We start from the raw sequence: 69,899 nt of genomic DNA, 5'->3' as shown, positions 1-69,899 counted from the left end.
GGCGTGCCGCGGAAAAACCCGGGCCGGATCCGGCCTCCAAAATGGCGTGCCGCGGAAAAACCGGGCCGGAAACGGCGTGCCGCGGAAAAACCGGGACAGATCCGGCCTCCGAAACGGCGTGCCGCGGAAAAACCGGGCCGGAAACGGCGTGCCGCAGAAAAACCGGGACGGAAACGGCGTGCCGCGGAAAAACCGGGCCGGATGCGGCCTCCGAAACGGCGTGCCGCGGAAAAACCGGGCAGGAAACGGCGTGCCGCGGAAAAAACCGGGCCGGATCCGGCCTCCGAAACGGCGTGCCGCGGAAAAACCGGGCCGGAAACGGCGTGCCGCAGAAAAAACCGGGCCGGATCCGGCCTCCGAAACGGCTTGCTGCGGAAAAACCGGGCCGGACCCGGCCTCCGAAACGGCGTGCCGCGGAAAAACCGGGCCGGATCCGGCCTCCGAAACGGCGTGCCGCGGAAAAAAACCGGGCCGGAAACGGCGTGCCGCAGAAAAACCGGGCCGGAAACGGCGTGCCGCGGAAAAACCGGGCCGGATCCGGCCTCCGAAACGGCGTGCCGCGGAAAAACCGGGCCGGAAACGGCGTGCCACGGAAAAACCGGGCCGGACCCGGCCTCCGAAACGGCGTGCCGCGGAAAAAACCGGGCCGGATCCGGCCTCCGAAACGGCGTGCTGCGGAAAAAACCCGGGCCGGAAACGGTGTGCCACGGAAAAACCGGGCCGGATCCGGCCTCCGAAACGGCGTGCCGCGGAAAAACGGGGCCGGAAACGGCGTGCCGCGGAAAAACCGGGCGGGATCCGGCCTCCGAAACGGCGTGCCGTGGAAAAAAACCGGGCCGGAAACGGCGTGCCGCGGAAAAAACCGGGCCGGAAACGGCGTCCCGCGGAAAAACCGGGCCGGATCCGGCCTCCGAAACGGCGGTGCCGCGGAAAAACCGGGCCGGATCCGGCCTCCGAAACGGCGTGCCGCGGAAAAAAACCGGGCCGGATCCGGCCTCCAAAATGGCGTGCCGCGGAAAAAACCGGGCCGGAAACGGCGTGCCGCGGAAAAACCGGGCCGGATCCGGCCTCCGAAACGGCGTGCCGCGGAAAAACCGGGCCGGAAACGGCGTGCGCGGAAAAAACCGAGCCGGATCCGGCCTCCGAAACGGCTTGCTGCGGAAAAAACCGGGCCAGATCCGGCCTCCGAAACGGCGTGTCTCGGAAAAAACCGGGCCGGATCCGGCCTCCGAACGGCGTGCCGCGGAAAAAACCGGGCCGGAAACGGCGTGCCGCAGAAAAACCGGGCCGGATCCGGCCTCCGAAACGGCTTGCTGCGGAAAAACCGGGCCGGATCCGGCCTCCGAAACGGCGTGTCTCGGAAAAAACCGGGCCGGATCCGGCCTCCGAAACGGCGTGCCGCGGGAAAAACCGGGCCGGAAACGGCGTGCCGCAGAAAAACCGGGCCGGAAACGGCGTGCCGCGGAAAAACCGGGCCGGATCCGGCCTCCGAAACGGCGTGCCGCGGAAAAACCGGGCCGGAAACGGCGTGCCGCGGAAAAACCGGGCCGGATCCGGCCTCCGAAACGGCGTGCCGCGGAAAAAACCGGGCCGGATCCGGCCTCCGAAACGGCGTGCTGCGGAAAAACCGGGCCGGAAACGGGTGTGCCACGGAAAAAACCGGGCCGGATCCGGCCTCCGAAACGGCGTGCCGCGGAAAAACGGGGCCGGAAACGGCGTGCCGCGGAAAAACCGGGCGGGATCCGGCCTCCGAAACGGCGTGCCGTGGAAAAAACCGGGCCGGAAACGGCGTGCCGCGGAAAAACCGGGCCGGAAACGGCGTCCCGCGGAAAAACCGGGCCGGATCCGGCCTCCGAAACGGCGTGCCGCGGAAAAACCGGGCCGGATCCGGCCTCCGAAACGGCGTGCCGCGGAAAAACCGGGCCGGATCCGGCCTCCAAAATGGCGTGCCGCGGAAAAACCGGGCCGGAAACGGCGTGCCGCAGAAAAACCGGGCCGGATCCGGCCTCCGAAACGGCGTGCCGCGGAAAAACCGGGACGGAAACGGCGTGCCGCGGAAAAACCGAGCCGGATCCGGCCTCCGAAACGGCTTGCTGCGGAAAAACCGGGCCGGATCCGGCCTCCGAAACGGCGTGTCTCGGAAAAACCGGGCCGGATCGGGCCTCCGAAACGGCGTGCCGCGGAAAAAACCGGGCCGGAAACGGCGTGCCGCAGAAAAACCGGGCCGGATCCGGCCTCCGAAACGGCGTGCCGCGGAAAAAACCGGGCCGGAAACGGCGTGCCGCGGAAAAACCGGGCCGGATCCGGCCTCCGAAACGGCGTGCCGCGGAAAAACCGGGCCGGATGCGGCCTCCGAAACGGCGTGCTGCGGAAAAACCGGGCCGGAAACGGTGTGCCACGGAAAAACCGGGCCGGATCCGGCCTCCGAAACGGCGTGCCGCGGAAAAACGGGGCCGGAAACGGCGTGCCGCGGAAAAACCGGGCGGGATCCGGCCTCCGAAACGGCGTGCCGTGGAAAAAACCGGGCCGGAAACGGCGTGCCGCAGAAAAACCGGGCCGGAAACGGCGTGCGGCGGAAAAACCGGGCCGGATCCGGCCTCCGAAACGGCGTGCCGCGGAAAAACCGGGCCGGATCCGGCCTCCGAAACGGCGTGCCGCGGAAAAAACCGGGCCGGATCCGGCCTCCAAAATGGCGTGCCGCGGAAAAACCGGGCCGGAAACGGCGTGCCGCGGAAAAACCGGGCCGGATCCGGCCTCCGAAACGGCGTGCCGCGGAAAAACCGGGACGGAAACGGCGTGCCGCGGAAAAACCGAGCCGGATCCGGCCTCCGAAACGGCTTGCTGCGGAAAAACCGGGCCGGATCCGGCCTCCGAAACGGCGTGTCTCGGAAAAACCGGGCCGGATCCGGCCTCCGAAACGGCGTGCCGCGGAAAAACCGGGCCGGAAACGGCGTGCCGCAGAAAAACCGGGCAGGAAACGGCGTGCCGCAGAAAAACCGGGCCGGATCCGGCCTCCGAAACGGCGTGCCGCGGAAAAACCGGGCCGGAAACGGCGTGCCGCGGAAAAACCGGGCCGGATCCGGCCTCCGAAACGGCGTGCCGCGGAAAAACCGGGCCGGATGCGGCCTCCGAAACGGCGTGCCGCGGAAAAACCGGGCCGGAAACGGCGTGCCGCGGAAAAACCGGGCCGGATCCGGCCTCCGAAACGGCTTGCTGCGGAAAAACCGGGCCGGATCCGGCCTCCGAAACGGCGTGTCTCGGAAAAAACCGGGCCGGATCCGGCCTCCGAAACGGCGTGCCGCGGAAAAACCGGGCCGGAAACGGCGTGCCGCAGAAAAACCGGGCCGGAAACGGCGTGCCGCGGAAAAACCGGGCCGGATCCGGCCTCCGAAACGGCGTGCCGCGGAAAAACCGGGCCGGAAACGGCGTGCCGCGGAAAAACCGGGCCGGATCCGGCCTCCGAAACGGCGTGCCGCGGAAAAACCGGGCCGGATGAGGCCTCCGAAACGGCGTGCCGCGGAAAAACCGGGCCGGAAACGGCGTGCCGCGGAAAAACCGGGCCGGATCCGGCCTCCAAAATGGCGTGCCGCGGAAAAACCGGGCCGGAAACGGCGTGCCGCGGAAAAAACCGGGCCGGATCCGGCCTCCGAAAGGGCGTGCCGCGGAAAAACCGGGACGGAAACGGCGTGTCTCGGAAAAACCGGGCCGGATCCGGCCTCCGAAACGGCGTGCCGCGGAAAAACCGGGCCGGAAACGGCGTGCCGCGGAAAAAACCGGGCCGGAAACGGCGTGCCGCGGAAAAACCGGGCCGGATGCGGCCTCCGAAACGGCGTGCCGCGGAAAAACCGGGCCGGAAACGGCGTGCCGCGGAAAAACCGGGCCGGATCCGGCCTCCGAAACGGCGTGCCGCGGAAAAACCGGGCCGGATGCGGCCTCCGAAACGGCGTGCCGCGGAAAAACCGGGCCGGAAACGGCGTGCCGCGGAAAAACCGGGCCGGATCCGGCCTCCGAAACGGCGTGCTGCGGAAAAACCGGGCCGGATCCGGCCTCCGAAACGGCGTGCTGCGGAAAAACCGGGCCGGAAACGGTGTGCCACGGAAAAACCGGGCCGGATCCGGCCTCCGAAACGGCGTGCCGCGGAAAAAACGGGGCCGGAAACGGCGTGCCGCGGAAAAACCGGGCGGGATCCGGCCTCCGAAACGGCGTGCCGTGGAAAAAACCGGGCCGGAAACGGCGTGCCGCGGAAAAACCGGGCCGGAAACGGCGTCCCGCGGAAAAACCGGGCCGGATCCGGCCTCCGAAACGGCGTGCCGCGGAAAAACCGGGCCGGATCCGGCCTCCGAAACGGCGTGCCGCGGAAAAACCGGGCCGGATCCGGCCTCCAAAATGGCGTGCCGCGGAAAAAACCGGGCCGGAAACGGCGTGCCGCGGAAAAACCGGGCCGGATCCGGCCTCCGAAACGGCGTGCCGCGGAAAAAACCGGGCCGGAAACGGCGTGCCGCGGAAAAACCGAGCCGGATCCGGCCTCCGAAACGGCTTGCTGCGGAAAAACCGGGCCAGATCCGGCCTCCGAAACGGCGTGTCTCGGAAAAACCGGGCCGGATCCGGCCTCCGAAACGGCGTGCCGCGGAAAAACCGGGCCGGAAACGGCGTGCCGCAGAAAAACCGGGCCGGATCCGGCCTCCGAAACGGCTTGCTGCGGAAAAACCGGGCCGGATCCGGCCTCCGAAACGGCGTGTCTCGGAAAAACCGGGCCGGATCCGGCCTCCGAAACGGCGTGCCGCGGAAAAACCGGGCCGGAAACGGCGTGCCGCAGAAAAACCGGGCCGGAAACGGCGTGCCGCGGAAAAAACCGGGCCGGATCCGGCCTCCGAAACGGCGTGCCGCGGAAAAAACCGGGCCGGAAACGGCGTGCCGCGGAAAAACCGGGCCGGATCCGGCCTCCGAAACGGCGTGCCGCGGAAAAACCGGGCCGGATCCGGCCTCCGAAACGGCGTGCTGCGGAAAAACCGGGCCGGAAACGGTGTGCCACGGAAAAAACCGGGCCGGATCCGGCCTCCGAAACGGCGTGCCGCGGAAAAACGGGGCCGGAAACGGCGTGCCGCGGAAAAACCGGGCGGGATCCGGCCTCCGAAACGGCGTGCCGTGGAAAAAACCGGGCCGGAAACGGCGTGCCGCGGAAAAACCGGGCCGGAAACGGCGTCCCGCGGAAAAACCGGGCCGGATCCGGCCTCCGAAACGGCGTGCCGCGGAAAAACCGGGCCGGATCCGGCCTCCGAAACGGCGTGCCGCGGAAAAAACCGGGCCGGATCCGGCCTCCAAAATGGCGTGCCGCGGAAAAACCGGGCCGGAAACGGCGTGCCGCAGAAAAACCGGGCCGGATCCGGCCTCCGAAACGGCGTGCCGCGGAAAAACCGGGACGGAAACGGCGTGCCGCGGAAAAACCGAGCCGGATCCGGCCTCCGAAACGGCTTGCTGCGGAAAAACCGGGCCGGATCCGGCCTCCGAAACGGCGTGTCTCGGAAAAACCGGGCCGGATCCGGCCTCCGAAACGGCGTGCCGCGGAAAAACCGGGCCGGAAACGGCGTGCCGCGGAAAAACCGGGCCGGATCCGGCCTCCGAAACGGCGTGCCGCGGAAAAAACCGGGCCGGAAACGGCGTGCCGCGGAAAAAAACCGGGCCGGATCCGGCCTCCGAAACGGCGTGCCGCGGAAAAACCGGGCCGGATGCGGCCTCCGAAACGGCGTGCTGCGGAAAAAACCGGGCCGGAAACGGTGTGCCACGGAAAAACCGGGCCGGATCCGGCCTCCGAAACGGCGTGCCGCGGAAAAACGGGGCCGGAAACGGCGTGCCGCGGAAAAACCGGGCGGGATCCGGCCTCCGAAACGGCGTGCCGTGGAAAAAAACCGGGCCGGAAACGGCGTGCCGCAGAAAAACCGTGCCGGAAACGGCGTGCGGCGGAAAAACCGGGCCGGATCCGGCCTCCGAAACGGCGTGCCGCGGAAAAACCCGGGCCGGATCCGGCCTCCGAAACGGCGTGCCGCGGAAAAACCGGGCCGGATCCGGCCTCCAAAATGGCGTGCCGCGGAAAAACCGGGCCGGAAACGGCGTGCCGCGGAAAAACCCGGGCCGGATCCGGCCTCCGAAACGGCGTGCCGCGGAAAAACCGGGACGGAAACGGCGTGCCGCGGAAAAACCGAGCCGGATCCGGCCTCCGAAACGGCTTGCTGCGGAAAAACCGGGCCGGATCCGGCCTCCGAAACGGCGTGTCTCGGAAAAACCGGGCCGGATCCGGCCTCCGAAACGGCGTGCCGCGGAAAAACCGGGCCGGAAACGGCGTGCCGCAGAAAAACCGGGCAGGAAACGGCGTGCCGCAGAAAAACCGGGCCGGATCCGGCCTCCGAAACGGCGTGCCGCGGAAAAAACCGGGCCGGAAACGGCGTGCCGCGGAAAAAACCGGGCCGGATCCGGCCTCCGAAACGGCGTGCCGCGGAAAAAACCGGGCCGGATGCGGCCTCCGAAACGGCGTGCCGCGGAATAAACCCGGGCCGGAAACGGCGTGCCGCGGAAAAACCGGGCCGGATCCGGCCTCCGAAACGGCTTGCTGCGGAAAAACCGGGCCGGATCCGGCCTCCGAAACGGCGTGTCTCGGAAAAACCGGGCCGGATCCGGCCTCCGAAACGGCGTGCCGCGGAAAAAACCGGGCCGGAAACGGCGTGCCGCAGAAAAACCGGGCCGGAAACGGCGTGCCGCGGAAAAACCGGGCCGGATCCGGCCTCCGAAACGGCGTGCCGCGGAAAAAACCGGGCCGGAAACGGCGTGCCGCGGAAAAACCGGGCCGGATCCGGCCTCCGAAACGGCGTGCCGCGGAAAAACCGGGCCGGATGAGGCCTCCGAAACGGCGTGCCGCGGAAAAACCGGGCCGGAAACGGCGTGCCGCGGAAAAACCGGGCCGGATCTGGCCTCCAAAATGGCGTGCCGCGGAAAAACCGGGCCGGAAACGGCGTGCCGCGGAAAAACCGGGCCGGATCCGGCCTCCGAAAGGGCGTGCCGCGGAAAAACCGGGACGGAAACGGCGTGTCTCGGAAAAACCGGGCCGGATCCGGCCTCCGAAACGGCGTGCCGCGGAAAAACCGGGCCGGAAACGGCGTGCCGCGGAAAAACCGGGCCGGAAACGGCGTGCCGCGGAAAAACCGGGCCGGATGCGGCCTCCGAAACGGCGTGCCGCGGAAAAACCGGGCCGGAAACGGCGTGCCGCGGAAAAACCGGGCCGGATCCGGCCTCCGAAACGGCGTGCCGCGGAAAAACCGGGCCGGATGCGGCCTCCGAAACGGCGTGCCGCGGAAAAACCGGGCCGGAAACGGCGTGCCGCGGAAAAACCGGGCCGGATCCGGCCTCCGAAACGGCGTGCTGCGGAAAAACCGGGCCGGATCCGGCCTCCGAAACGGCGTGCCGCGGAAAAAACCGGGCCGGATCCGGCTTCCGAAACGGCGTGCCGCGGAAAAACCGGGCCGGAAACGGTGTGCCGCGGAAAAACCGGGCCGGATGCGGCCTCCGAAACGGCGTGCCGCGGAAAAACCGGGCCGGAAACGGTGTGCCGCGGAAAAACTGGGCCGGATCCGGCCTCCGAAACGGCGTGCCGCGGAAAAACCGGGCCGGATCCGGCCTCCGAAATGGCGTGCCGCGGAAAAAACCGGGCTGGAAACGACGTGCCGCGGAAAAACCGGGCCGGTTCCGGCCTCCGAAACGGCGTGTCTCGGAAAAACCGGGCCGGATCCGGCCTCCGAAACGGCGTGCCGCGGAAAAACCGGGCCGGAAACGGCGTGCCGCAGAAAAACCGGGCCGGATCCGGCCTCCGAAACGGCGTGCGGCGGAAAAACCGGGCCGGATCCGGCCTCCGAAACGGCGTGCGGCGGAAAAACCGGGCCGGATGCGGCCTCCGAAACGACGTGCCGCGGAAAAACCGGGCCGGAAACGGCGTGCCGCAGAAAAACCGGGCCGGAAACGGCGTGCCGCGGAAAAACCGGGCCGGATCCGGCCTCCGAAACGGCGTGCCGCGGAAAAACCGGGCCGGAAACGGCGTGCCGCGGAAAAACCGGGCCGGATCCGGCCTCCGAAACGGCGTGCCGCGGAAAAACCGGGCCGGAAACGGCGTGCCGCAGAAAAACCGGGCCGGATCCGGCCTCCGAAACGGCTTGCTGCGGAAAAACCGGGTCGGATCCGGCCTCCGAAACGGCGTGTCTCGGAAAAACCGGGCCGGATCCGGCCTCCGAAACGGCGTGCCGCGGAAAAACCGGGCCGGAAACGGCGTGCCGCAGAAAAACCGGGCCGGATCCGGCCTCCGAAACGGCTTGCTGCGGAAAAACCGGGCCGGATCCGGCCTCCAAAACGGCGTGCCGCGGTAAAACCGGACCGGATCAGGCCTCCGAAACGGCGTGCCGCGGAAAGACCGGACCGGATCCGGCCTCCGAAACGGCGTGCCGCACAAAAACCGGACCGGATCCGGCCTCCGAAACGGCGTGCCGCGGAAAGACCGGACCGGATCCGGCCTCCGAAACGGCGTGCCGCACAAAAACCGGACCGGATCCGGCCTCCGAAACGGCGTGCCGCGGAAATACCGGACCGGATCAGGCCTCTGAAATGGCGTGCCGCGCAAAAACCGGACCGGATCCGGCCTACGGAATGGCGTGCCACGCAAAAACCGGACAGGATCCGGCCTCCGAAACGGCGTGCCGCACAAAAACCGGACCGGATCCGGCCTCCGAAACGGCGTGCCGCGGAAATACCGGACCGGATCAGGCCTCTGAAATGGCGTGCCGCGCAAAAACCGGACCGGATCCGGCCTACGGAATGGCGTGCCACGCAAAAACCGGACAGGATCCGGCCCCCGAAACGGCGTGCCGCGGAAAAACCGGGCCGGATCCGGCCTCCGAAAAGGCGTGCCACGCAAAAACCGGACCGGATCCGGCCCCCGAAACGGCGTGCGGCGGAAAAAACGGGCCGGATCCGGCCTCCGAAACGGCCTGCCGCGGAAAAACCGGGCCGGATCCGGTCCCCGAAACGGCGTGCGGCGGAAAAACCGGGCCGGATCCGGCCTCCGAAACGGCGTGCGGCGGAAAAACCGGGCCGGATCCAGCCTCCGAAACGGCCTGCCGCGGAAAAACCGGGCCGGATCCGGCCTCCAAAACGGCGTGCGGCGGAAAAACCGGGCCGGATCCGGCCTCCGAAACGGCGTGCGGCGGAAAAACCGGGCCGGATCCAGCCTCCGAAAAGGCGTGCCGCGGAAAAACCGGGCCGGATCCAGCTTCCGAAACGGCGTGCGGCGGAAAAACCGGGCCGGATCCGGCCTCCGAAACGGCGTGCGGCGGAAAAACCGGGCCGGATCCGGCCCCCGAAACTGCGTGCGGCGGAAAAACCGGGCCGGATCCGGCCTCCGAAACGGCGTGCGGCGGAAAAACCGGGCCGGATCCGGCCTCCGAAACGGCCTGCCGCAGAAAAACCGGGCCGGATCCGGCCTCCGAAACGGCCTGCCGCGGAAAAACCGGGGCGGATCCGGCCTCCGAAACGGCGTGCGGCGGAAAAACCGGGCCGGATCCGGCCTCCGAAACGGCGTGCGGCGGAAAAACCGGGCCGGATCCGGCCTCCGAAACGGCCTGCCGCAGAAAAACCGGGCCGGATCCGGCCTCCGAAACGGCGTGCGGCGGAAAAACCGGGCCGGATCCGGCCTCCGAAACGGCCTGCCGCGGAAAAACCGGGCCGGATCCGGCCTCCGAAACGGCGTGCGGTGGAAAAACCGGGCTGGATCCGGCCTCCGAAACGGCGTGCGGCGGAAAAACCGGGCCGGATCCGGCCTCCGAAACGGCGTGCAGCGGAAAAACCGGGCCGGATCCGGCCTCCAAAACGGTGCGCCGCGGGAAGACCGGACCGGATCCGGCCTCCGAAACGGCGTGCCGCGGTAAAACCGGACCGGATCAGGCCTCCGAAACGGCGTGCCGCGGAAAGACCGGACCGGATCCGGCCTCCGAAACGGCGTGCCGCACAAAAACCGGACCGGATCCGGCCTCCGAAACGGCGTGCCGCGGAAAGACCGGACCGGATCCGGCCTCCGAAACGGCGTGCCACGCAAAAACCGGACCGTATCCGGCCCCCGAAACGGCGTGCGGCGGAAAAAACGGGCCGGATCCGGCCTCCGAAACGGCCTGCCGCGGAAAAACCGGGCCGGATCCGGCCTCCGAAACGGCGTGCGGCGGAAAAACCGGGCCGGATCCGGCCTCCGAAACGGCGTGCGGCGGAAAAACCGGGCCGCATCCGGCCTCCGAAACGGCGTGCGGTGGAAAAACCGGGCCGGATCCGGCCTCCGAAACGGCCTGCCGCGGAAAAACCGGGCCGGATCCGGCCTCCGAAACGGCGTGCCGCGGAAAAACCGGGCCGAATCCGGCCTCCGAAACGGCCTGCCGCGGAAAAACCGGGCCGGATCCGGCCTCCGAAACGGCCTGCCGCGGAAAAACCGGGCCGGATCCGGCCTCCGAAACGGCGCTCCGCGGAACGACCGGACCGGATCCGGCCTCCGAAACGGCGTGCGGCGGAAAAACCGGGCCGGATCCGGCCTCCGAAACGGCGTGCGGCGGAAAAACCGGACCGGATCCGGCCTCCGAAACGGCGTGCGGCGGAAAAACCGGGCCGGATCCGGCCTCCGAAACGGCGTGCGGCGGAAAAACCGGGCCGGATCCGGCCTCCGAAACGGCCTGCCGCAGAAAAACCGGGCCGGATCCGGCCTCCGAAACGGCGTGCGGCGGAAAAACCGGGCCGGATCCGGCCTCCGAAACGGCGTGCGGCGGAAAAACCGGGCCGGATCCGGCCTCCGAAACGGCGTGCGGTGGAAAAACCGGGCCGGATCCGGCCTCCGAAACGCCCTGCCGCGGAAAAACCGGGCCGGATCCGGCCTCCGAAACGGCGTGCAGCGGAAAAACCGGGCCGGATCCGGCCTCCAAAACGGTGCGCCGCGGGAAGACCGGGCCGGATCCGGCCTCCGAAACGGCGTGCCGCGGTAAAACCGGACCGGATCAGGCCTCCGAAACGGCGTGCCGCGGAAAGACCGGACCGGATCCGGCCTCCGAAACGGCGTGCCGCACAAAAACCGGACCGGATCCGGCCTCCGAAACGGCGTGCCGCGGAAAGACCGGACCGGATCCGGCCTCCGAAACGGCGTGCCGCGGAAATACCGGACCGGATCCGGCCTCCGAAACGGCGTGCCGCGGAAATACCGGACCGGATCCGGCCTACGGAATGGCGTGCCACGCAAAAACCGGACCCGGTCCGGCCCCCGAAACGGCGTGCCGCGGAAAAACCGGGCCGGATCCGGCCTCCGAAAAGGCGTGCCACGCAAAAACCGGGCCGGAAACGGCGTGCCGCGGAAAAACCGGGCCGGATCCGGCCTCCGAAACGGCGTGCCGCGGAAAAACCGGGCCGGATCCGGCCTCCGAAACGGCGTGCTGCGGAAAAACCGGGCCGGAAACGGTGTGCCACGGAAAAACCGGGCCGGATCCGGCCTCCGAAACGGCGTGCCGCGGAAAAAACGGGGCCGGAAACGGCGTGCCGCGGAAAAACCGGGCGGGATCCGGCCTCCGAAACGGCGTGCCGTTGAAAAAACCGGGCCGGAAACGGCGTGCCGCGGAAAAACCGGGCCGGAAACGGCGTCCCGCGGAAAAACCGGGCCGGATCCGGCCTCCGAAACGGCGTGCCGCGGAAAAACCGGGCCGGATCCGGCCTCCGAAACGGCGTGCCGCGGAAAAACCGGGCCGGATCCGGCCTCCAAAATGGCGTGCCGCGGAAAAACCGGGCCGGAAACGGCGTGCCGCAGAAAAACCGGGCCGGATCCGGCCTCCGAAACGGCGTGCCGCGGAAAAACCGGGACGGAAACGGCGTGCCGCGGAAAAACAGAGCCGGATCCGGCCTCCGAAACGGCTTGCTGCGGAAAAACCGGGCCGGATCCGGCCTCCGAAACGGCGTGTCTCGGAAAAACCGGGCCGGATCCGGCCTCCGAAACGGCGTGCCGCGGAAAAACCGGGCCGGAAACGGCGTGCCGCGGAAAAACCGGGCCGGATCCGGCCTCCGAAACGGCGTGCCGCGGAAAAACCGGGCCGGAAACGGCGTGCCGCGGAAAAACCGGGCCGGATCCGGCCTCCGAAACGGCGTGCCGCGGAAAAACCGGGCCGGATGCGGCCTCCGAAACGGCGTGCTGCGGAAAAACCGGGCCGGAAACGGTGTGCCACGGAAAAACCGGGCCGGATCCGGCCTCCGAAACGGCGTGCCGCGGAAAAACGGGGCCGGAAACGGCGTGCCGCGGAAAAACCGGGCGGGATCCGGCCTCCGAAACGGCGTGCCGTGGAAAAAACCGGGCCGGAAACGGCGTGCCGCAGAAAAACCGGGCCGGAAACGGCGTGCCGCGGAAAAACCGGGCCGGATCCGGCCTCCGAAACGGCGTGCCGCGGAAAAACCGGGCCGGATCCGGCCTCCGAAACGGCGTGCCGCGGAAAAACCGGGCCGGATCCGGCCTCCAAAATGGCGTGCCGCGGAAAAACCGGGCCGGAAACGGCGTGCCGCGGAAAAACCGGGCCGGATCCGGCCTCCGAAACGGCGTGCCGCGGAAAAACCGGGACGGAAACGGCGTGCCGCGGAAAAACCGAGCCGGATCCGGCCTCCGAAACGGCTTGCTGCGGAAAAACCGGGCCGGATCCGGCCTCCGAAACGGCGTGTCTCGGAAAAACCGGGCCGGATCCGGCCTCCGAAACGGCGTGCCGCGGAAAAACCGGGCCGGAAACGGCGTGCCGCAGAAAAACCGGGCAGGAAACGGCGTGCCGCAGAAAAACCGGGCCGGATCCGGCCTCCGAAACGGCGTGCCGCGGAAAAACCGGGCCGGAAACGGCGTGCCGCGGAAAAACCGGGCCGGATCCGGCCTCCGAAACGGCGTGCCGCGGAAAAACCGGGCCGGATGCGGCCTCCGAAACGGCGTGCCGCGGAAAAACCGGGCCGGAAACGGCGTGCCGCGGAAAAACCGGGCCGGATCCGGCCTCCGAAACGGCTTGCTGCGGAAAAACCGGGCCGGATCCGGCCTCCGAAACGGCGTGTCTCGGAAAAACCGGGCCGGATCCGGCCTCCGAAACGGCGTGCCGCGGAAAAACCGGGCCGGAAACGGCGTGCCGCAGAAAAACCGGGCCGGAAACGGCGTGCCGCGGAAAAACCGGGCCGGATCCGGCCTCCGAAACGGCGTGCCGCGGAAAAACCGGGCCGGAAACGGCGTGCCGCGGAAAAACCGGGCCGGATCCGGCCTCCGAAACGGCGTGCCGCGGAAAAACCGGGCCGGATGAGGCCTCCGAAACGGCGTGCCGCGGAAAAACCGGGCCGGAAACGGCGTGCCGCGGAAAAACCGGGCCGGATCCGGCCTCCAAAATGGCGTGCCGCGGAAAAACCGGGCCGGAAACGGCGTGCCGCGGAAAAACCGGGCCGGATCCGGCCTCCGAAAGGGCGTGCCGCGGAAAAACCGGGACGGAAACGGCGTGTCTCGGAATAACCGGGCCGGATCCGGCCTCCGAAACGGCGTGCCGCGGAAAAACCGGGCCGGAAACGGCGTGCCGCAGAAAAACCGGGCCGGAAACGGCGTGCCGCGGAAAAACCGGGCCGGATGCGGCCTCCGAAACGGCGTGCCGCGGAAAAACCGGGCCGGAAACGGCGTGCCGCGGAAAAACCGGGCCGGATCCGGCCTCCGAAACGGCGTGCCGCGGAAAAACCGGGCCGGATGCGGCCTCCGAAACGGCGTGCCGCGGAAAAACCGGGCCGGAAACGGCGTGCCGCGGAAAAACCGGGCCGGATCCGGCCTCCGAAACGGCGTGCTGCGGAAAAACCGGGCCGGATCCGGCCTCCGAAATGGCGTGCCGCGGAAAAACCGGGCCGGATCCGGCTTCCGAAACGGCGTGCCGCGGAAAAACCGGGCCGGAAACGGTGTGCCGCGGAAAAACCGGGCCGGATGCGGCCTCCGAAACGGCGTGCCGCGGAAAAACCGGGCCGGAAACGGTGTGCCGCGGAAAAACTGGGCCGGATCCGGCCTCCGAAACGGCGTGCCGCGGAAAAACCGGGCCGGATCCGGCCTCCGAAATGGCGTGCCGCGGAAAAACCGGGCTGGAAACGACGTGCCGCGGAAAAACCGGGCCGGATCCGGCCTCCGAAACGGCGTGTCTCGGAAAAACCGGGCCGGATCCGGCCTCCGAAACGGCGTGCCGCGGAAAAACCGGGCCGGAAACGGCGTGCCGCAGAAAAACCGGGCCGGATCCGGCCTCCGAAACGGCGTGCGGCGGAAAAACCGGGCCGGATCCGGCCTCCGAAACGGCGTGCGGCGGAAAAACCGGGCCGGATCCGGCCTCCGAAACGACGTGCCGCGGAAAAACCGGGCCGGAAACGGCGTGCCGCAGAAAAAACCGGGCCGGAAACGGCGTGCCGCGGAAAAACCGGGCCGGATCCGGCCTCCGAAACGGCGTGCCGCGGAAAAACCGGGCCGGAAACGGCGTGCCGCGGAAAAACCGGGCCGGATCCGGCCTCCGAAACGGCGTGCCGCGGAAAAACCGGGCCGGAAACGGCGTGCCGCAGAAAAACCGGGCCGGATCCGGCCTCCGAAACGGCTTGCTGCGGAAAAACCGGGCCGGATCCGGCCTCCGAAACGGCGTGTCTCGGAAAAACCGGGCCGGATCCGGCCTCCGAAACGGCGTGCCGCGGAAAAACCGGGCCGGAAACGGCGTGCCGCAGAAAAACCGGGCCGGATCCGGCCTCCGAAACGGCTTGCTGCGGAAAAACCGGGCCGGATCCGGCCTCCAAAACGGCGTGCCGCGGTAAAACCGGACCGGATCAGGCCTCCGAAACGGCGTGCCGCGGAAAGACCGGACCGGATCCGGCCTCCGAAACGGCGTGCCGCACAAAAACCGGACCGGATCCGGCCTCCGAAACGGCGTGCCGCGGAAAGACCGGACCGGATCCGGCCTCCGAAACGGCGTGCCGCACAAAAACCGGACCGGATCCGGCCTCCGAAACGGCGTGCCGCGGAAATACCGGACCGGATCAGGCCTCTGAAATGGCGTGCCGCGCAAAAACCGGACCGGATCCGGCCTACGGAATGGCGTGCCACGCAAAAACCGGACAGGATCCGGCCTCCGAAACGGCGTGCCGCACAAAAACCGGACCGGATCCGGCCTCCGAAACGGCGTGCCGCGGAAATACCGGACCGGATCAGGCCTCTGAAATGGCGTGCCGCGCAAAAACCGGACCGGATCCGGCCTACGGAATGGCGTGCCACGCAAAAACCGGACAGGATCCGGCCCCCGAAACGGCGTGCCGCGGAAAAACCGGGCCGGATCCGGCCTCCGAAAAGGCGTGCCACGCAAAAACCGGACCGGATCCGGCCCCCGAAACGGCGTGCGGCGGAAAAAACGGGCCGGATCCGGCCTCCGAAACGGCCTGCCGCGGAAAAACCGGGCCGGATCCGGTCCCCGAAACGGCGTGCGGCGGAAAAACCGGGCCGGATCCGGCCTCCGAAACGGCGTGCGGCGGAAAAACCGGGCCGGATCCAGCCTCCGAAACGGCCTGCCGCGGAAAAACCGGGCCGGATCCGGCCTCCAAAACGGCGTGCGGCGGAAAAACCGGGCCGGATCCGGCCTCCGAAACGGCGTGCGGCGGAAAAACCGGGCCGGATCCAGCCTCCGAAAAGGCGTGCCGCGGAAAAACCGGGCCGGATCCAGCTTCCGAAACGGCGTGCGGCGGAAAAACCGGGCCGGATCCGGCCTCCGAAACGGCGTGCGGCGGAAAAACCGGGCCGGATCCGGCCCCCGAAACTGCGTGCGGCGGAAAAACCGGGCCGGATCCGGCCTCCGAAACGGCGTGCGGCGGAAAAACCGGGCCGGATCCGGCCTCCGAAACGGCCTGCCGCAGAAAAACCGGGCCGGATCCGGCCTCCGAAACGGCCTGCCGCGGAAAAACCGGGCCGGATCCGGCCTCCGAAACGGCGTGCGGCGGAAAAACCGGGCCGGATCCGGCCTCCGAAACGGCGTGCGGCGGAAAAACCGGGCCGGATCCGGCCTCCGAAACGGCCTGCCGCAGAAAAACCGGGCCGGATCCGGCCTCCGAAACGGCGTGCGGCGGAAAAACCGGGCCGGATCCGGCCTCCGAAACGGCCTGCCGCGGAAAAACCGGGCCGGATCCGGCCTCCGAAACGGCGTGCGGTGGAAAAACCGGGCTGGATCCGGCCTCCGAAACGGCGTGCGGCGGAAAAACCGGGCCGGATCCGGCCTCCGAAACGGCGTGCAGCGGAAAAACCGGGCCGGATCCGGCCTCCAAAACGGTGCGCCGCGGGAAGACCGGACCGGATCCGGCCTCCGAAACGGCGTGCCGCGGTAAAACCGGGCCGGATCCGGCCTCCGAAACGGCGTGCCGCGGAAAGACCGGACCGGATCCGGCCTCCGAAACGGCGTGCCGCACAAAAACCGGACCGGATCCGGCCTCCGAAACGGCGTGCCGCGGAAAGACCGGACCGGATCCGGCCTCCGAAACGGCGTGCCACGCAAAAACCGGACCGTATCCGGCCCCCGAAACGGCGTGCGGCGGAAAAAACGGGCCGGATCCGGCCTCCGAAACGGCCTGCCGCGGAAAAACCGGGCCGGATCCGGCCTCCGAAACGGCGTGCGGCGGAAAAACCGGGCCGGATCCGGCCTCCGAAACGGCGTGCGGCGGAAAAACCGGGCCGCATCCGGCCTCCGAAACGGCGTGCGGTGGAAAAACCGGGCCGGATCCGGCCTCCGAAACGGCGTGCCGCGGAAAAAACCGGGCCGAATCCGGCCTCCGAAACGGCCTGCCGCGGAAAAACCGGGCCGGATCCGGCCTCCGAAACGGCCTGCCGCGGAAAAACCGGGCCGGATCCGGCCTCCGAAACGGCGCTCCGCGGAACGACCGGACCGGATCCGGCCTCCGAAACGGCGTGCGGCGGAAAAACCGGGCCGGATCCGGCCTCCGAAACGGCGTGCGGCGGAAAAACCGGACCGGATCCGGCCTCCGAAACGGCGTGCGGCGGAAAAACCGGGCCGGATCCGGCCTCCGAAACGGCGTGCGGCGGAAAAACCGGGCCGGATCCGGCCTCCGAAACGGCCTGCCGCAGAAAAACCGGGCCGGATCCGGCCTCCGAAACGGCGTGCGGCGGAAAAACCGGGCCGGATCCGGCCTCCGAAACGGCGTGCGGCGGAAAAACCGGGCCGGATCCGGCCTCCGAAACGGCGTGCGGTGGAAAAACCGGGCCGGATCCGGCCTCCGAAACGCCCTGCCGCGGAAAAACCGGGCCGGATCCGGCCTCCGAAACGGCGTGCAGCGGAAAAACCGGGCCGGATCCGGCCTCCAAAACGGTGCGCCGCGGGAAGACCGGGCCGGATCCGGCCTCCGAAACGGCGTGCCGCGGTAAAACCGGACCGGATCAGGCCTCCGAAACGGCGTGCCGCGGAAAGACCGGACCGGATCCGGCCTCCGAAACGGCGTGCCGCACAAAAACCGGACCGGATCCGGCCTCCGAAACGGCGTGCCGCGGAAAGACCGGACCGGATCCGGCCTCCGAAACGGCGTGCCGCGGAAATACCGGACCGGATCCGGCCTCCGAAACGGCGTGCCGCGGAAATACCGGACCGGATCCGGCCTACGGAATGGCGTGCCACGCAAAAACCGGACCCGGTCCGGCCCCCGAAACGGCGTGCCGCGGAAAAACCGGGCCGGATCCGGCCTCCGAAAAGGCGTGCCACGCAAAAACCGGACTGGATCCGGCCCCCGAAACGGCGTGCGGCGGAAAAACCGGGCCGGATCCGGCCTCCGAAACGGCGTGCAGCGGAAAAACCGGGCCGGATCCGGCCTCCGAAATGGCGTGCCGAGGAAAAACCGGGCCGGATCCGGCCTCCGAAACGGCGTTCGGCGGAAAAAACCGGGCCGGATCCGGCCCCCGAAACGGCGTGAGGCGGAAAAACCGGGCCGGATCCGGCCTCCGAAACGGCGTTCGGCGGAAAAACCGGGCCGGATCCGGCCTCCGAAACGGCGTGCGGCGGAAAAACCGGGCCGGATCCGGCCTCCGAAACGGCCTGCCGCAGAAAAACCGGGCCGGATCCGGCCTCCGAAACGGCGTTCGGCGGAAAAACCGGGCCGGATCCGGCCTCCGAAACGGCGTGCGGCGGAAAAACCGGGCCGGATCCGGCCTCCGAAACGGCGTGCGGCAGAAAAACCGGGCCGGATCCGGCCTCCGAAACGGCGTGCGGCGGAAAAACCGGGCCGGATCCGGCCTCCGAAACGGCGTGCGGCGGAAAAACCGGGCCGGATCCGGCCTCCGAAACGGCGTGCGGCGGAAAAAACCGGGCCGGATCCGGCCTCCGAAACGGCGTGCGGCGGAAAAACCGGGCCGGATCCGGCCTCCGAAACGGCGTGCGGCGGAAAGACCGGGCCGGATCCGGCCTCCGAAACGGCGTGCGGCGGAAAAACCGGGCCGGATCCGGCCTCCGAAACGGCGTGCGGCGGAAAAACCGGGCCGGATCCAGCCTCCGAAAAGGCGTGCCGCGGAAAAACCGGGCCGGATCCAGCTTCCGAAACGGCGTGCGGCGGAAAAACCGGGCCGGATCCGGCCTCCGAAACGGCGTGCGGCGGAAAAACCGGGCTGGATCCGGCCTCCGAAACGGCGTGCGGCGGAAAAAACCGGGCCGGATCCGGCCTCCGAAACGGCCTGCCACAGGAAAACCGGGCCGGATCCGGCCTCCGAAACGGCCTGCCGCAGAAAAACCGGGCCGGATCCGGCCTCCGAAACGGCCTGCCGCGGAAAAACCGGGCCGGATCCGGCCTCCGAAACGGCGTGCGGCGGAAAAACCGGGCCGGATCCGGCCTCCGAAACGGCCTGCCGCAGAAAAACCGGGCCGGATCCGGCCTCCGAAACGGCGTGCGGTGGAAAAACCGGGCCGGATCCGGCCTCCGAAACGGCGTGCGGTGGAAAAACCGGGCCGGATCCGGCCTCCGAAACGCCCTGCCGCGGAAAGACCGGACCGGATCCGGCCTCCGAAACGGCGTGCAGCGGAAAAACCGGGCCGGATCCGGCCTCCAAAACGGTGCGCCGCGGGAAGACCGGACCGGATCCGGCCTCCGAAACGGCGTGCCGCGGTAAAACCGGACCGGATCAGGCCTCCGAAACGGCGTGCCGCGGAAAGACCGGAACGGATCCGGCCTCCGAAACGGCGTGCCGCACAAAAACCGGACCGGATCCGGCCTCCGAAACGGCGTGCCGCGGAAAGACCGGACCGGATCCGGCCTCCGAAACGGCGTGCCGCACAAAAACCGGACCGGATCCGGCCTCCGAAACGGCGTGCGGCGGAAAAACCGGGCCGGATCCGGCCTCCGAAACGGCCTGCCGCAGAAAAACCGGGCCGGATCCGGCCTCCGAAACGGCCTGCCGCGGAAAAACCGGGCCGGATCCGGCCTCCGAAACGGCGTGCGGCGGAAAAAACCGGGCCGGATCCGGCCTCCGAAACGGCGTGCGGCGGAAAAACCGGGCCGGATCCGGCCTCCGAAACGGCCTGCCGCAGAAAAACCGGGCCGGATCCGGCCTCCGAAACGGCGTGCGGCGGAAAAACCGGGCCGGATCCGGCCTCCGAAACGGCCTGCCGCGGAAAAACCGGGCCGGATCCGGCCTCCGAAACGGCGTGCGGTGGAAAAACCGGGCTGGATCCGGCCTCCGAAACGGCGTGCGGCGGAAAAAACCGGGCCGGATCCGGCCTCCGAAACGGCGTGCAGCGGAAAAACCGGGCCGGATCCGGCCTCCAAAACGGTGCGCCGCGGGAAGACCGGACCGGATCCGGCCTCCGAAACGGCGTGCCGCGGTAAAAACCGGGCCGGATCCGGCCTCCGAAACGGCGTGCCGCGGAAAGACCGGACCGGATCCGGCCTCCGAAACGGCGTGCCGCACAAAAACCGGACCGGATCCGGCCTCCGAAACGGCGTGCCGCGGAAAGACCGGACCGGATCCGGCCTCCGAAACGGCGTGCCACGCAAAAACCGGACCGTATCCGGCCCCCGAAACGGCGTGCGGCGGAAAAAACGGGCCGGATCCGGCCTCCGAAACGGCCTGCCGCGGAAAAACCGGGCCGGATCCGGCCTCCGAAACGGCGTGCGGCGGAAAAACCGGGCCGGATCCGGCCTCCGAAACGGCGTGCGGCGGAAAAACCGGGCCGCATCCGGCCTCCGAAACGGCGTGCGGTGGAAAAACCGGGCCGGATCCGGCCTCCGAAACGGCGTGCCGCGGAAAAACCGGGCCGAATCCGGCCTCCGAAACGGCCTGCCGCGGAAAAAACCGGGCCGGATCCGGCCTCCGAAACGGCCTGCCGCGGAAAAACCGGGCCGGATCCGGCCTCCGAAACGGCGCTCCGCGGAACGACCGGACCGGATCCGGCCTCCGAAACGGCGTGCGGCGGAAAAACCGGGCCGGATCCGGCCTCCGAAACGGCGTGCGGCGGAAAAACCGGACCGGATCCGGCCTCCGAAACGGCGTGCGGCGGAAAAACCGGGCCGGATCCGGCCTCCGAAACGGCGTGCGGCGGAAAAACCGGGCCGGATCCGGCCTCCGAAACGGCCTGCCGCAGAAAAACCGGGCCGGATCCGGCCTCCGAAACGGCGTGCGGCGGAAAAACCGGGCCGGATCCGGCCTCCGAAACGGCGTGCGGCGGAAAAACCGGGCCGGATCCGGCCTCCGAAACGGCGTGCGGTGGAAAAACCGGGCCGGATCCGGCCTCCGAAACGCCCTGCCGCGGAAAAACCGGGCCGGATCCGGCCTCCGAAACGGCGTGCAGCGGAAAAACCGGGCCGGATCCGGCCTCCAAAACGGTGCGCCGCGGGAAGACCGGGCCGGATCCGGCCTCCGAAACGGCGTGCCGCGGTAAAACCGGACCGGATCAGGCCTCCGAAACGGCGTGCCGCGGAAAGACCGGGCCGGATCCGGCCTCCGAAACGGCGTGCCGCACAAAAACCGGACCGGATCCGGCCTCCGAAACGGCGTGCCGCGGAAAGACCGGACCGGATCCGGCCTCCGAAACGGCGTGCCGCGGAAATACCGGACCGGATCCGGCCTCCGAAACGGCGTGCCGCGGAAATACCGGACCGGATCCGGCCTACGGAATGGCGTGCCACGCAAAAACCGGACCCGGTCCGGCCCCCGAAACGGCGTGCCGCGGAAAAACCGGGCCGGATCCGGCCTCCGAAAAGGCGTGCCACGCAAAAACCGGACTGGATCCGGCCCCCGAAACGGCGTGCGGCGGAAAAACCGGGCCGGATCCGGCCTCCGAAACGGCGTGCAGCGGAAAAACCGGGCCGGATCCGGCCTCCGAAATGGCGTGCCGAGGAAAAACCGGGCCGGATCCGGCCTCCGAAACGGCGTTCGGCGGAAAAACCGGGCCGGATCCGGCCCCCGAAACGGCGTGAGGCGGAAAAAACCGGGCCGGATCCGGCCTCCGAAACGGCGTTCGGCGGAAAAAACCGGGCCGGATCCGGCCTCCGAAACGGCGTGCGGCGGAAAAACCGGGCCGGATCCGGCCTCCGAAACGGCCTGCCGCAGAAAAACCGGGCCGGATCCGGCCTCCGAAACGGCGTTCGGCGGAAAAACCGGGCCGGATCCGGCCTCCGAAACGGCGTGCGGCGGAAAAACCGGGCCGGATCCGGCCTCCGAAACGGCGTGCGGCAGAAAAACCGGGCCGGATCCGGCCTCCGAAACGGCGTGCGGCGGAAAAACCGGGCCGGATCCGGCCTCCGAAACGGCGTGCGGCGGAAAAACCGGGCCGGATCCGGCCTCCGAAACGGCGTGCGGCGGAAAAACCGGGCCGGATCCGGCCTCCGAAACGGCGTGCGGCGGAAAAACCGGGCCGGATCCGGCCTCCGAAACGGCGTGCGGCGGAAAGACCGGGCCGGATCCGGCCTCCGAAACGGCGTGCGGCGGAAAAACCGGGCCGGATCCGGCCTCCGAAACGGCGTGCGGCGGAAAAACCGGGCCGGATCCAGCCTCCGAAAAGGCGTGCCGCGGAAAAACCGGGCCGGATCCAGCCTCCGAAACGGCGTGCGGCGGAAAAACCGGGCCGGATCCGGCCTCCGAAACGGCGTGCGGCGGAAAAACCGGGCTGGATCCGGCCTCCGAAACGGCGTGCGGCGGAAAAACCGGGCCGGATCCGGCCTCCGAAACGGCCTGCCACAGGAAAACCGGGCCGGATCCGGCCTCCGAAACGGCCTGCCGCAGAAAAACCGGGCCGGATCCGGCCTCCGAAACGGCCTGCCGCGGAAAAACCGGGCCGGATCCGGCCTCCGAAACGGCGTGCGGCGGAAAAACCGGGCCGGATCCGGCCTCCGAAACGGCCTGCCGCAGAAAAACCGGGCCGGATCCGGCCTCCGAAACGGCGTGCGGTGGAAAAACCGGGCCGGATCCGGCCTCCGAAACGGCGTGCGGTGGAAAAACCGGGCCGGATCCGGCCTCCGAAACGCCCTGCCGCGGAAAGACCGGACCGGATCCGGCCTCCGAAACGGCGTGCAGCGGAAAAAACCGGGCCGGATCCGGCCTCCAAAACGGTGCGCCGCGGGAAGACCGGACCGGATCCGGCCTCCGAAACGGCGTGCCGCGGTAAAACCGGACCGGATCAGGCCTCCGAAACGGCGTGCCGCGGAAAGACCGGAACGGATCCGGCCTCCGAAACGGCGTGCCGCACAAAAACCGGACCGGATCCGGCCTCCGAAACGGCGTGCCGCGGAAAGACCGGACCGGATCCGGCCTCCGAAACGGCGTGCCGCACAAAAACCGGACCGGATCCGGCCTCCGAAACGGCGTGCCGCGGAAATACCGGACCGGATCAGGCCTCTGAAATGGCGTGCCGCGCAAAAACCGGACCGGATGCGGCCTACGGAATGGCGTGCCACGCAAAAACCGGACCCGGTCCGGCCCCCGAAACGGCGTGCCGCGGAAAAACCGGGCCGGATCCGGCCTCCGAAAAGGCGTGCCACGCAAAAACCGGACCGGATCCGGCCCCCGAAACGGCGTGCGGCGGAAAAAACGGGCCGGATCCGGCCTCCGAAACGGCGTGCGGCGGAAAAACCGGGCCGGATCCGACCCCCGAAACGGCGTGCGGCGGAAAAACCGGGCCGGATCCGGCCTCCGAAACGGCGTTCGGCGGAAAAACCGGGCCGGATCCGGCCTCCGAAACGGCGTGCGGCGGAAAAACCGGGCCGGATCCGGCCTCCGAAACGGCCTGCCGCAGAAAAACCGGGCCGGATCCGGCCTCCGAAACGGCCTGCCGCGGAAAAACCGGACCGGATCCGGCCTCCGAAACGGCGTGCGGCGGAAAAACCGGGCCGGATCCGGCCTCCGAAACGGCGTGCGGCGGAAAAACCGGGCCGGATCCGGCCTCCGAAACGGCGTGCGGCGGAAAAACCGGGCCGGATCTGGCCTCCGAAACGGCGTGCGGCGGAAAAACCGGGCTGGATCCGGCCTCCGAAACGGCGTGCCGCGGAAAAACCGGGCCGGATCCGGCCTCCGAAACGGCGTGCGGCGGAAAAACCGGGCCGGATCTGGCCTCCGAAACGGCGTGCGGCGGAAAAACCGGGCTGGATCCGGCCTCCGAAAAGGCGTGCCGCGGAAAAACCGGGCCGGATCCAGCTTCCGAAACGGCGTGCCGCGCAAAAACCGGGCCGGATCCGGCCTCCGAAACGGCGTGCGGCGGAAAAACCGGGCCGGATCCGGCCCCCGAAACGGCGTGCCGCGGAAAAACCGGGCCGGATCCGGCCTCCGAAACGGCGTTCGGCGGAAAAACCGGGCCGGATCCGGCCTCCGAAACGGCGTGCGGCGGAAAAACCGGGCCGGATCCGGCCTCCGAAACGGCCTGCCGCAGAAAAACCGGGCCGGATCCGGCCTCCGAAACGGCCTGCCGCGGAAAAACCGGGCCGGATCCGGCCTCCGAAACGGCGTGCGGCGGAAAAACCGGGCCGGATCCGGCCTCCGAAACGGCGTGCGGCGGAAAAACCGGGCCGGATCCGGCCTCCGAAACGGCCTGCCGCAGAAAAACCGGGCCGGATCCGGCCTCCGAAACGGCGTGCGGCGGAAAAACCGGGCCGGATCCGGCCTCCGAAACGGCCTGCCGCGGAAAAACCGGGCCGGATCCGGCCTCCGAAACGGCGTGCGGCGGAAAAACCGGGCCGGATCCGGCCTCCGAAACGGCGTGCGGCGGAAAGACCGGGCCGGATCCGGCCTCCGAAACGGCGTGCGGCGGAAAAACCGGGCCGGATCCGGCCTCCGAAACGGCGTGCGGCGGAAAAACCGGGCTGGATCCGGCCTCCGAAACGGCGTGCGGCGGAAAAACCGGGCCGGATCCGGCCTCCGAAACGGCCTGCCACAGGAAAACCGGGCCGGATCCGGCCTCCGAAACGGCCTGCCGCAGAAAAACCGGGCCGGATCCGGCCTCCGAAACGGCCTGCCGCGGAAAAACCGGGCCGGATCCGGCCTCCGAAACGGCGTGCGGCGGAAAAACCGGGCCGGATCCGGCCTCCGAAACGGCCTGCCGCAGAAAAACCGGGCCGGATCCGGCCTCCGAAACGGCGTGCGGTGGAAAAACCGGGCCGGATCCGGCCTCCGAAACGGCGTGCGGTGGAAAAACCGGGCCGGATCCGGCCTCCGAAACGCCCTGCCGCGGAAAGACCGGACCGGATCCGGCCTCCGAAACGGCGTGCAGCGGAAAAACCGGGCCGGATCCGGCCTCCAAAACGGTGCGCCGCGGGAAGACCGGACCGGATCCGGCCTCCGAAACGGCGTGCCGCGGTAAAACCGGACCGGATCAGGCCTCCGAAACGGCGTGCCGCGGAAAGACCGGACCGGATCCGGCCTCCGAAACGGCGTGCCGCGGTAAAACCGGACCGGATCAGGCCTCCGAAACGGCGTGCCGCGGAAAGACCGGAACGGATCCGGCCTCCGAAACGGCGTGCCGCACAAAAACCGGACCGGATCCGGCCTCCGAAACGGCGTGCCGCGGAAAGACCGGACCGGATCCGGCCTCCGAAACGGCGTGCCGCACAAAAACCGGACCGGATCCGGCCTCCGAAACGGCGTGCCGCGGAAATACCGGACCGGATCAGGCCTCTGAAATGGCGTGCCGCGCAAAAACCGGACCGGATGCGGCCTACGGAATGGCGTGCCACGCAAAAACCGGACCCGGTCCGGCCCCCGAAACGGCGTGCCGCGGAAAAACCGGGCCGGATCCGGCCTCCGAAAAGGCGTGCCACGCAAAAACCGGACCGGATCCGGCCCCCGAAACGGCGTGCGGCGGAAAAAACGGGCCGGATCCGGCCTCCGAAACGGCGTGCGGCGGAAAAACCGGGCCGGATCCGACCCCCGAAACGGCGTGCGGCGGAAAAACCGGGCCGGATCCGGCCTCCGAAACGGCGTTCGGCGGAAAAACCGGGCCGGATCCGGCCTCCGAAACGGCGTGCGGCGGAAAAACCGGGCCGGATCCGGCCTCCGAAACGGCCTGCCGCAGAAAAACCGGGCCGGATCCGGCCTCCGAAACGGCCTGCCGCGGAAAAACCGGACCGGATCCGGCCTCCGAAACGGCGTGCGGCGGAAAAACCGGGCCGGATCCGGCCTCCGAAACGGCGTGCGGCGGAAAAACCGGGCCGGATCCGGCCTCCGAAACGGCGTGCGGCGGAAAAACCGGGCCGGATCTGGCCTCCGAAACGGCGTGCGGCGGAAAAACCGGGCTGGATCCGGCCTCCGAAACGGCGTGCCGCGGAAAAACCGGGCCGGATCCGGCCTCCGAAACGGCGTGCGGCGGAAAAACCGGGCCGGATCTGGCCTCCGAAACGGCGTGCGGCGGAAAAACCGGGCTGGATCCGGCCTCCGAAAAGGCGTGCCGCGGAAAAACCGGGCCGGATCCAGCTTCCGAAACGGCGTGCCGCGCAAAAACCGGGCCGGATCCGGCCTCCGAAACGGCGTGCGGCGGAAAAACCGGGCCGGATCCGGCCCCCGAAACGGCGTGCCGCGGAAAAACCGGGCCGGATCCGGCCTCCGAAACGGCGTTCGGCGGAAAAACCGGGCCGGATCCGGCCTCCGAAACGGCGTGCGGCGGAAAAACCGGGCCGGATCCGGCCTCCGAAACGGCCTGCCGCAGAAAAACCGGGCCGGATCCGGCCTCCGAAACGGCCTGCCGCGGAAAAACCGGGCCGGATCCGGCCTCCGAAACGGCGTGCGGCGGAAAAACCGGGCCGGATCCGGCCTCCGAAACGGCGTGCGGCGGAAAAACCGGGCCGGATCCGGCCTCCGAAACGGCCTGCCGCAGAAAAACCGGGCCGGATCCGGCCTCCGAAACGGCGTGCGGCGGAAAAACCGGGCCGGATCCGGCCTCCGAAACGGCCTGCCGCGGAAAAACCGGGCCGGATCCGGCCTCCGAAACGGCGTGCGGCGGAAAAACCGGGCCGGATCCGGCCTCCGAAACGGCGTGCGGCGGAAAGACCGGGCCGGATCCGGCCTCCGAAACGGCGTGCGGCGGAAAAACCGGGCCGGATCCGGCCTCCGAAACGGCGTGCGGCGGAAAAACCGGGCTGGATCCGGCCTCCGAAACGGCGTGCGGCGGAAAAACCGGGCCGGATCCGGCCTCCGAAACGGCCTGCCACAGGAAAACCGGGCCGGATCCGGCCTCCGAAACGGCCTGCCGCAGAAAAACCGGGCCGGATCCGGCCTCCGAAACGGCCTGCCGCGGAAAAACCGGGCCGGATCCGGCCTCCGAAACGGCGTGCGGCGGAAAAACCGGGCCGGATCCGGCCTCCGAAACGGCCTGCCGCAGAAAAACCGGGCCGGATCCGGCCTCCGAAACGGCGTGCGGTGGAAAAACCGGGCCGGATCCGGCCTCCGAAACGGCGTGCGGTGGAAAAACCGGGCCGGATCCGGCCTCCGAAACGCCCTGCCGCGGAAAGACCGGACCGGATCCGGCCTCCGAAACGGCGTGCAGCGGAAAAACCGGGCCGGATCCGGCCTCCAAAACGGTGCGCCGCGGGAAGACCGGACCGGATCCGGCCTCCGAAACGGCGTGCCGCGGTAAAACCGGACCGGATCAGGCCTCCGAAACGGCGTGCCGCGGAAAGACCGGAACGGATCCGGCCTCCGAAACGGCGTGCCGCACAAAAACCGGACCGGATCCGGCCTCCGAAACGGCGTGCCGCGGAAAGACCGGACCGGATCCGGCCTCCGAAACGGCGTGCCGCACAAAAACCGGACCGGATCCGGCCTCCGAAACGGCGTGCCGCGGAAATACCGGACCGGATCAGGCCTCTGAAATGGCGTGCCGCGCAAAAACCGGACCGGATGCGGCCTACGGAATGGCGTGCCACGCAAAAACCGGACCAGGTCCGGCCCCCGAAACGGCGTGCCGCGGAAAAACCGGGCCGGATCCGGCCTCCGAAAAGGCGTGCCACGCAAAAACCGGACCGGATCCGGCCCCCGAAACGGCGTGCGGCGGAAAAAACGGGCCGGATCCGGCCTCCGAAACGGCCTGCCGCGGAAAAACCGGGCCGGATCCGGCCTCCGAAACGGCGTGCGGCGGAAAAACCGGGCCGGATCCGACCCCCGAAACGGCGTGCGGCGGAAAAACCGGGCCGGATCCGGCCTCCGAAACGGCGTTCGGCGGAAAAACCGGGCCGGATCCGGCCTCCGAAACGGCGTGCGGCGGAAAAACCGGGCCGGATCCGGCCTCCGAAACGGCCTGCCGCAGAAAAACCGGGCCGGATCCGGCCTCCGAAACGGCCTGCCGCGGAAAAACCGGACCGGATCCGGCCTCCGAAACGGCGTGCGGCGGAAAAAACGGGCCGGATCCGGCCTCCGAAACGGCGTGCGGCGGAAAAACCGGGCCGGATCCGACCCCCGAAACGGCGTGCGGCGGAAAAACCGGGCCGGATCCGGCCTCCGAAACGGCGTTCGGCGGAAAAACCGGGCCGGATCCGGCCTCCGAAACGGCGTGCGGCGGAAAAACCGGGCCGGATCCGGCCTCCGAAACGGCCTGCCGCAGAAAAACCGGGCCGGATCCGGCCTCCGAAACGGCCTGCCGCGGAAAAACCGGACCGGATCCGGCCTCCGAAACGGCGTGCGGCGGAAAAACCGGGCCGGATCCGGCCTCCGAAACGGCGTGCGGCGGAAAAACCGGGCCGGATCCGGCCTCCGAAACGGCGTGCGGCGGAAAAACCGGGCCGGATCTGGCCTCCGAAACGGCGTGCGGCGGAAAAACCGGGCCGGATCCGGCCTCCGAAACGGCGTGCGGCGGAAAAACCGGGCCAGATCCGACCCCCGAAACGGCGTGCGGCGGAAAAACCGGGCCGGATCCGGCCTCCGAAACGGCGTTCGGCGGAAAAACCGGGCCGGATCCGGCCTCCGAAACGGCGTGCGGCGGAAAAACCGGGCCGGATCCGGCCTCCGAAACGGCCTGCCGCAGAAAAACCGGGCCGGATCCGGCCTCCGAAACGGCCTGCCGCGGAAAAACCGGACCGGATCCGGCCTCCGAAACGGCGTGCGGCGGAAAAACCGGGCCGGATCCGGCCTCCGAAACGGCGTGCGGCGGAAAAACCGGGCCGGATCCGGCCTCCGAAACGGCGTGCGGCGGAAAAACCGGGCCGGATCTGGCCTCCGAAACGGCGTGCGGCGGAAAAACCGGGCTGGATCCGGCCTCCGAAACGGCGTGCCGCGGAAAAACCGGGCCGGATCCGGCCTCCGAAACGGCGTGCCGCGGAAAAACCGGGCCGGATCTGGCCTCCGAAACGGCGTGCGGCGGAAAAACCGGGCTGGATCCGGCCTCCGAAAAGGCGTGCCGCGGAAAAACCGGGCTGGATCCAGCTTCCGAAACGGCGTGCGGCGGAAAAACCGGGCCGGATCCGGCCTCCGAAACGGCGTGCGGCGGAAAAACCGGGCCGGATCCGGCCCCCGAAACGGCGTGCCGCGGGAAAACCGGGCCGGATCCGGCCTCCGAAACGGCGTTCGGCGGAAAAACCGGGCCGGATCCGGCCTCCGAAACGGCGTGCGGCGGAAAAACCGGGCCGGATCCGGCCTCCGAAACGGCCTGCCGCAGAAAAACCGGGCCGGATCCGGCCTCCGAAACGGCGTGCGGCGGAAAAACCGGGCCGGATCCGGCCTCCGAAACGGCGTGCGGCGGAAAAACCGGGCCGGATCCGGCCTCCGAAACGGCGTGCGGCGGAAAAACCGGGCCGGATCCGGCCTCCGAAACGGCCTGCCGCAGAAAAACCGGGCCGGATCCGGCCTCCGAAACGGCGTGCGGCGGAAAAACCGGGCCGGATCCGGCCTCCGAAACGGCCTGCCGCGGAAAAACCGGGCCGGATCCGGCCTCCGAAACGGCGTGCCGCGGAAAAACCGGGCCGGATCCGGCCTCTGAAACGGCATGCGGCGGAAAAACCGGGCCGGATCCGGCCTCCGAAACGGCGTGCAGCGGAAAAACCGGGCCGGATCCGGCCTCCAAAACGGTGCGCCGCGGGAAGACCGGACCGGATCCGGCCTCCGAAACGGCGTGCCGCGGTAAAACCGGACCGGACCAGGCCTCCGAAACGGCGTGCCGCGGAAAGACCGGACCGGATCCGGCCTCCGAAACGGCGTGCCGCACAAAAACCGGACCGGATCCGGCCTCCGAAACGGCGTGCCGCGGAAAGACCGGTCCGGATCCGGCCTACGGAATGGCGTGCCACGCAAAAACCGGACCCGGTCTGGCCCCCGAAACGGCGTGCCGCGGAAAAACCGGGCCGGATCCGGCCTCCGAAAAGGCGTGCCACGCAAAAACCTGACCGGATCCGGCCCCCGAAACGGCGTGCGGCGGAAAAAACGGGCCGGATCCGGCCTCCGAAACGGCGTGCGGCGGAAAAACCGGGCCGGATCCGGCCTCCGAAACGGCGTGCGGTGGAAAAACCGGGCCGGATCCGGCCTCCGAAACGGCCTGCCGCGGAAAAACCGGGCCGGATCCGGCCTCCGAAACGGCGTGCGGCGGAAAGACCGGGCCGGATCCGGCCTCCGAAACGGCCTGCCGCGGAAAAACCGGGCCGGATCCGGCCTCCGAAACGGCGTGCGGCGGAAAAACCGGGCCGGATCCGGCCTCCGAAACGGCGTGCGGCGGAAAAACCGGGCCGGATCCGGCCCCCGAAACGGCGTGCGGCGGAAAAACCGGACCGGATCCGGCCTCCGAAATGGCGTGCGGCGGAAAAACCGGGCTGGATCCGGTCTTCGAAACGGCGTGCGGCGGAAAAACCGGGCCGGATCCGGCCTCCGAAACGGCGTGCCGCGGAAAAACCGGGACGGATCCGGCCTCCGAAACGGCGTGCGGCGGAAAAAACCGGGCCGGATCCGGCCTCCGAAACGGCGTGCGGCGGAAAAACCGGGCCGGATCCGGCCTCCGAAACGGCCTGCCGCAGAAAAACCGGGCCGGATCCGGCCTCCGAAACGGCGTGCGGCGGAAAAACCGGGCCGGATCCGGCCTCCGAAACGGCGTGCGGCGGAAAAACCGGGCCGGATCCGGCCTCCGAAACGGCGTGCGGTGGAAAAACCGGGCCGGATCCGGCCTCCGAAACGCCCTGCCGCGGAAAAACCGGGCCGGATCCGGCCTCCGAAACGGCGTGCCGCGGAAAGACCGGACCGGATCCGGCCTCCGAAACGGCGTGCCGCACAAAAACCGGACCGGATCCGGCCTCCGAAACGGCGTGCCGCGGAAATACCGGACCGGATCAGGCCTCTGAAATGGCGTGCCGCGCAAAAACCGGACCGGATCCGGCCTACGGAATGGCGTGCCACGCAAAAACCGGACCCGGTCCGGCCCCCGAAACGGCGTGCCGCGGAAAAACCGGGCCGGATCCGGCCTCCGAAAAGGCGTGCCACGCAAAAACCGGGCCGGATCCGGCCTCCGAAACGGCGTGCGGCGGAAAAACCGGGCCGGAACCGGCCTCCGAAACGGCGTGCGGTGGAAAAACCGGGCCGGATCCGGCCTCCGAAACGCCCTGCCGCGGAAAAACCGGGCCGGATCCGGCCTCCGAAACGGCGTGCGGCGGAAAAACCGGGCCGGATCCGGCCTCCAAAACGGTGCGCCGCGGGAAGACCGGGCCGGATCCGGCCTCCGAAACGGCGTGCCGCAGTAAAACCGGACCGGATCAGGCCTCCGAAACGGCGTGCCGCGGAAAGACCGGACCGGATCCGGCCTCCGAAACGGCGTGCCGCACAAAAACCGGACCGGATCCGGCCTCCGAAACGGCGTGCCGCGGAAAGACCGGACCGGATCCGGCCTCCGAAACGGCGTGCCGCACAAAAACCGGACCGGATCCGGCCTCCGAAACGGCGTGCCGCGGAAATACCGGACCGGATCAGGCCTCTGAAATGGCGTGCCGCGCAAAAACCGGACCGGATCCGGCCTACGGAATGGCGTGCGGCGGAAAAACCGGACCCGGTCCGGCCCCCGAAACGGCGTGCCGCACAAAAACCGGGCCGGATCCGGCCTCCGAAACGGCGTGCGGCGGAAAAAACCGGGCCGGATCCGGCCTCCGAAACGGCCTGCGGCGGAAAAAACCGGGCCGGATCCGGCCTCCGAAACGGCGTGCGGCGGAAAAACCGGGCCGGATCCGGCCTCCGAAACGGCGTTCGGCGGAAAAACCGGGCCGGATCCGGCCTCCGAAACGGCGTGCGGCGGAAAAACCGGGCCGGATCCGGCCTCCGAAACGGCCTGCCGCAGAAAAACCGGGCCGGATCCGGCCTCCGAAACGGCGTTCGGCGGAAAAACCGGGCCGGATCCGGCCTCCGAAACGGCGTGCGGCGGAAAAACCGGGCCGGATCCGGCCTCCGAAACGGCCTGCCGCAGAAAAACCGGGCCGGATCCGGCCTCCGAAACGGCGTGCGGCGGAAAAACCGGGCCGGATCCGGCCCCCGAAACGGCGTGCGGCGGAAAAACCGGGCCGGATCCGGCCTCCGAAACGGCGTGCGGCGGAAAAACCGGGCCGGATCCGGCCTCCGAAACGGCGTGCGGCGGAAAAACCGGGCCGGATCCGGCCTCTGAAACGGCGTGCGGCGGAAAAACCGGGCCGGATCCGGCCTCCGAAACGGCGTGCGGCGGAAAAACCGGGCCGGATCCGGCCTCCGAAACGGCGTGCCGCGGAAAAACCGGGCCGGATCCGGCCTCTGAAACGGCGTGCGGCGGAAAAACCGGGCCGGATCTGGCCTCCAAAATGGCGTGCGGCGGAAAAACCGGGCCGGATCCGGCCTCCGAAACGGCGTGCCGCGGAAAAACCGGACCCGGTCCGGCCTCCGAAACGGCGTGCCGCGCAAAAAACCGGACCCGATCCGGCCTCCGAAACGGCGTGCCGTGGAAAAACCGGACCGGATCCGGCCTCCGAAACGGCGTGCCGCAGAAAGACCGGACCGGATCCGGCCTCCGAAACGGCGTGCCGCACAAAAACCGGGCCGGATCCGGCCTCCGAAACGGCGTGCGGCGGAAAAACCGGGCCGGATCCGGCCTCCGAAACGGCGTGCCGCGGAAAAACCGGGCCGGATCCGGCCTCCGAAACGGCCTGCCGCGGAAAAACCGGGCCGGATCCGGCCCCCCGAAACGGCGTGCGGCGGAAAGACCGGGCCGGATCCGGCCTCCGAAACGGCGTGCGGCGGAAAAACCGGGCCGGATCCGGCCTCCGAAACGGCGTGCGGCGGAAAAACCGGGCCGGATCCGGCCTCCGAAACGGCGTGCGGCGGAAAAACCGGGCCGGATCCAGCCTCCGAAAAAGCGTGCCGCGGAAAAACCGGGCCGGATCCAGCTTCCGAAACGGCGTGCGGCGGAAAAACCGGGCCGGATCCGGCCTCCGAAACGGCGTGCGGCGGAAAAACCGGGCCGGATCCGGCCTCCGAAACGGCCTGCCGCAGAAAAACCGGGCCGGATCCGGCCTCCGAAACGGCCTGCCGCAGAAAAACCGGGCCGGATCCGGCCTCCGAAACGGCGTGCGGCGGAAAAACCGGGCCGGATCCGGCCTCCGAAACGGCGTGCGGCGGAAAAACCGGGCCGGATCCGGCCTCCGAAACGGCGTGCGGTGGAAAAACCGGGCCGGATCCGGCCTCCGAAACGCCCTGCCGCGGAAAAACCGGGCCGGATCCGGCCTCCGAAACGGCGTGCGGCGGAAAAACCGGGCCGGATCCGGCCTCCAAAACGGTGCGCCGCGGGAACACCGGGCCGGATCCGGCCTCCGAAACGGCGTGCCGCAGTAAAACCGGACCGGATCAGGCCTCCGAAACGGCGTGCCGCGGAAAGACCGGACCGGATCCGGCCTCCGAAACGGCGTGCCGCACAAAAACCGGACCGGATCCGGCCTCCGAAACGGCGTGCCGCGGAAAGACCGGACCGGATCCGGCCTCCGAAACGGCGTGCCGCACAAAAACCGGACCGGATCCGGCCTCCGAAACGGCGTGCCGCGGAAATACCGGACCGGATCAGGCCTCTGAAATGGCGTGCCGCGCAAAAACCGGACCGGATCCGGCCTACGGAATGGCGTGCCACGCAAAAACCGGACCCGGTCCGGCCCCCGAAACGGCGTGCCGCGGAAAAACCGGGCCGGATCCGGCCTCCGAAAAGGCGTGCCACGCAAAAACCGGACTGGATCCGGCCCCCGAAACGGCGTGCGGCGGAAAAAACGGGCCGGATCCGGCCTCCGAAACGGCGTGCCGCACAAAAAACCGGGCCGGATCCGGCCTCCGAAAACGGCGTGCGGCGGAAAAACCGGGCCGGATCCGGCCCCCGAAACGGCGTGCCGCACAAAAACCGGGCCGGATCCGGCCTCCGAAACGGCGTGCGGCGGAAAAACCGGGCCGGATCCGGCCCCCGAAACGGCGTGCGGCGGAAAAACCGGGCCGGATCCGGCCTCCGAAACGGCGTGCGGCGGAAAAACCGGGCCGGATCCGGCCTCCGAAACGGCGTTCGGCGGAAAAAACCGGGCCGGATCCGGCCTCCGAAACGGCCTGCCGCAGAAAAAACCGGGCCGGATCCGGCCTCCGAAACGGCGTTCGGCGGAAAAACCGGGCCGGATCCGGCCTCCGAAACGGCGTGCGGCGGAAAAACCGGGCCGGATCCGGCCTCCGAAACGGCCTGCCGCAGAAAAACCGGGCCGGATCCGGCCTCCGAAACGGCGTGCCGCGGAAAAACCGGGCCGGATCCGGCCCCCGAAACGGCGTGCGGCGGAAAAACCGGGCCGGATCCGGCCTCCGAAACGGCGTGCGGCGGAAAAAACCGGGCCGGATCCGGCCTCCGAAACGGCGTGCCGCGGAAAAAACCGGGCCGGATCCGGCCTCCGAAACGGCGTGCGGCGGAAAAACCGGGCCGGATCCGGCCTCCGAAACGGCGTGCGGCGGAAAAACCGGGCCGGATCCGGCCTCCGAAACGGCGTGCCGCGGAAAAACCGGGCCGGATCCGGCCTCTGAAACGGCGTGCGGCGGAAAAACCGGGCCGGATCTGGCCTCCAAAATGGCGTGCGGCGGAAAAACCGGGCCGGATCCGGCCTCCGAAACGGCGTGCCGCGGAAAAACCGGACCCGGTCCGGCCTCCGAAACGGCGTGCCGCGCAAAAACCGGACCCGATCCGGCCTCCGAAACGGCGTGCCGCGGAAAAACCGGACCGGATCCGGCCTCCGAAACGGCGTGCGGCGGAAAAAACCGGGCCGGATCCGGCCTCGAAAAACCGGGCCGGATCCGGCCTCCGAAACGGCGTGCCGCGGAAAAACCGGGCCGGATCCGGCCTCCGAAACGGCGTGCCGCGGAAAAACCGGGCCGGATCCGGCCTCCGAAACGGCCTGCCGCGGAAAAACCGGGCCGGATCCGGCCCCCGAAACGGCGTGCGGCGGAAAGACCGGGCCGGATCCGGCCTCCGAAACGGCGTGCGGCGGAAAAACCGGGCCGGATCCGGCCTCCGAAACGGCGTGCGGCGGAAAAACCGGGCCGGATCCGGCCTCCGAAACGGCGTGCGGCGGAAAAACCGGGCTGGATCCAGCCTCCGAAAAGGCGTGCCGCGGAAAAACCGGGCCGGATCCAGCTTCCGAAACGGCGTGCGGCGGAAAAACCGGGCCGGATCCGGCCTCCGAAACGGCCTGCCGCGGAAAAACCGGGCCGGATCCGGCCTCCGAAACGGCCTGCCGCAGAAAAACCGGGCCGGATCCGGCCTCCGAAACGGCCTGCCGCAGAAAAACCGGGCCGGATCCGGCCTCCGAAACGGCGTGCGGCGGAAAAACCGGGCCGGATCCGGCCTCCGAAACGGCGTGCGGCGGAAAAACCGGGCCGGATCCGGCCTCCGAAACGGCGTGCGGTGGAAAAACCGGGCCGGATCCGGCCTCCGAAACGCCCTGCCGCGGAAAAACCGGGCCGGATCCGGCCTCCGAAACGGCGTGCGGCGGAAAAACCGGGCCGGATCCGGCCTCCAAAACGGTGCGCCGCGGGAAGACCGGGCCGGATCCGGCCTCCGAAACGGCGTGCCGCAGTAAAACCGGACCGGATCAGGCCTCCGAAACGGCGTGCCGCGGAAAGACCGGACCGGATCCGGCCTCCGAAACGGCGTGCCGCACAAAAACCGGACCGGATCCGGCCTCCGAAACGGCGTGCCGCGGAAAGACCGGACCGGATCCGGCCTCCGAAACGGCGTGCCGCACAAAAACCGGACCGGATCCGGCCTCCGAAACGGCGTGCCGCGGAAATACCGGACCGGATCAGGCCTCTGAAATGGCGTGCCGCGCAAAAACCGGACCGGATCCGGCCTACGGAATGGCGTGCCACGCAAAAACCGGACCCGGTCCGGCCCCCGAAACGGCGTGCCGCGGAAAAACCGGGCCGGATCCGGCCTCCGAAAAGGCGTGCCACGCAAAAACCGGACTGGATCCGGCCCCCGAAACGGCGTGCGGCGGAAAAAACGGGCCGGATCCGGCCTCCGAAACGGCGTGCGGCGGAAAAACCGGGCCGGATCCGGCCTCCGAAACGGCGTGCGGCGGAAAAACCGGGCCGGATCCGGCCCCCGAAACGGCGTGCCGCGGGAAAACCGGGCCGGATCCGGCCTCCGAAACGGCGTTCGGCGGAAAAACCGGGCCGGATCCGGCCCCCGAAACGGCGTGCGGCGGAAAAACTGGGCCGGATCCGGCCTCCGAAACGGCGTTCGGCGGAAAAACCGGGCCGGATCCGGCCTCCGAAACGGCGTGCCGCGGAAAAACCGGGCCGGATCCGGCCTCCGAAACGGCCTGCCGCAGAAAAACCGGGCCGGATCCGGCCTCCGAAACGGCGTTCGGCGGAAAAACCGGGCCGGATCCGGCCTCCGAAACGGCGTGCGGCGGAAAAACCGGGCCGGATCCGGCCTCCGAAACGGCCTGCCGCAGAAAAACCGGGCCGGATCCGGCCTCCGAAACGGCGTGCGGCGGAAAAACCGGGCCGGATCCGGCCTCCGAAACGGCGTGCGGCGGAAAAACCGGGCCGGATCCGGCCTCCGAAACGGCGTGCGGCGGAAAAACCGGGCCGGATCCGGCCTCCGAAACGGCGTGCCGCGGAAAAACCGGGCCGGATCCGGCCTCTGAAACGGCGTGCGGCGGAAAAACCGGGCCGGATCTGGCCTCCAAAATGGCGTGCGGCGGAAAAACCGGGCCGGATCCGGCCTCCGAAACGGCGTGCCGCGGAAAAACCGGACCCGGTCCGGCCTCCGAAACGGCGTGCCGCGCAAAAACCGGACCCGATCCGGCCTCCGAAACGGCGTGCCGCGGAAAAACCGGACCGGATCCGGCCTCCGAAACGGCGTGCCGCAGAAAGACCGGACCGGATCCGGCCTCCGAAACGGCGTGCCGCACAAAAACCGGGCCGGATCCGGCCTCCGAAACGGCGTGCGGCGGAAAAACCGGGCCGGATCCGGCCTCCGAAACGGCGTGCCGCGGAAAAACCGGGCCGGATCCGGCCTCCGAAACGGCCTGCCGCGGAAAAACCGGGCCGGATCCGGCCCCCGAAACGGCGTGCGGCGGAAAGACCGGGCCGGATCCGGCCTCCGAAACGGCGTGCGGCGGAAAAACCGGGCCGGATCCGGCCTCCGAAACGGCGTGCGGCGGAAAAACCGGGCCGGATCCGGCCTCCGAAACGGCGTGCGGCGGAAAAACCGGGCTGGATCCAGCCTCCGAAAAGGCGTGCCGCGGAAAAACCGGGCCGGATCCAGCTTCCGAAACGGCGTGCGGCGGAAAAACCGGGCCGGATCCGGCCTCCGAAACGGCGTGCGGCGGAAAAACCGGGCCGGATCCGGCCTCCGAAACGGCCTGCCGCAGAAAAACCGGGCCGGATCCGGCCTCCGAAACGGCCTGCCGCAGAAAAACCGGGCCGGATCCGGCCTCCGAAACGGCGTGCGGCGGAAAAACCGGGCCGGATCCGGCCTCCGAAACGGCGTGCGGCGGAAAAAACCGGGCCGGATCCGGCCTCCGAAACGGCGTGCGGTGGAAAAACCGGGCCGGATCCGGCCTCCGAAACGCCCTGCCGCGGAAAAACCGGGCCGGATCCGGCCTCCGAAACGGCGTGCGGCGGAAAAACCGGGCCGGATCCGGCCTCCAAAACGGTGCGCCGCGGGAAGACCGGGCCGGATCCGGCCTCCGAAACGGCGTGCCGCAGTAAAACCGGACCGGATCAGGCCTCCGAAACGGCGTGCCGCGGAAAGACCGGACCGGATCCGGCCTCCGAAACGGCGTGCCGCACAAAAACCGGACCGGATCCGGCCTCCGAAACGGCGTGCCGCGGAAAGACCGGACCGGATCCGGCCTCCGAAACGGCGTGCCGCACAAAAACCGGACCGGATCCGGCCTCCGAAACGGCGTGCCGCGGAAATACCGGACCGGATCAGGCCTCTGAAATGGCGTGCCGCGCAAAAACCGGACCGGATCCGGCCTACGGAATGGCGTGCCACGCAAAAACCGGACCCGGTCCGGCCCCCGAAACGGCGTGCCGCGGAAAAACCGGGCCGGATCCGGCCTCCGAAAAGGCGTGCCACGCAAAAACCGGACTGGATCCGGCCCCCGAAACGGCGTGCGGCGGAAAAAACGGGCCGGATCCGGCCTCCGAAACGGCGTGCCGCACAAAAACCGGGCCGGATCCGGCCTCCGAAACGGCGTGCGGCGGAAAAACCGGGCCGGATCCGGCCCCCGAAACGGCGTGCGGCGGAAAAACCGGGCCGGATCCGGCCTCCGAAACGGCGTTCGGCGGAAAAACCGGGCCGGATCCGGCCCCCGAAACGGCGTGCGGCGGAAAAACCGGGCCGGATCCGGCCTCCGAAACGGCGTTCGGCGGAAAAACCGGGCCGGATCCGGCCTCCGAAACGGCGTGCGGCGGAAAAACCGGGCCGGATCCGGCCTCCGAAACGGCCTGCCGCAGAAAAACCGGGCCGGATCCGGCCTCCGAAACGGCGTTCGGCGGAAAAACCGGGCCGGATCCGGCCTCCGAAACGGCGTGCGGCGGAAAAACCGGGCCGGATCCGGCCTCCGAAACGGCCTGCCGCAGAAAAACCGGGCCGGATCCGGCCTCCGAAACGGCGTGCGGCGGAAAAACCGGGCCGGATCCGGCCTCCGAAACGGCGTGCGGCGGAAAAACCGGGCCGGATCCGGCCTCTGAAACGGCGTGCGGCGGAAAAACCGGGCCGGATCCGGCCTCCGAAACGGCGTGCGGCGGAAAAACCGGGCCGGATCCGGCCTCCGAAACGGCGTGCCGCGGAAAAACCGGGCCGGATCCGGCCTCTGAAACGGCGTGCGGCGGAAAAACCGGGCCGGATCTGGCCTCCAAAATGGCGTGCGGCGGAAAAACCGGGCCGGATCCGGCCTCCGAAACGGCGTGCCGCGGAAAAACCGGACCCGGTCCGGCCTCCGAAACGGCGTGCCGCGCAAAAACCGGACCCGATCCGGCCTCCGAAACGGCGTGCCGCGGAAAAACCGGACCGGATCCGGCCTCCGAAACGGCGTGCCGCGGAAAGACCGGACCGGATCCGGCCTCCGAAACGGCGTGCCGCACAAAAACCGGGCCGGATCCGGCCTCCGAAACGGCGTGCGGCGGAAAAACCGGACCGGATCCGGCCTCCGAAACGGCCTGCCGCGGAAAAACCGGGCCGGATCCGGCCTCCGAAACGGCCTGCCGCGGAAAAACCGGGCCGGATCCGGCCTCCGAAACGGCGTGCGGCGGAAAGACCGGGCCGGATCCGGCCTCCGAAACGGCGTGCGGCGGAAAAACCGGGCCGGATCCGGCCTCCGAAACGGCGTGCGGCGGAAAAACCGGGCCGGATCCGGCCTCCGAAACGGCGTGCGGCGGAAAAACCGGGCTGGATCCGGCCTCCGAAACGGCGTGCGGCGGAAAAACCGGGCCGGATCCAGCTTCCGAAACGGCGTGCGGCGGAAAAACCGGGCCGGATCCGGCCTCCGAAACGGCGTGCCGCGGAAAAACCGGGCCGGATCCGGCCTCCGAAATGGCGTGCGGCGGAAAAACCGGGCCGGATCCGGCCTCCGAAACGGCCTGCCGCAGAAAAACCGGGCCGGATCCGGCCTCCGAAACGGCCTGCCGCGGAAAAACCGGGCCGGATCCGGCCTCCGAAACGGCGTGCGGCGGAAAAACTGGGCCGGATCCGGCCTCCGAAACGGCGTGCGGCGGAAAAACCGGGCCGGATCCGGCCTCCGAAACGGCGTGCGGTGGAAAAACCGGGCCGGATCCGGCCTCCGAAACGGCGTGCGGCGGAAAAACCGGGCCGGATCCGGCCTCCGAAACGGCGTGCGGCGGAAAAACCGGGCCGGATCCGGCCTCCGAAACGGCGTGCGGTGGAAAAACCGGGCCGGATCCGGCCTCCGAAACGCCCTGCCGCGGAAAAACCGGGCCGGATCCGGCCTCCGAAACGGCGTGCAGCGGAAAAACCGGGCCGGATCCGGCCTCCAAAACGGTGCGCCGCGGAAAGACCGGACCGGATCCGGCCTCCGAAACGGCGTGCCGCGGTAAAACCGGACCGGATCAGGCCTCCGAAACGGCGTGCCGCGGAAAGACCGGACCGGATCCGGCCTCCGAAACGGCGTGCCGCGGAAATACCGGACCGGATCCGACCTCCGAAACGGCGTGCCGCGGAAAGACCGGACCGGATCCGGCCTCCGAAACGGCGTGCCGCACAAAAACCGGACCGGATCCGGCCTCCGAAACGGCCTGCCGCGGAAAAACCGGGCCGGATCCGGCCTCCGAAACGGCGTGCGGCGGAAAAACCGGGCCGGATCCGGCCTCCGAAACGGCGTGCGGCGGAAAAACCGGGCCGGATCCGGCCTCCGAAACGGCGTGCGGCGGAAAAACCGGACCGGATCCGGCCTCCGAAACGGCGTGCGGCGGAAAAACCGGGCCGGATCCGGCCTCCGAAACGGCCTGCCGCGGAAAAACCGGGCCGGATCCGGCCTCCGAAACGGCGTGCGGCGGAAAGACCGGGCCGGATCCGGCCTCCGAAACGGCGTGCGGCGGAAAAACCGGGCCGGATCCGGCCTCCGAAACGGCGTGCGGCGGAAAAACCGGGCCGGATCCGGCCTCCGAAAAGGCGTGCCGCGGAAAAACCGGGCCGGATCCAGCTTCCGTAACGGCGTGCGGCGGAAAAACCGGGCCGGATCCAGCCTCCGAAACGGCGTGCGGCGGAAAAACCGGGCCGGATCCGGCCCCCGAAACGGCGTGCGGCGGAAAAACCGGGCCGGATCCGGCCTCCGAAACGGCGTTCGGCGGAAAAACCGGGCCGGATCCGGCCTCCGAAACGGCGTGCGGCGGAAAAACCGGGCCGGATCCGGCCTCCGAAACGGCCTGCCGCAGAAAAACCGGGCCGGATCCGGCCTCCGAAACGGCCTGCCGCGGAAAAACCGGGCCGGATCCGGCCTCCGAAATGGCATGCGGCGGAAAAACTGGGCCGGATCCGGCCTCCGAAACGGCGTGCGGCGGAAAAACCGGGCCGGATCCGGCCTCCGAAACGGCGTGCGGCGGAAAAACCGGGCCGGATCCGGCCTCCGAAACGGCGTGCCGCGGAAAAACCGGGCCGGATCCGGCCTCCGAAACGGCGTGCGGCGGAAAAACCGGACCGGATCCGGCCTCCGAAACGGCGTGCGGTGGAAAAACCGGGCCGGATCCGGCCTCCGAAACGCCCTGCCGCGGAAAAACCGGGCCGGATCCGGCCTCCGAAACGGCGTGCAGCGGAAAAACCGGGCCGGATCCGGCCTCCAAAACGGTGCGCCGCGGGAAGACCGGACCGGATCCGGCCTCCGAAACGGCGTGCCGCGGTAAAACCGGACCGGATCAGGCCTCCGAAACGGCGTGCCGCGGAAAGACCGGACCGGATCCGGCCTCCGAAACGGCGTGCCGCACAAAAACCGGACCGGATCCGGCCTCCGAAACGGCGTGCCGCGGAAAGACCGGACCGGATCCGGCCTCCGAAACGGCGTGCCGCACAAAAACCGGACCGGATCCGGCCTCCGAAACGGCGTGCCGCGGAAATACCGGACCGGATCAGGCCTCTGAAATGGCGTGCCGCGCAAAAACCGGACCGGATGCGGCCTACGGAATGGCGTGCCACGCAAAAACCGGACCCGGTCCGGCCCCCGAAACGGCGTGCCGCGGAAAAACCGGGCCGGATCCGGCCTCCGAAAAGGCGTGCCACGCAAAAACCGGACCGGATCCGGCCCCCGAAACGGCGTGCGGCGGAAAAAACGGGCCGGATCCGGCCTCCGAAACGGCCTGCCGCGGAAAAACCGGGCCGGATCCGGCCTCCGAAACGGCGTGCGGCGGAAAAACCGGGCCGGATCCGGCCCCCGAAACGGCGTGCGGCGGAAAAACCGGGCCGGATCCGGCCTCCGAAACGGCGTTCGGCGGAAAAACCGGGCTGGATCCGGCCTCCGAAACGGCGTGCGGCGGAAAAACCGGGCCGGATCCGGCCTCCGAAACGGCCTGCCGCAGAAAAACCGGGCCGGATCCGGCCTCCGAAACGGCCTGCCGCGGAAAAACCGGGCCGGATCCGGCCTCCGAAACGGCGTGCGGCGGAAAAACCGGGCCGGATCCGGCCTCCGAAACGGCGTGCGGCGGAAAAACCGGACCGGATCCGGCCTCCGAAACGGCGTGCGGCGGAAAAACCGGGCCGGATCCGGCCTCCGAAACGGCCTGCCGCGGAAAAACCGGGCCGGATCCGGCCTCCGAAACGGCGTGCGGCGGAAAGACCGGGCCGGATCCGGCCTCCGAAACGGCGTGCGGCGGAAAAACCGGGCCGGATCCGGCCTCCGAAAAGGCGTGCCGCGGAAAAACCGGGCCGGATCCAGCTTCCGAAACGGCGTGCGGCGGAAAAACCGGTCCGGATCCGGCCCCCGAAACGGCGTGCGGCGGAAAAACCGGGCCGGATCCGGCCTCCGAAACGGCGTGCGGCGGAAAAACCGGGCCGGATCCGGCCCCCGAAACGGCGTGCGGCGGAAAAACCGGGCCGGATCCGGCCTCCGAAACGGCGTGCGGCGGAAAAACCGGGCCGGATCCGGCCTCCGAAACGGCCTGCCGCGGAAAAACCGGGCCGGATCCGGCCTCCAAAACGGCGTGCGGCGGAAAAACCGGGCCGGATCCGGCCTCCAAAACGGCGTGCGGCGGAAAAACCGGGCCGGATCCGGCCTCCGAAACGGCCTGCCGCAGAAAAACCGGGCCGGATCCGGCCTCCGAAACGGCGTGCGGCGGAAAAACCGGGCCGGATCCGGCCTCCGAAACGGCCTGCCGCGGAAAAACCGGGCCGGATCCGGCCTCCGAAACGGCGTGCGGTGGAAAAACCGGGCCGGATCCGGCCTCCGAAACGCCCTGCCGCGGAAAAACCGGGCCGGATCCGGCCTCCGAAACGGCGTGCAGCGGAAAAACCGGGCCGGATCCGGCCTCCAAAACGGTGCGCCGTGGGAAGACCGGACCGGATCCGGCATCCGAAACGGCGTGCCGCGGTAAAACCGGACCGGATCAGGCCTCCGAAACGGCGTGCCGCGGAAAGACCGGACCGGATCCGGCCTCCGAAACGGCGTGCCGCACAAAAACCGGACCGGATCCGGCCTCCGAAACGGCGTGCCGCGGAAATACCGGACCGGATCAGGCCTCTGAAATGGCGTGCCGCGCAAAAACCGGACCGGATGCGGCCTACGGAATGGCGTGCCACGCAAAAACCGGACCCGGTCCGGCCCCCGAAACGGCGTGCCGCGGAAAAACCGGGCCGGATCCGGCCTCCGAAAAGGCGTGCCACGCAAAAACCGGACCGGATCCGGCCCCCGAAACGGCGTGCGGCGGAAAAAACGGGCCGGATCCGGCCTCCGAAACGGCCTGCCGCGGAAAAACCGGGCCGGATCCGGCCTCCGAAACGGCGTGCGGCGGAAAAACCGGGCCGGATCCGGCCTCCGAAACGGCGTGCGGCGGAAAAACCGGGCCGGATCCGGCCTCCGAAAAGGCGTGCCGCGGAAAAACCGGGCCGGATCCAGCTTCCGAAACGGCGTGCGGCGGAAAAACCGGTCCGGATCCGGCCCCCGAAACGGCGTGCGGCGGAAAAACCGGGCCGGATCCGGCCTCCGAAACGGCCTGCCGCGGGAAAACCGGGCCGGATCCGGCCTCCGAAACGGCGTGCGGCGGAAAAACCGGGCCGGATCCGGCCTCCGAAACGGCGTGCGGCGGAAAAACCGGGCCGGATCCGGCCTCCGAAACGGCCTGCCGGAAAAACCGGGCCGGATCCCGCCTCCGAAACGGCGTGCCGCGGAAAAACCGGGCCGGATCCGGCCTCCGAAACGGCCTGCCGCGGAAAAACCGGGCCGGATCCGGCCTCCGAAACGGCGTGCGGCGGAAAAACCGGGCCGGATCCGGCCTCCGAAACGGCGTGCGGCGGAAAAACCGGGCCGGATCCGGCCTCCGAAACGGCGTGCGGCGGAAAAACCGGGCCGGATCCGGCCTCCGAAAAGGCGTGCCGCGGAAAAACCGGGCCGGATCCATCCTCCGAAACGGCGTGCGGCGGAAAAACCGGGCCGGATCCGGCCTCCGAAACGGCGTGCGGCGGAAAAAACCGGGCCGGATCCGGCCCCCGAAACGGCGTGCGGCGGAAAAACCGGGCCGGATCCGGCCTCCGAAACGGCGTGCGGCGGAAAAACCGGGCCGGATCCGGCCTCCGAAACGGCGTGCGGCGGAAAAACCGGGCCGGATCCGGCCTCCGAAACGGCCTGCCGCAGAAAAACCGGGCCGGATCCGGCCTCCGAAACGGCCTGCCGCGGGAAAAACCGGGCCGGATCCGGCCTCCGAAACGGCGTGCGGCGGAAAAACCGGACCGGATCCGGCCTCCGAAACGGCGTGCGGTGGAAAAACCGGGCCGGATCCGGCCTCCGAAACGGCCTGCCGCGGAAAAACCGGGCAGGATCCGGCCTCCGAAACGGCGTGCGGCGGAAAAACCGGGCCGGATCCGGCCTCCGAAACGGCGTGCCGCACAAAAACCGGACCGGATCCGGCCTCCGAAACGGCGTGCCGCGGAAAGACCGGACCGGATCCGGCCTCCGAAACGGCGTGCCGCACAAAAACCGGACCGGATCCGGCCTCCGAAACGGCGTGCCGCGGAAATACCGGACCGGATCAGGCCTCTGAAATGGCGTGCCGCGCAAAAACCGGACCGGATCCGGCCTACGGAATGGCGTGCCACGCAAAAACCGGACCCGGTCCGGCCCCCGAAACGGCGTGCCGCGGAAAAACCGGGCCGGATCCGGCCTCCGAAAAGGCGTGCCACGCAAAAACCGGACAGGATCCGGCCCCCGAAACGGCGTGCGGCGGAAAAAACGGGCCGGATCCGGCCTCCGAAACGGCGTGCGGCGGAAAAAACGGGCCGGATCCGGCCTCCGAAACGGCGTGCCGCGGAAAAACCGGGCCGGATCCGGCCCCCGAAACGGCGTGCGGCGGAAAAACCGGGCCGGATCCGGCCTCCGAAACGGCGTTCAGCGGAAAAACCGGGCCGGATCCGGCCTCCGAAACGGCGTGCCGCGGAAAAACCGGGCCGGATCCGGCCTCCGAAACGGCGTGCCGCAGAAAAACCGGGCCGGATCCGGCCTCCGAAACGGCGTGCGGCGGAAAAACCGGGCCGGATCCGGCCTCCGAAACGGCGTGCGGCGGAAAAACCGGGCCGGATCCGGCCTCCGAAACGGCGTGCGGTGGAAAAACCGGGCCGGATCCGGCCTCCGAAACGGCGTGCGGCGGAAAGACCGGGCCGGATCCGGCCTCCGAAATGGCGTGCGGCGGAAAAACCGGGCCGGATCCGGCCTCCGAAACGGCGTGCGGCGGAAAAACCGGGCCGGATCCGGCCTCCGAAAAGGCGTGCCGCGGAAAAACCGGGCCGGATCCGGCCTCCGAAACGGCGTGCGGCGGAAAAACCGGGCCGGATCCGGCCTCCGAAACGGCGTGCGGCGGAAAAACCGGGCCGGATCCGGCCCCCGAAACGGCGTGCGGCGGAAAAACCGGGCCGGATCCGGCCCCCGAAACGGCGTGCGGCGGAAAAACCGGGCCGGATCCGGCCTCCGAAACGGCGTTCGGCGGAAAAACCGGGCCGGATCCGGCCTCCGAAACGGCGTGCGGCGGAAAAACCGGGCCGGATCCGGCCTCCGAAACGGCGTGCCGCAGAAAAACCGGGCCGGATCCGGCCTCCGAAACGGCGTGCGGCGGAAAAACCGGACCGGATCCGGCCTCCGAAACGGCGTGCGGCGGAAAAACCGGGCCGGATCCGGCCTCCGAAACGGCGTGCGGTGGAAAAACCGGGCCGGATCCGGCCTCCGAAACGGCGTGCGGCGGAAAGACCGGGCCGGATCCGGCCTCCGAAATGGCGTGCGGCGGAAAAACCGGGCCGGATCCGGCCTCCGAAACGGCGTGCGGCGGAAAAACCGGGCTGGATCCAGCCTCCGAAAAGGCGTGCCGCGGAAAAACCGGGCCGGATCCAGCCTCCGAAACGGCGTGCGGCGGAAAAACCGGGCCGGATCCGGCCTCCGAAACGGCGTGCGGCGGAAAAACCGGGCCGGATCCGGCCTCCGAAACGGCGTGCCGCGGTAAAACCGGACCGGATCAGGCCTCCGAAACGGCGTGCCGCACAAAAACCGGACCGGATCCGGCCTCCGAAACGGCGTGCCGCGGAAAGACCGGACCGGATCCGGCCTCCGAAACGGCGTGCCGCGGAAAGACCGGGCCGGATCCGGCCTCCGAAACGGCGTGCCGCGGAAATACCGGACCGGATCAGGCCTCTGAAATGGCGGGCCGTGCAAAAACCGGACCGGATCCGGCCTACGGAATGGCGTGCCACGCAAAAACCGGACCCGGTCCGGCCCCCGAAACGGCGTGCCGCGGAAAAACCGGGCCGGATCCGGCCTCCGAAAAGGCGTGCCACGCAAAAACCGGACCGGATCCGGCCTCTGAAACGGCGTGCGGCGGAAAAACCGGGCCGGATCCGGCCTCCGAAACGGCGTGCCGCGGAAAAACCGGGCCGGATCCGGCCTCCGAAACGGCGTGCCGCGGAAAAACCGGGCCGGAAACGGCGTGCCGCGGAAAAACCGGGCCGGATCCCGCCTCCGAAACGGCGTGCCGCGGAAAAACCGGGCCGGATCCGGCCTCCGAAACGGCCTGCCGCGGAAAAACCGGGCCGGATCCGGCCTCCGAAACGGCGTGCGGCGGAAAAACCGGGCCGGATCCGGCCTCCGAAACGGCGTGCGGCGGAAAAACCGGGCCGGATCCGGCCTCCGAAACGGCGTGCGGCGGAAAAACCGGGCCGGATCCGGCCTCCGAAACGGCGTGCGGCGGAAAAACCGGGCCGGATCCGGCCTCCGAAACGGCGTGCGGTGGAAAAACCGGGCCGGATCCGGCCTCCGAAACGCCCTGCCGCGGAAAAACCGGGCCGGATCCGGCCTCCGAAACGGCCTGCCGCGGAAAAACCGGGCCGGATCCGGCCTCCGAAACGGCGTGCGGCGGAAAAACTGGGCCGGATCCGGCCTCCGAAACGGCGTGCCGCGGAAAAACCGGGCCGGATCCGGCCTCCGAAACGGCGTGCGGCGGAAAAACCGGGCCGGATCCGGCCTCCGAAACGGCCTGCCGCGGAAAAACCGGGCCGGATCCGGCCTCCGAAACGGCGTGCGGCGGAAAAACCGGGCCGGATCCGGCCTCCGAAACGGCGTGCGGTGGAAAAACCGGGCCGGATCCGGCCTCCGAAACGCCCTGCCGCGGAAAAACCGGGCCGGATCCGGCCTCCGAAACGGCGTGCAGCGGAAAAACCGGGCCGGATCCGGCCTCCAAAACGGTGCGCCGCGGGAAGACCGGACCGGATCCGGCCTCCGAAACGGCGTGCCGCGGAAAGACCGGACCGGATCCGGCCTCCGAAACGGCGTGCCGCACAAAAAGCGGACCGGATCCGGCCTCCGAAACGGCGTGCCGCGGAAAAACCGGGCCGGATCCGGCCTCCGAAACGGCGTGCCGCACAAAAACCGGACCGGATCCGGCCTCCGAAACGGCGTTCCGCGGAAATACCGGACCGGATCAGGCCTCTGAAATGGCGTGCCGCGCAAAAACCGGACCGGATCCGGCCTACGGAATGGCGTGCCACGCAAAAACCGGACCCGGTCCGGCCCCCGAAACGGCGTGCCGCGGAAAAACCGGGCCGGATCCGGCCTCCGAAAAGGCGTGCCACGCAAAAACCGGACCGGATCCGGCCCCCGAAACGGCGTGCGGCGGAAAAAACGGGCCGGATCCGGCCTCCGAAACGGCCTGCCGCGGAAAAACCGGGCCGGATCCGGCCTCCGAAACGGCGTGCGGCGGAAAAACCGGGCCGGATCCGGCCCCCGAAACGGCGTGCGGCGGAAAAACCGGGCCGGATCCGGCCTCCGAAACGGCGTGCGGCGGAAAAACCGGACCGGATCCGGCCTCCGAAACGGCGTGCGGCGGAAAAACCGGGCCGGATCCGGCCTCCGAAACGGCGTGCGGTGGAAAAACCGGGCCGGATCCGGCCTCCGAAACGGCGTGCGGCGGAAAGACCGGGCCGGATCCGGCCTCCGAAATGGCGTGCGGCGGAAAAACCGGGCCGGATCCGGCCTCCGAAACGGCGTGCGGCGTAAAAACCGGGCCGGATCCAGCCTCCGAAAAGGCGTGCCGCGGAAAAACCGGGCCGGATCCAGCCTCCGAAACGGCGTGCGGCGGAAAAACCGGGCCGGATCCGGCCTCCGAAACGGCGTGCGGCGGAAAAACCGGGCCGGATCCGGCCTCCGAAACGGCGTGCCGCGGTAAAACCGGACCGGATCAGGCCTCCGAAACGGCGTGCCGCACAAAAACCGGACCGGATCCGGCCTCCGAAACGGCGTGCCGCGGAAAGACCGGACCGGATCCGGCCTCCGAAACGGCGTGCCGCGGAAAGACCGGGCCGGATCCGGCCTCCGAAACGGCGTGCCGCGGAAATACCGGACCGGATCAGGCCTCTGAAATGGCGGGCCGTGCAAAAACCGGACCGGATCCGGCCTACGGAATGGCGTGCCACGCAAAAACCGGACCCGGTCCGGCCCCCGAAACGGCGTGCCGCAGAAAAACCGGGCCGGATCCGGCCTCCGAAAAGGCGTGCCACGCAAAAACCGGACCGGATCCGGCCTCTGAAACGGCGTGCGGCGGAAAAACCGGGCCGGATCCGGCCTCCGAAACGGCGTGCCGCGGAAAAACCGGGCCGGATCCGGCCTCCGAAACGGCGTGCCGCGGAAAAACCGGGCCGGAAACGGCGTGCCGCGGAAAAACCGGGCCGGATCCCGCCTCCGAAACGGCGTCCGCGGAAAAACCGGGCCAGATCCGGCCTCCGAAACGGCGTGCCGCGGAAAAACCGGGCCGGAAACGGCGTGCCGCGGAAAAACCGGGCCGGATCCGGCCTCCGAAACGGCGTGCCGCGGAAAAACCGGGCCGGATCCGGCCTCCGAAACGGCCTGCCGCGGAAAAACCGGGCCGGATCCGGCCTCCGAAACGGCGTGCGGCGGAAAAACCGGGCCGGATCCGGCCTCCGAAACGGCGTGCGGCGGAAAAACCGGGCCGGATCCGGCCTCCGAAACGGCGTGCGGCGGAAAAACCGGGCCGGATCCGGCCTCCGAAACGGCGTGCGGCGGAAAAACCGGGCCGGATCCGGCCTCCGAAACGGCGTGCGGCGGAAAAACCGGGCCGGATCCGGCCTCCGAAACGGCGTGCGGTGGAAAAACCGGGCCGGATCCGGCCTCCGAAACGCCCTGCCGCGGAAAAACCGGGCCGGATCCGGCCTCCGAAACGGCCTGCCGCGGAAAAACCGGGCCGGATCCGGCCTCCGAAACGGCGTGCGGCGGAAAAACTGGGCCGGATCCGGCCTCCGAAACGGCGTGCCGCGGAAAAACCGGGCCGGATCCGGCCTCCGAAACGGCGTGCGGCGGAAAAACCGGGCCGGATCCGGCCTCCGAAACGGCCTGCCGCGGAAAAACCGGGCCGGATCCGGCCTCCGAAACGGCGTGCGGCGGAAAAACCGGGCCGGATCCGGCCTCCGAAACGGCGTGCGGTGGAAAAACCGGGCCGGATCCGGCCTCCGAAACGCCCTGCCGCGGAAAAACCGGGCCGGATCCGGCCTCCGAAACGGCGTGCAGCGGAAAAAACCGGGCCGGATCCGGCCTCCAAAACGGTGCGCCGCGGGAAGACCGGACCGGATCCGGCCTCCGAAACGGCGTGCCGCGGAAAGACCGGACCGGATCCGGCCTCCGAAACGGCGTGCCGCACAAAAAGCGGACCGGATCCGGCCTCCGAAACGGCGTGCCGCGGAAAAACCGGGCCGGATCCGGCCTCCGAAACGGCGTGCCGCACAAAAACCGGACCGGATCCGGCCTCCGAAACGGCGTTCCGCGGAAATACCGGACCGGATCAGGCCTCTGAAATGGCGTGCCGCGCAAAAACCGGACCGGATCCGGCCTACGGAATGGCGTGCCACGCAAAAACCGGACCCGGTCCGGCCCCCGAAACGGCGTGCCGCGGAAAAACCGGGCCGGATCCGGCCTCCGAAAAGGCGTGCCACGCAAAAACCGGACCGGATCCGGCCCCCGAAACGGCGTGCGGCGGAAAAAACGGGCCGGATCCGGCCTCCGAAACGGCCTGCCGCGGAAAAACCGGGCCGGATCCGGCCTCCGAAAAGGCGTGCCACGCAAAAACCGGACCGGATCCGGCCCCCGAAACGGCGTGCGGCGGAAAAACCGGGCCGGATCCGGCCTCCGAAACGGCGTTCGGCGGAAAAACCGGGCCGGATCCGGCCTCCGAAACGGCGTGCGGCGGAAAAACCGGGCCGGATCCGGCCTCCGAAACGGCCTGCCGCAGAAAAACCGGGCCGGATCCGGCCTCCGAAACGGCGTTCGGCGGAAAAACCGGGCCGGATCCGGCCTCCGAAACGGCGTGCGGCGGAAAAACCGGGCCGGATCCGGCCTCCGAAACGGCGTGCGGCGGAAAAACCGGGCCGGATCCGGCCTCCGAAACGGCGTGCGGCGGAAAATCCGGGCCGGATCCGGCCTCCGAAACGGCCTGCCGCGGAAAAACCGGGCCGGATCCGGCCTCCGAAACGGCGTGCGGCGGAAAAACCGGGCCGGATCTGGCCTCCGAAACGGCGTGCGGCGGAAAAACCGGGCTGGATCCGGCCTCCGAAACGGCGTGCCGCGGAAAAACCGGGCCGGATCCGGCCTCCGAAACGGCGTGCGGCGGAAAAACCGGGCCGGATCTGGCCTCCGAAACGGCGTGCGGCGGAAAAACCGGGCTGGATCCGGCCTCCGAAAAGGCGTGCCGCGGAAAAACCGGGCCGGATCCAGCTTCCGAAACGGCGTGCGGCGGAAAAACCGGGCCGGATCCGGCCTCCGAAACGGCGTGCGGCGGAAAAACCGGGCCGGATCCGGCCCCCGAAACGGCGTGCGGCGGAAAAACCGGGCCGGATCCGGCCTCCGAAACGGCGTTCGGCGGAAAAACCGGGCCGGATCCGGCCTCCGAAACGGCGTGCGGCGGAAAAACCGGGCCGGATCCGGCCTCCGAAACGGCCTGCCGCAGAAAAACCGGGCCGGATCCGGCCTCCGAAACGGCCTGCCGCGGAAAAACCGGGCCGGATCCGGCCTCCGAAACGGCGTGCGGCGGAAAAACCGGGCCGGATCCGGCCTCCGAAACGGCGTGCGGCGGAAAAACCGGGCCGGATCCGGCCTCCGAAACGGCCTGCCGCAGAAAAACCGGGCCGGATCCGGCCTCCGAAACGGCGTGCGGCGGAAAAACCGGGCCGGATCCGGCCTCCGAAACGGCGTGCGGCGGAAAAACCGGGCCGGATCCGGCCTCCGAAACGGCCTGCCGCAGAAAAACCGGGCCGGATCCGGCCTCCGAAACGGCGTGCGGCGGAAAAACCGGGCCGGATCCGGCCTCCGAAACGGCCTGCCGCGGAAAAACCGGGCCGGATCCGGCCTCCGAAACGGCGTGCGGCGGAAAAACCGGGCCGGATCCGGCCTCTGAAACGCCCTGCCGCGGAAAAACCGGGCCGGATCCGGCCTCCGAAACGGCGTGCAGCGGAAAAACCGGGCCGGATCCGGCCTCCAAAACGGTGCGCCGCGGGAAGACCGGACCGGATCCGGCCTCCGAAACGGCGTGCCGCGGTAAAACCGGACCGGATCAGGCCTCCGAAACGGCGTGCCGCGGAAAGACCGGACCGGATCCGGCCTCCGAAACGGCGTGCCGCACAAAAACCGGACCGGATCCGGCCTCCGAAACGGCGTGCCGCGGAAAGACCGGTCCGGATCCGGCCTACGGAATGGCGTGCCACGCAAAAACCGGACCCGGTCTGGCCCCCGAAACGGCGTGCCGCGGAAAAACCGGGCCGGATCCGGCCTCCGAAAAGGCGTGCCACGCAAAAACCTGACCGGATCCGGCCCCCGAAACGGCGTGCGGCGGAAAAAACGGGCCGGATCCGGCCTCCGAAACGGCCTGCCGCGGAAAAACCGGGCCGGATCCGGCCTCCGAAACGGCGTGCGGCGGAAAAACCGGGCCGGATCCGGTCCCCGAAACGGCGTGCGGCGGAAAAACCGGGCCGGATCCGGCCTCCGAAACGGCGTTCGGCGGAAAAACCGGGCCGGATCCGGCCTCCGAAACTGCGTGCGGCGGAAAAACCGGGCAGGATCCAGCCTCCGAAACGGCGTGCGGCGGAAAAACCGGGCCGGATCCAGCCTCCGAAACGGCGTGCGGCGGAAAAACCGGGCCGGATCCGGCCTCCGAAACGGCGTGCGGCGGAAAAAACCGGGCCGGATCCGGCCTCCGAAACGGCGTGCGGCGGAAAAACCGGGCCGGATCCAGCCTCCGAAAAGGCGTGCCGCGGAAAAACCGGGCCGGATCCAGCTTCCGAAACGGCGTGCGGCGGAAAAACCGGGCCGGATCCAGCCTCCGAAACGGCGTGCGGCGGAAAAACCGGGCCGGATCCGGCCTCCGAAACGGCGTTCGGCGGAAAAACCGGGCCGGATCCGGCCTCCGAAACGGCGTGCGGCGGAAAAACCGGGCCAGATCCGGCCTCCGAAACGGCCTGCCGCAGAAAAACCGGGCCGGATCCGGCCTCCGAAACGGCCTGCCGCGGAAAAACCGGGCCGGATCCGGCCTCCGAAACGGCGTGCGGCGGAAAAACCGGGCCGGATCCGGCCTCCGAAACGGCCTGCCGCAGAAAAACCGGGCCGGATCCGGCCTCCGAAACGGCGTGCGGCGGAAAAACCGGGCCGGATCCGGCCTCCGAAACGGCCTGCCGCGGAAAAACCGGGCCGGATCCGGCCTCCGAAACGGCGTGCGGTGGAAAAACCGGGCCGGATCCGGCCTCCGAAACGGCCTGCCGCGGGAAAACCGGGCCGGATCCGGCCTCCGAAACGGCGTGCAGCGGAAAAACCGGGCCGGATCCGGCCTCCAAAACGGTGCGCCGCGGGAGGACCGGACCGGATCCGGCATCCGAAACGGCGTGCCGCGGTAAAACCGGACCGGATCAGGCCTCCGAAACGGCGTGCCGCGGAAAAACCGGGCCGGATCCGGCCTCCGAAACGGCCTGCCGCGGAAAAACCGGGCCGGATCCGGCCTCCGAAACGGCGTGCGGCGGAAAAACCGGGCCGGATCCGGCCTCCGAAACGGCGTGCGGCGGAAAAACCGGGCCGGATCCGGCCTCCGAAACGGCCTGCCGCAGAAAAACCGGGCCGGATCCGGCCTCCGAAACGGCGTGCGGCGGAAAAACCGGGCCGGATCCGGCCTCCGAAACGGCCTGCCGCGGAAAAACCGGGCCGGATCCGGCCTCCGAAACGGCGTGCGGCGGAAAAACCGGGCCGGATCCGGCCTCTGAAACGCCCTGCCGCGGAAAAACCGGGCCGGATCCGGCCTCCGAAACGGCGTGCAGCGGAAAAACCGGGCCGGATCCGGCCTCCAAAACGGTGCGCCGCGGGAAGACCGGACCGGATCCGGCCTCCGAAACGGCGTGCCGCGGTAAAACCGGACCGGATCAGGCCTCCGAAACGGCGTGCCGCGGAAAGACCGGACCGGATCCGGCCTCCGAAACGGCCTGCCGCACAAAAACCGGACCGGATCCGGCCTCCGAAACGGCGTGCCGCGGAAAGACCGGTCCGGATCCGGCCTACGGAATGGCGTGCCACGCAAAAACCGGACCCGGTCTGGCCCCCGAAACGGCGTGCCGCGGAAAAACCGGGCCGGATCCGGCCTCCGAAAAGGCGTGCCACGCAAAAAACTGACCGGATCCGGCCCCCGAAACGGCGTGCGGCGGAAAAAACGGGCCGGATCCGGCCTCCGAAACGGCCTGCCGCGGAAAAACCGGGCCGGATCCGGCCTCCGAAACGGCGTGCGGCGGAAAAACCGGGCCGGATCCGGTCCCCGAAACGGCGTGCGGCGGAAAAACCGGGCCGGATCCGGCCTCCGAAACGGCGTTCGGCGGAAAAACCGGGCCGGATCCGGCCTCCGAAACTGCGTGCGGCGGAAAAACCGGGCAGGATCCAGCCTCCGAAACGGCGTGCGGCGGAAAAACCGGGCCGGATCCAGCCTCCGAAACGGCGTGCGGCGGAAAAACCGGGCCGGATCCGGCCTCCGAAACGGCGTGCGGCGGAAAAACCGGGCCGGATCCGGCCTCCGAAACGGCGTGCGGCGGAAAAAACGGGCCGGATCCAGCCTCCGAAAAGGCGTGCCGCGGAAAAACCGGGCCGGATCCAGCTTCCGAAACGGCGTGCGGCGGAAAAACCGGGCCGGATCCAGCCTCCGAAACGGCGTGCGGCGGAAAAACCGGGCCGGATCCGGCCCCCGAAACGGCGTGCGGCGGAAAAACCGGGCCAGATCCGGCCTCCGAAACGGCCTGCCGCAGAAAAACCGGGCCGGATCCGGCCTCCGAAACGGCCTGCCGCGGAAAAACCGGGCCGGATCCGGCCTCCGAAACGGCGTGCGGCGGAAAAACCGGGCCGGATCCGGCCTCCGAAACGGCCTGCCGCAGAAAAACCGGGCCGGATCCGGCCTCCGAAACGGCGTGCGGCGGAAAAACCGGGCCGGATCCGGCCTCCGAAACGGCCTGCCGCGGAAAAACCGGGCCGGATCCGGCCTCCGAAACGGCGTGCGGTGGAAAAACCGGGCCGGATCCGGCCTCCGAAACGGCCTGCCGCGGGAAAACCGGGCCGGATCCGGCCTCCGAAACGGCGTGCAGCGGAAAAACCGGGCCGGATCCGGCCTCCAAAACGGTGCGCCGCGGGAAGACCGGACCGGATCCGGCATCCGAAACGGCGTGCCGCGGTAAAACCGGACCGGATCAGGCCTCCGAAACGGCGTGCCGCGGAAAGACCGGACCGGATCCGGCCTCCGAAACGGCGTGCCGCACAAAAACCGGACCGGATCCGGCCTCCGAAACGGCGTGCCGCGGAAAGACCGGACCGGATCCGGCCTCCGAAACGGCGTGCCGCACAAAAACCGGACCGGATCCGGCCTCCGAAACGGCGTGCCGCGGAAATACCGGACCGGATCAGGCCTCTGAAATGGCGTGCCGCGCAAAAACCGGACCGGATCCGGCCTACGGAATGGCGTGCCACGCAAAAACCGGACCCGGTCCGGCCCCCGAAACGGTGTGCCGCGGAAAAACCGGGCCGGATCCGGCCTCCGAAAAGGCGTGCCACGCAAAAACCGGACCGGATCCGGCCCCCGAAACGGCGTGCGGCGGAAAAAACGGGCCGGATCCGGCCTCCGAAACGGCCTGCCGCGGAAAAACCGGGCCGGATCCGGCCTCCGAAACGGCGTGCAGCGGAAAAACCGGGCCGGATCCGGCCTCCGAAACGGCCTGCCGCAGAAAAACCGGGCCGGATCCGGCCTCCGAAACGGCGTGCGGCGGAAAAACCGGGCCGGATCCGGCCTCCGAAACGGCGTGCGGCGGAAAAACCGGGCCGGATCCGGCCTCCGAAACGGCGTGCGGCGGAAAAACCGGGCCGGATCCGGCCTCTGAAACGCCCTGCCGCGGAAAAACCGGGCCGGATCCGGCCTCCGAAACGGCGTGCAGCGGAAAAACCGGGCCGGATCCGGCCTCCAAAACGGTGCGCCGCGGGAAGACCGGACCGGATCCGGCCTCCGAAACGGCGTGCCGCGGTAAAACCGGACCGGATCAGGCCTCCGAAACGGCGTGCCGCGGAAAGACCGGACCGGATCCGGCCTCCGAAACGGCGTGCCGCACAAAAACCGGACCGGATCCGGCCTCCGAAACGGCGTGCCGCGGAAAGACCGGTCCGGATCCGGCCTACGGAATGGCGTGCCACGCAAAAACCGGACCCGGTCTGGCCCCCGAAACGGCGTGCCGCGGAAAAACCGGGCCGGATCCGGCCTCCGAAAAGGCGTGCCACGCAAAAACCTGACCGGATCCGGCCCCCGAAACGGCGTGCGGCGGAAAAAACGGGCCGGATCCGGCCTCCGAAACGGCGTGCGGCGGAAAAACCGGGCCGGATCTGGCCTCCGAAACGGCGTGCGGCGGAAAAACCGGGCTGGATCCGGCCTCCGAAAAGGCGTGCCGCGGAAAAACCGGGCCGGATCCAGCTTCCGAAACGGCGTGCGGCGGAAAAAACCGGGCCGGATCCGGCCTCCGAAACGGCGTGCGGCGGAAAAACCGGGCCGGATCCAGCCCCCGAAACGGCGTGCGGCGGAAAAACCGGGCCGGATCCGGCCTCTCCGAAACGGCGTTCGGCGGAAAAACCGGGCCGGATCCGGCCTCCGAAACGGCGTGCGGCGGAAAAACCGGGCCGGATCCGGCCTCCGAAACGGCCTGCCGCAGAAAAACCGGGCCGGATCCGGCCTCCGAAACGGCGTGCGGCGGAAAAACCGGGCCGGATCCGGCCTCCGAAACGGCGTGCGGCGGAAAAACCGGGCCGGATCCGGCCTCCGAAACGGCGTGCGGCGGAAAAACCGGGCCAGATCCGGCCTCCGAAACGGCCTGCCGCAGAAAAACCGGGCCGGATCCGGCCTCCGAAACGGCCTGCCGCGGAAAAACCGGGCCGGATCCGGCCTCCGAAACGCCCTGCCGCGGAAAAACCGGGCCGGATCCGGCCTCCGAAACGGCGTGCGGCGGAAAAACCGGGCCGGATCCGGCCTCTGAAACGCCCTGCCGCGGAAAAACCGGGCCGGATCCGGCCTCCGAAACGGCGTGCAGCGGAAAAACCGGGCCGGATCCGGCCTCCAAAACGGTGCGCCGCGGGAAGACCGGACCGGATCCGGCCTCCGAAACGGCGTGCCGCGGTAAAACCGGACCGGATCAGGCCTCCGAAACGGCGTGCCGCGGAAAGACCGGACCGGATCCGGCCTCCGAAACGGCGTGCCGCACAAAAACCGGACCGGATCCGGCCTCCGAAACGGCGTGCCGCGGAAAGACCGGTCCGGATCCGGCCTACGGAATGGCGTGCCACGCAAAAACCGGACCCGGTCTGGCCCCCGAAACGGCGTGCCGCGGAAAAACCGGGCCGGATCCGGCCTCCGAAAAGGCGTGCCACGCAAAAAACTGACCGGATCCGGCCCCCGAAACGGCGTGCGGCGGAAAAAACGGGCCGGATCCGGCCTCCGAAACGGCCTGCCGCGGAAAAACCGGGCCGGATCCGGCCTCCGAAACGGCGTGCGGCGGAAAAACCGGGCCGGATCCGGTCCCCGAAACGGCGTGCGGCGGAAAAACCGGGCCGGATCCGGCCTCCGAAACGGCGTTCGGCGGAAAATCCGGGCCGGATCCGGCCTCCGAAACGGCGTGCGGCGGAAAAACCGGGCCGGATCCGGCCTCCGAAACGGCGTGCGGCGGGAAAAACCGGGCCGGATCCGGCCTCCGAAACGGCGTGCCGCGGAAATACCGGACCGGATCAGGCCTCTGAAATGGCGTGCCGCGCAAAAACCGGACCGGATCCGGCCTACGGAATGGCGTGCCACGCAAAAACCGGACCCGGTCCGGCCCCCGAAACGGCGTGCCGCGGAAAAACCGGGCCGGATCCGGCCTCCGAAAAGGCGTGCCACGCAAAAACCTGACCGGATCCGGCCCCCGAAACGGCGTGCGGCGGAAAAAACGGGCCGGATCCGGCCTCCGAAACGGCGTGCGGCGGAAAAACCGGGCCGGATCCGGCCTCCGAAACGGCCTGCCGCGGGAAAACCGGGCCGGATCCGGCCTCCGAAACGGCGTGCGGCGGAAAAACCGGGCCGGATCCGGCCTCCGAAACGGCGTGCGGCGGAAAAACCGGGCCGGATCCGGCCTCCGAAACGGCCTGCCGCGGAAAAACCGGGCCGGATCCGGCCTCCGAAACGGCGTGCGGCGGAAAAACCGGGCCGGATCCGGCCTCCGAAACGGCGTGCCGCGGAAAAACCGGGCCGGATCCGGCCTCCGAAACGGCGTGCGGCGCAAAGACCGGGCCGGATCCGGCCTCCGAAACGGCGTGCGGCGGAAAAAACCGGGCCGGATCCGGCCTCCGAAACGGCGTGCCGCACAAAACCGGACCGGATCCGGCCTCCGAAACGGCGTGCCGCGGAAAAACCGGGCCGGATCCAGCCTCCGAAACGGCGTGCGGCGGAAAAACCGGGACGGATCCGGCCTCCGAAACGGCGTGCGGCGGAAAAACCGGGCCGGATCCGGCCTCCGAAACGGCGTGCGGCGGAAAAACCGGACCGGATCCGGCCTCCGAAACGGCGTGCCGCAGAAAAACCGGGCCGGATCCGGCCTCCGAAACGGCCTGCCGCGGAAAAACCGGGCCGGATCCGGCCTCCGAAACGGCGTGCGGCGGAAAAACCGGGCCGGATCCGGCCTCCGAAACGGCGTGCGGCGGAAAAACCGGGCCGGATCCGGCCTCCGAAACGGCGTGCGGCGGAAAAACCGGACCGGATCCGGCCTCCGAAACGGCCTGCCGCGGAAAAACCGGGCCGGATCCGGCCTCCGAAACGGCGTGCGGCGGAAAAACCGGGCCGGATCCGGCCTCCGAAACGGCGTGCGGCGGAAAAACCGGACCGGATCCGGCCTCCGAAACGGCGTGCGGCGGAAAAACCGGGCCGGATCCGGCCTCCGAAACGGCCTGCCGCGGAAAAACCGGGCCGGATCCGGCCTCCGAAACGGCGTGCGGCGGAAAAACCGGACCGGATCCGGCCTCCGAAACGGCGTGCGGTGGAAAAACCGGGCCGGATCCGGCCTCCGAAACGGCCTGCCGCGGAAAAACCGGGCCGGATCCGGCCTCCGAAACGGCGTGCGGCGGGAAAAACCGGGCCGGATCCGGCCTCCGAAACGGCGTGCGGCGGAAAAACCGGGCCGGATCCGGCCTCCGAAACGGCGTGCGGCGGAAAAACCGGGCCGGATCCGGCCTCCGAAACAGCCTGCCGCGGAAAAACCAGGCCGGATCCGGCCTCCGAAACGGACTGCCGCGGAAAAACCGGGCCGGATCCGGCCTCCGAAACGGCGTGCGGCGGAAAAACCGGGCCGGATCCGGCCTCCAAAACGGCGTGCCGCACAAAAACCGGACCGGATCCGGCCTCCGAAACGGCGTGCCGCGGAAAGACCGGGCCGGATCCGGCCTCCGAAACGGCGTGCCGCGGAAAAACCGGGCCGGATCCGGCCTCCGAAACTGCGTGCGGCGGAAAAACCGGGCAGGATCCAGCCTCCGAAACGGCGTGCGGCGGAAAAACCGGGCCGGATCCAGCCTCCGAAACGGCGTGCGGCGGAAAAACCGGGCCGGATCCGGCCTCCGAAACGGCGTGCGGCGGAAAAACCGGGCCGGATCCGGCCTCCGAAACGGCGTGCGGCGGAAAAACCGGGCCGGATCCAGCCTCCGAAAAGGCGTGCCGCGGAAAAACCGGGCCGGATCCAGCTTCCGAAACGGCGTGCGGCGGAAAAACCGGGCCGGATCCAGCCTCCGAAACGGCGTGCGGCGGAAAAACCGGGCCGGATCCGGCCTCCGAAACGGCGTTCGGCGGAAAAACCGGGCCGGATCCGGCCTCCGAAACGGCGTGCGGCGGAAAAACCGGGCCAGATCCGGCCTCCGAAACGGCCTGCCGCAGAAAAACCGGGCCGGATCCGGCCTCCGAAACGGCCTGCCGCGGAAAAACCGGGCCGGATCCGGCCTCCGAAACGGCGTGCGGCGGAAAAACCGGGCCGGATCCGGCCTCCGAAACGGCCTGCCGCAGAAAAACCGGGCCGGATCCGGCCTCCGAAACGGCGTGCGGCGGAAAAACCGGGCCGGATCCGGCCTCCGAAACGGCCTGCCGCGGAAAAACCGGGCCGGATCCGGCCTCCGAAACGGCGTGCGGTGGAAAAACCGGGCCGGATCCGGCCTCCGAAACGGCCTGCCGCGGGAAAACCGGGCCGGATCCGGCCTCCGAAACGGCGTGCAGCGGAAAAACCGGGCCGGATCCGGCCTCCAAAACGGTGCGCCGCGGGAGGACCGGACCGGATCCGGCATCCGAAACGGCGTGCCGCGGTAAAACCGGACCGGATCAGGCCTCCGAAACGGCGTGCCGCGGAAAAACCGGGCCGGATCCGGCCTCCGAAACGGCCTGCCGCGGAAAAACCGGGCCGGATCCGGCCTCCGAAACGGCGTGCGGCGGAAAAACCGGGCCGGATCCGGCCTCCGAAACGGCGTGCGGCGGAAAAACCGGGCCGGATCCGGCCTCCGAAACGGCCTGCCGCAGAAAAACCGGGCCGGATCCGGCCTCCGAAACGGCGTGCGGCGGAAAAACCGGGCCGGATCCGGCCTCCGAAACGGCCTGCCGCGGAAAAACCGGGCCGGATCCGGCCTCCGAAACGGCGTGCGGCGGAAAAACCGGGCCGGATCCGGCCTCTGAAACGCCCTGCCGCGGAAAAACCGGGCCGGATCCGGCCTCCGAAACGGCGTGCAGCGGAAAAACCGGGCCGGATCCGGCCTCCAAAACGGTGCGCCGCGGGAAGACCGGACCGGATCCGGCATCCGAAACGGCGTGCCGCGGTAAAACCGGACCGGATCAGGCCTCCGAAACGGCGTGCCGCGGAAAGACCGGACCGGATCCGGCCTCCGAAACGGCGTGCCGCACAAAAACCGGACCGGATCCGGCCTCCGAAACGGCGTGCCGCGGAAAGACCGGACCGGATCCGGCCTCCGAAACGGCGTGCCGCACAAAAACCGGACCGGATCCGGCCTCCGAAACGGCGTGCCGCGGAAATACCGGACCGGATCAGGCCTCTGAAATGGCGTGCCGCGCAAAAACCGGACCGGATCCGGCCTACGGAATGGCGTGCCACGCAAAAACCGGACCCGGTCCGGCCCCCGAAACGGTGTGCCGCGGAAAAACCGGGCCGGATCCGGCCTCCGAAAAGGCGTGCCACGCAAAAACCTGACCGGATCCGGCCCCCGAAACGGCGTGCGGCGGAAAAAACGGGCCGGATCCGGCCTCCGAAACGGCGTGCGGCGGAAAAACCGGGCCGGATCCGGCCTCCGAAACGGCGTGCAGCGGAAAAACCGGGCCGGATCCGGCCTCCGAAACGGCCTGCCGCAGAAAAACCGGGCCGGATCCGGCCTCCGAAACGGCGTGCGGCGGAAAAACCGGGCCGGATCCGGCCTCCGAAACGGCGTGCGGCGGAAAAACCGGGCCGGATCCGGCCTCCGAAACGGCGTGCGGCGGAAAAACCGGGCCGGATCCGGCCTCTGAAACGCCCTGCCGCGGAAAAACCGGGCCGGATCCGGCCTCCGAAACGGCGTGCAGCGGAAAAACCGGGCCGGATCCGGCCTCCAAAACGGTGCGCCGCGGGAAGACCGGACCGGATCCGGCCTCCGAAACGGCGTGCCGCGGTAAAACCGGACCGGATCAGGCCTCCGAAACGGCGTGCCGCGGAAAGACCGGACCGGATCCGGCCTCCGAAACGGCGTGCCGCACAAAAACCGGACCGGATCCGGCCTCCGAAACGGCGTGCCGCGGAAAGACCGGTCCGGATCCGGCCTACGGAATGGCGTGCCACGCAAAAACCGGACCCGGTCTGGCCCCCGAAACGGCGTGCCGCGGAAAAACCGGGCCGGATCCGGCCTCCGAAAAGGCGTGCCACGCAAAAACCTGACCGGATCCGGCCCCCGAAACGGCGTGCGGCGGAAAAAACGGGCCGGATCCGGCCTCCGAAACGGCGTGCGGCGGAAAAACCGGGCCGGATCTGGCCTCCGAAACGGCGTGCGGCGGAAAAACCGGGCTGGATCCGGCCTCCGAAAAGGCGTGCCGCGGAAAAACCGGGCCGGATCCAGCTTCCGAAACGGCGTGCGGCGGAAAAACCGGGCCGGATCCGGCCTCCGAAACGGCGTGCGGCGGAAAAACCGGGCCGGATCCAGCCCCCGAAACGGCGTGCGGCGGAAAAACCGGGCCGGATCCGGCCTCCGAAACGGCGTTCGGCGGAAAAACCGGGCCGGATCCGGCCTCCGAAACGGCGTGCGGCGGAAAAACCGGGCCGGATCCGGCCTCCGAAACGGCCTGCCGCAGAAAAACCGGGCCGGATCCGGCCTCCGAAACGGCGTGCGGCGGAAAAACCGGGCCGGATCCGGCCTCCGAAACGGCGTGCGGCGGAAAAACCGGGCCGGATCCGGCCTCCGAAACGGCGTGCGGCGGAAAAACCGGGCCAGATCCGGCCTCCGAAACGGCCTGCCGCAGAAAAACCGGGCCGGATCCGGCCTCCGAAACGGCCTGCCGCGGAAAAACCGGGCCGGATCCGGCCTCCGAAACGCCCTGCCGCGGAAAAACCGGGCCGGATCCGGCCTCCGAAACGGCGTGCGGCGGAAAAACCGGGCCGGATCCGGCCTCTGAAACGCCCTGCCGCGGAAAAACCGGGCCGGATCCGGCCTCCGAAACGGCGTGCAGCGGAAAAACCGGGCCGGATCCGGCCTCCAAAACGGTGCGCCGCGGGAAGACCGGACCGGATCCGGCCTCCGAAACGGCGTGCCGCGGTAAAACCGGACCGGATCAGGCCTCCGAAACGGCGTGCCGCGGAAAGACCGGACCGGATCCGGCCTCCGAAACGGCGTGCCGCACAAAAACCGGACCGGATCCGGCCTCCGAAACGGCGTGCCGCGGAAAGACCGGTCCGGATCCGGCCTACGGAATGGCGTGCCACGCAAAAACCGGACCCGGTCTGGCCCCCGAAACGGCGTGCCGCGGAAAAACCGGGCCGGATCCGGCCTCCGAAAAGGCGTGCCACGCAAAAAACTGACCGGATCCGGCCCCCGAAACGGCGTGCGGCGGAAAAAACGGGCCGGATCCGGCCTCCGAAACGGCCTGCCGCGGAAAAACCGGGCCGGATCCGGCCTCCGAAACGGCGTGCGGCGGAAAAACCGGGCCGGATCCGGTCCCCGAAACGGCGTGCGGCGGAAAAACCGGGCCGGATCCGGCCTCCGAAACGGCGTTCGGCGGAAAATCCGGGCCGGATCCGGCCTCCGAAACGGCGTGCGGCGGAAAAACCGGGCCGGATCCGGCCTCCGAAACGGCGTGCGGCGGAAAAACCGGGCCGGATCCGGCCTCCGAAACGGCGTGCCGCGGAAATACCGGACCGGATCAGGCCTCTGAAATGGCGTGCCGCGCAAAAACCGGACCGGATCCGGCCTACGGAATGGCGTGCCACGCAAAAACCGGACCCGGTCCGGCCCCCGAAACGGCGTGCCGCGGAAAAACCGGGCCGGATCCGGCCTCCGAAAAGGCGTGCCACGCAAAAACCTGACCGGATCCGGCCCCCGAAACGGCGTGCGGCGGAAAAAACGGGCCGGATCCGGCCTCCGAAACGGCGTGCGGCGGAAAAACCGGGCCGGATCCGGCCTCCGAAACGGCCTGCCGCGGGAAAACCGGGCCGGATCCGGCCTCCGAAACGGCGTGCGGCGGAAAAACCGGGCCGGATCCGGCCTCCGAAACGGCGTGCGGCGGAAAAACCGGGCCGGATCCGGCCTCCGAAACGGCCTGCCGCGGAAAAACCGGGCCGGATCCGGCCTCCGAAACGGCGTGCGGCGGAAAAACCGGGCCGGATCCGGCCTCCGAAACGGCGTGCCGCGGAAAAACCGGGCCGGATCCGGCCTCCGAAACGGCGTGCGGCGCAAAGACCGGGCCGGATCCGGCCTCCGAAACGGCGTGCGGCGGAAAAACCGGGCCGGATCCGGCCTCCGAAACGGCGTGCCGCACAAAAACCGGACCGGATCCGGCCTCCGAAACGGCGTGCCGCGGAAAAACCGGGCCGGATCCAGCCTCCGAAACGGCGTGCGGCGGAAAAACCGGGACGGATCCGGCCTCCGAAACGGCGTGCGGCGGAAAAACCGGGCCGGATCCGGCCTCCGAAACGGCGTGCGGCGGAAAAACCGGACCGGATCCGGCCTCCGAAACGGCGTGCCGCAGAAAAACCGGGCCGGATCCGGCCTCCGAAACGGCCTGCCGCGGAAAAACCGGGCCGGATCCGGCCTCCGAAACGGCGTGCGGCGGAAAAACCGGGCCGGATCCGGCCTCCGAAACGGCGTGCGGCGGAAAAACCGGGCCGGATCCGGCCTCCGAAACGGCGTGCGGCGGAAAAACCGGACCGGATCCGGCCTCCGAAACGGCGTGCGGTGGAAAAACCGGGCCGGATCCGGCCTCCGAAACGGCCTGCCGCGGAAAAACCGGGCCGGATCCGGCCTCCGAAACGGCGTGCGGCGGAAAAAACCGGGCCGGATCCGGCCTCCGAAACGGCGTGCGGCGGAAAAACCGGGCCGGATCCGGCCTCCGAAACGGCGTGCGGCGGAAAAACCGGGCCGGATCCGGCCTCCGAAACAGCCTGCCGCGGAAAAACCAGGCCGGATCCGGCCTCCGAAACGGACTGCCGCGGAAAAACCGGGCCAGATCCGGCCTCCGAAACGGCGTGCGGCGGAAAAACCGGGCCGGATCCGGCCTCCAAAACGGCGTGCCGCACAAAAACCGGACCGGATCCGGCCTCCGAAACGGCGTGCCGCGGAAAGACCGGGCCGGATCCGGCCTCCGAAACGGCGTGCCGCGGAAAAACCGGGCCGGATCCGGCCTCCGAAACGGCGTGCGGCGCAAAGACCGGGCCGGATCCGGCCTCCGAAACGGCGTGCGGCGGAAAAACCGGGCCGGATCCGGCCTCCGAAACGGCGTGCCGCACAAAAACCGGACCGGATCCGGCCTCCGAAACGGCGTGCCGCGGAAAAACCGGGCCGGATCCAGCCTCCGAAACGGCGTGCGGCGGAAAAACCGGGACGGATCCGGCCTCCGAAACGGCGTGCGGCGGAAAAACCGGGCCGGATCCGGCCTCCGAAACGGCGTGCGGCGGAAAAACCGGACCGGATCCGGCCTCCGAAACGGCGTGCCGCAGAAAAACCGGGCCGGATCCGGCCTCCGAAACGGCCTGCCGCGGAAAAACCGGGCCGGATCCGGCCTCCGAAACGGCGTGCGGCGGAAAAACCGGGCCGGATCCGGCCTCCGAAACGGCGTGCGGCGGAAAAACCGGGCCGGATCCGGCCTCCGAAACGGCGTGCGGCGGAAAAACCGGACCGGATCCGGCCTCCGAAACGGCGTGCGGTGGAAAAACCGGGCCGGATCCGGCCTCCGAAACGGCCTGCCGCGGAAAAACCGGGCCGGATCCGGCCTCCGAAACGGTGTGCCGCGGAAAGACCGGGCCGGATCCGGCCTCCGAAACGGCGTGCGGCGGAAAAACCGGGCCGGATCCGGCCTCCGAAACGGCGTGCGGCGGAAAAACCGGGCCGGATCCGGCCTCCGAAACAGCCTGCCGCGGAAAAACCAGGCCGGATCCGGCCTCCGAAACGGACTGCCGCGGAAAAACCGGGCCGGATCCGGCCTCCGAAACGGCGTGCGGCGGAAAAACCGGGCCGGATCCGGCCTCCAAAACGGCGTGCCGCACAAAAACCGGACCGGATCCGGCCTCCGAAACGGCGTGCCGCGGAAAGACCGGACCGGATCCGGCCTCCGAAACGGCGTGCCGCACAAAAACCGGACCGGATCCGGCCTCCGAAACGGCATGCCGCGGAAATACCGGACCGGATCAGGCCTCTGAAATGGCGTGCCGCGCAAAAACCGGACCGGATCCGGGCTACGGAATGGCGTGCCACGCAAAAACCGGACCCGGTCCGGCCCCCGAAACGGCGTGCCGCGGAAAAACCGGGCCGGATCCGGCCTCCGAAAAGGCGTGCCGCGCAAAAACCGGACCGGATCCGGCCCCCGAAACGGCGTGCGGCGGAAAAAACGGGCCGGATCCGGCCTCCGAAACGGCCTGCCGCGGAAAAACCGGGCCGGATCCGGCCTCCGAAACGGCGTGCGGCGGAAAAACCGGGCCGGATCCGGCCCCCGAAACGGCGTGCGGCGGAAAAACCGGGCCGGATCCGGCCTCCGAAACGGCGTGCGGCGGAAAAACCGGGCCGGATCCGGCCTCCGAAACGGCGTGCCGCGGAAAAACCGGGCCGGATCCGGCCTCCGAAACGGCGTGCCGCAGAAAAACCGGGCCGGATCCGGCCTCCGAAACGGCGTGCGGCGGAAAAACCGGACCGGATCCGGCCTCCGAAACGGCGTGCGGCGGAAAAACCGGGCCGGATCCGGCCTCCGAAACGGCGTGCGGTGGAAAAACCGGGCCGGATCCGGCCTCCGAAACGGCGTGCGGCGGAAAGACCGGGCCGGATCCGGCCTCCGAAATGGCGTGCGGCGGAAAAACCGGGCCGGATCCGGCCTCCGAAACGGCGTGCGGCGGAAAAACCGGGCCGGATCCGGCCTCCGAAACGGCGTGCGGCGGAAAAACCGGGCCGGATCCAGCCTCCGAAAAGGCGTGCCGCGGAAAAACCGGGCCGGATCCGGCCTCCGAAACGGCGTGCGGCGGAAAAACCGGGCCGGATCCGGCCTCCGAAACGGCGTGCGGCGAAAAAACCGGGCCGGATCCGGCCCCCGAAACGGCGTGCGGCGGAAAAACCGGGCCGGATCCGGCCTCCGAAACGGCGTGCGGCGGAAAAACCGGGCCGGATCCGGCCTCCGAAACGGCGTGCCGCAGAAAAACCGGGCCGGATCCGGCCTCCGAAACGGCCTGCCGCGGAAAAACCGGGCCGGATCCGGCCTCCGAAACGGCGTGCGGCGGAAAAACCGGGCCGGATCCGGCCTCCGAAACGGCGTGCGGCGGAAAAACCGGGCCGGATCCGGCCTCCGAAACGGCGTGCGGCGGAAAAACCGGGCCGGATCCGGCCTCCGAAACGGCGTGCGGCGGAAAATCCGGGCCGGATCCGGCCTCCGAAACGGCCTGCCGCGGAAAAACCGGGCCGGATCCGGCCTCCGAAACGGCGTGCCGCGGAAAGACCGGGCCGGATCCGGCCTCCGAAACGGCGTGCGGCGGAAAAAACCGGGCCGGATCCGGCCTCCGAAACGGCGTGCGGCGGAAAAACCGGGCCGGATCCGGCCTCCGAAACGGCGTGCCGCGGAAAAAACCGGGCCGGATCCGGCCTCCGAAACGGCGTGCCGCGGAAAAAACCGGGCCGGAAACGGCGTGCCGCGGAAAAACCGGGCCGGATCCTGCCTCCGAAACGGCGTCCGCGGAAAAACCGGGCCAGATCCGGCCTCCGAAACGGCGTGCCGCGGAAAAACCGGGCCGGAAACGGCGTGCCGCGGAAAAACCGGGCCGGATCCGGCCTCCGAAACGGCCTGCCGCGGAAAAACCGGGCCGGATCCGGCCTCCGAAACGGCGTGCGGCGGAAAAACCGGGCCGGAAACGGCGTGCGGCGGAAAAACCGGGCCGGATCCGGCCTCCGAAACAGCGTGCCGCGGAAAAACCGGGCCGGAAACGGCGTGCCGCGGAAAAACCGGGCCGGATCCGGCCTCCGAAACGGCGTGCCGCGGAAAAACCGGGCCGGATCCGGCCTCCGAAACGGCGTGCCGCGGAAAAACCGGGCCGGAAACGGCGTGCCGCGGAAAAACCGGGCCGGATCCGGCCTCCGAAACGGCGTGCCGCGGAAAAACCGGGCTGGAAACGGCGTGCCGCGGAAAAAACCGGTCCGGATCCGGCCTCCGAAACGGCGTGCCGCGGAAAACCCGGGCCGGAAACGGCGTGCCGCGGAAAAACCGGGCAGGATCCGGCCTCCGAAACGGCATGCGGCGGAAAAACCGGGCCGGAAACGGCGTGCCGCGGAAAAACCGGGCCGGATCCGGCCTCCGAAACGGCGTGCCGCGGAAAAACCGGGCCGGAAACGGCGTGCCGCGGAAAAACCGGGCCGGATCCGGCCTCCGAAACGGCGTGCGGCGGAAAAACCGGGCCGGAAACGGCGTGCGGCGGAAAAACCGGGCCGGATCCGGCCTCCGAAATGGCGTGCCGCGGAAAAACCGGGCCGGAAACGGCGTGCCGCGGAAAAACCGGGCCGGATCCGGCCTCCGAAACGGCGTGCCGCGGAAAAACCGGGCCGGATCCGGCCTCCGAAACGGCGTGCCGCGGAAAAACCGGGCCGGAAACGGCGTGCCGCGGAAAAACCGGGCCGGATCCGGCCTCCGAAACGGCGTGCCGCGGAAAAACCGGGCTGGAAACGGCGTGCCGCGGAAAAAACCGGTCCGGATCCGGCCTCCGAAACGGCGTGCCGCGGAAAACCCGGGCCGGAAACGGCGTGCCGCGGAAAAACCGGGCCGGATCCGGCCTCCGAAACGGCGTGCCGCGGAAAAACCGGGCCGGATCCGGCCTCCGAAACGGCGTGCCGCGGAAAAACCGGGCCGGATCCGGCCTCCGAAACGGCGTGCCGCGGAAAAAACGGGCCGGATCCGGCCTCCGAAACGGCGTGCGGCAGAAAAACCGGGCCGGATCCGGCCTCCGAAACGGCGTGCGGCGGAAAAACCGGGCCGGATCCGGCCTCCGAAACGGCGTGCGGCGGAAAAAACGGGCCGGATCCGGCCTCCGAAACGGCGTGCGGCGGAAAAACCGGGCCGGATCTGGCCTCCGAAATGGCGTGCCGCGGAAAAACCGGGCCGGATCCGGCCTCCGAAACGGCGTGCTGCGGAAAAACCGGACCCGGTCCGGCCTCCGAAACGGCGTGCCGCGCAAAAACCGGACCCGATCCGCCCTCCGAAACGGCGTGCGGCGGAAAAACCGGACCGGATCCGGCCTCCGAAACGGCGTGCCGCCCAAAAACCGGACCGGATCAGGCGTCCGAAACGGCGTGCGGCGGAAAAACCGGGCCGGATCCGGCCTCCGAAACGGCGTGCGGCGGAAAAACCGGGCCCGATCCGGCCTCCGGAACGGCGTGCCGCGCAAAAACCGGGCCGGATCCAGCCTCCGAAACGGCGTGCCGCGGAAAAACCGGGCCGGAAACGGCGTGCCGCGGAAAATCCGGGCCGGATCCGGCCTCCGAAACGGCCTGCCGCGGAAAAACCGGGCCGGATCCGGCCTCCGAAAAGGCGTGCCACGCAAAAACCGGACCGGATCCGGCCCCCGAAACGGCGTGCGGCGGAAAAAAACGGGCCGGATCCGGCCTCCGAAACGGCCTGCCGCGGAAAAACCGGGCCGGATCTGGCCTCCGAAACGGCGTGCCGCGGAAAAAACCGGGCCGGATCCAGCCTCCGAAACGGCGTGCCGCGGAAAAACCGGGCCGGAAACGGCGTGCCGCGGAAAATCCGGGCCGGATCCGGCCTCCGAAACGGCCTGCCGCGGAAAAACCGGGCCGGATCCGGCCTCCGAAAAGGCGTGCCACGCAAAAACCGGACCGGATCCGGCCCCCGAAACGGCGTGCGGCGGAAAAAACGGGCCGGATCCGGCCTCCGAAACGGCCTGCCGCGGAAAAACCGGGCCGGATCTGGCCTCCGAAACGGCGTGCCGCGGAAAAACCGGGCCGGATCCAGCCTCCGAAACGGCGTGCCGCGGAAAAACTGGGCCGGAAACGGCGTGCCGCGGAAAATCCGGGCCGGATCCGGCCTCCGAAACGGCGTGCGGCGGAAAAACCGGACCGGATCCGGCCTCCGAAACGGCGTGCGGCGGAAAGACCGGGCCGGATCCGGCCTCCGAAATGGCGTGCGGCGGAAAAACCGGGCCGGATCCGGCCTCCGAAACGGCGTGCGGCGGAAAAACCGGGCCGGATCCGGCCTCCGAAACGGCGTGCGGCGGAAAAACCGGGCCGGATCCAGCCTCCGAAAAGGCGTGCCGCGGAAAAACCGGGCCGGATCCAGCCTCCGAAACGGCGTGCGGCGGAAAAACCGGGCCGGATCCGGCCTCCGAAACGGCGTGCGGCGAAAAAACCGGGCCGGATCCGGCCCCCGAAACGGCGTGCGGCGGAAAAACCGG

Source organism: Phalacrocorax aristotelis, unplaced genomic scaffold (assembly GCF_949628215.1).
Source record: "Phalacrocorax aristotelis unplaced genomic scaffold, bGulAri2.1 scaffold_34, whole genome shotgun sequence".
Lineage (NCBI taxonomy): Eukaryota > Metazoa > Chordata > Aves > Suliformes > Phalacrocoracidae > Phalacrocorax > Phalacrocorax aristotelis.
The sequence above is the reverse complement of the archived record's forward strand: the minus strand, read 5'-3'. Positions refer to the sequence as shown.